The sequence below is a fragment of the Arachis stenosperma genome, chromosome 2 (genome assembly GCF_014773155.1).
Source record: "Arachis stenosperma cultivar V10309 chromosome 2, arast.V10309.gnm1.PFL2, whole genome shotgun sequence".
NCBI lineage: Eukaryota > Viridiplantae > Streptophyta > Magnoliopsida > Fabales > Fabaceae > Arachis > Arachis stenosperma.
Genome location: NC_080378.1, coordinates 98,121,430 through 98,178,137, shown reverse-complemented (window position 1 = coordinate 98,178,137; position 56,708 = coordinate 98,121,430). Strand labels below are relative to the sequence as shown.

General features: G+C 33.3%; 5 protein-coding genes and 1 non-coding gene across 6 annotated transcripts; 4 read left to right on the top strand and 2 right to left on the bottom strand.

Annotated features, from left to right (window-relative positions):
- The first annotated feature begins 12,013 nt into the window (after positions 1 to 12,013).
- On the top strand, positions 12,014 to 14,238 carry LOC130961036 (tubulin beta-2 chain). Its single transcript, XM_057886653.1, has 3 exons — positions 12,014 to 12,515; positions 12,962 to 13,231; positions 13,345 to 14,238. Exons 1-3 carry the CDS (start codon positions 12,122 to 12,124, stop codon positions 14,025 to 14,027), a joined length of 1,347 nt encoding a protein of 448 aa, XP_057742636.1. The 5' UTR covers positions 12,014 to 12,121; the 3' UTR covers positions 14,028 to 14,238.
- Positions 14,239 to 21,197: 6,959 nt separating this feature from the next.
- On the bottom strand, positions 21,198 to 22,938 carry LOC130960574 (L-type lectin-domain containing receptor kinase VIII.2-like). The gene has a single exon (XM_057886003.1). The coding sequence runs from the start codon at positions 22,729 to 22,731 to the stop codon at positions 21,646 to 21,648; it is 1,086 nt and encodes a 361-aa protein (XP_057741986.1). The 5' UTR covers positions 22,732 to 22,938; the 3' UTR covers positions 21,198 to 21,645.
- A 12,924-nt stretch (positions 22,939 to 35,862) lies between these two features.
- Positions 35,863 to 37,962, top strand: LOC130960803 (plant-specific TFIIB-related protein PTF2). Its single transcript, XM_057886265.1, has one exon. It carries the CDS (start codon positions 35,980 to 35,982, stop codon positions 37,573 to 37,575), a length of 1,596 nt encoding a protein of 531 aa, XP_057742248.1. The 5' UTR covers positions 35,863 to 35,979; the 3' UTR covers positions 37,576 to 37,962.
- Positions 37,963 to 40,958: 2,996 nt separating this feature from the next.
- On the bottom strand, positions 40,959 to 45,249 carry LOC130960522 (uncharacterized). The gene is made up of 4 exons (XM_057885937.1): positions 44,784 to 45,249; positions 43,226 to 43,404; positions 42,273 to 42,612; positions 40,959 to 41,757 (listed from the first exon to the last, which is right to left on the bottom strand). Exons 1-4 carry the CDS (start codon positions 45,219 to 45,221, stop codon positions 41,677 to 41,679), a joined length of 1,038 nt encoding a protein of 345 aa, XP_057741920.1. The 5' UTR covers positions 45,222 to 45,249; the 3' UTR covers positions 40,959 to 41,676.
- Positions 45,250 to 46,331: 1,082 nt separating this feature from the next.
- LOC130963700 (uncharacterized) lies at positions 46,332 to 49,441 on the top strand. Its single transcript, XM_057889801.1, has 7 exons — positions 46,332 to 46,547; positions 46,898 to 47,114; positions 47,540 to 47,740; positions 47,807 to 48,437; positions 48,671 to 48,756; positions 48,842 to 48,904; positions 49,002 to 49,441. The coding sequence occupies exons 1-7, from the start codon at positions 46,368 to 46,370 to the stop codon at positions 49,031 to 49,033; spliced, it is 1,410 nt and encodes a 469-aa protein (XP_057745784.1). The 5' UTR covers positions 46,332 to 46,367; the 3' UTR covers positions 49,034 to 49,441.
- A 543-nt stretch (positions 49,442 to 49,984) lies between these two features.
- On the top strand, positions 49,985 to 50,057 carry TRNAE-CUC (transfer RNA glutamic acid (anticodon CUC)). Its single transcript has one exon. It is a non-coding gene; the product is annotated as a tRNA-Glu (tRNA).
- The last annotated feature ends 6,651 nt before the right edge of the window (positions 50,058 to 56,708 follow it).

Genomic DNA, 56,708 nt, shown 5'->3' with positions numbered 1-56,708 from the left:
AGGACCGACTTCTTAGTACGAAGGTCGGTGCTCAGCAAGGCTCAATCCTTTGGACTAGGCCTTTCGTTTGGACCTGGGCCTTTATTATTGGGCCAGGTATGAACAGTGCCCCTACTTGAGCCCAAGATCTCTTTAAGACTTGGGTTCGAGTATTTTACTCGGGTTCGTAGCCGACTTTCTTGGAGGAGGCGTGGGTTTTTAAACCAACGTGATTTTCGCGACTTTTTGTTTTTGACAGTTACGTCTATTCAAGCGTCGTGTCCGTTAGGGGTGTACCTAGGGATTAATGGCTTTGGTAACGGTGCACTCTCATTAATAACTGCCCCGTTTTTACCATTATGCCCCTAGAGTATTTATAAATACTTTTCCCTCTCTTTCATTATCTTCTTTCTGCGATTTTTCTAATTCTTTCCTCGTTCGTTCTTCATTCGTTCGTGCTGCATTCTTGTGTTTCGGAGACTTCTGCTTCTTCCAACCTTCATTTTCAGAGAGAGGTTAGTTTCTTTTTCTCTTTCGTATTTTTCGTATGCCTTTATTTTGTAGATAAGTAGGTTTGTAGACTTTTGCTTGGTTCCTTTTTCTCCCCTCTAGAGACCTTTGTTTTTTATTTTTTCTTTTATTTTTCCCTTTGTAGGTTTCCTCATCTTCTTTAGGAAAAGAAAACGGCCTCCGTAGATTGGGTTGATGTTACTGTCCTAGGGGAGGAGCCGTTGGTTGATGTTGAGTTTGTTACCCATCTTCGTACTCACCACCGGCATTGTACCTCGGATGAGGACGAGCCTAAGTATGAATTGCTTATCCCAAGTTCAGAGGACCGAGTTTGCCATGGGAGGGCCAACGAAACGGCCCCTCATTTCTTCTTTATGTATGAGTGCATGATCACCCGTCTAGGCGTTTTTCTACCTTTTTCAGATTTTGAGATGTCTGTTTTGCAGCACTGTCGGGTTGCCCCTACCCAGCTTCACCCCAACTCTTGGAGTTTTTTGAAAATTTATCAATTTATTAGCCATGCTTTGGAGTTCCCGACCTCTCTGAAAATCTTTTTCCATCTTTTCCATATGACCAAGCCCTTCAGTGGGCTAAACAATAAACAACAATGGGTTTCCTTCCGAGCCATACAAGGTCGGAGAATCTTTACCCTTTTTGACGAATCCTTCCACGACTTTAAAAATTATTTTTTCAAAGTGCAAGCTGTAGAGGGTCACCACCCCTTTTTCCTGGACGATGATTCTTCTCCTCGCTTCCCTTTATACTGGTTGGAGGCCTCTCCTTGTGAGAAATATGGTCTGGATGACCTGGATGAAGTAGAGGCCGCTATTGTGGGGTTCCTCCGAGAAGTGTGGGGGAGGGCCCCATATTTGGACACTAAAAAGTTTCTCCAAGGGTCTCCGACCTTTATCCAAGCACAGCTAGGTAGCTTTCATTTGTTTGTTAGATTCCTGACTTGTTAACTGATCTTTCCGACTTGTTTACTTCCTTAGCTATTGTTTTCTTTTTCAGAAATGGCGAAGACGAATGCTCAGGAATCTTACCAGAGAGTCCAGGAGGCCAAAGCCAAGTCTCGCGCCAGGGCTGGTGGTGCCAGGGTTATCTCTCCTCCTCCTCCTCCTCAGAACGTTGGGACTCTTTCCAAGCCCATTGTGATTTCTTCTTCAGCTCCCTCTCAGCCGCCCCCCGTCGTCCGACCCTCCCCTGAGCCAAAGAAGCGCAAGACCTTAGAGTCTGGCTCTTACGGTGAGGTTAAGGCGGATGCTCTTGCGTTCGTCCGAAAGAATATCTATCTCCATGCTCGTATAAGCATGGATGATATGTCCGTTCGGAGCCACCTTACCACTATGATTGAGGAGAGTCTCAAGGCGGCGGGGGTCTGCGGCAAACTCTTGGATATTTTTGAGAAGGCTCCTCTCAGCTCTTTAGGGATGACCTCGAGGGTCGAGGAGCTGGAAGGAAGGCTTCGTTCATACCAAGAGCATGAGGGGGAGTTGAAGAAGGAGGTCGCCAAGCTGAAGGAGGAGAGAGATGCCCTCCGGGAGAGGGGGAAGGTTTTGCAAGCCCAATGTAACATGGAGATGGATTTGAGGAAAACAGCGCAGGCTAGCTATCAAAGTTTATTCAATGATCTTGTGTCTGTGAAGAATGATCTGCTGAATTCTCGGAAGGCATACGATGAGTTGGAGGACTCTATTGCTGATGGCGCCGAGGAGTCTTGGTGGATCTTCCTGGAGCAAGTCAGAGTTATTGCTCCCGACTTGGATCTTTCTCCTTTACATCCTGACAAAGTTGTTATTGACGGGGCCATAGTTGATCCCCCTGTCCCTGTGATTGTTTCTGAATCAGAGTTGAAGACTCGAGGGCAGAGGATCATTGAGTCTCCTCCTCATGGAAAGGATGCTCCGAGTTCTTCAGCAGTTCCTCCTATTTCCTCTTCATCTCCTATGGATGCCTCTCTTCGTGGTCCTGGTGGCGCTCCTCCTGACTCCGATGGTGGTGATCCGTCTACTCCTCTTCCTAAAAAGTGATTTGTGGGCTATTTGGGGGCCCGAACTGTGGGTCCCTCATTTTTAAACTCTTTTATTTATTTCTTAGTTGGTGGTGTTTGTTGAACAATTTCTTTTGGCCTTCCAAGGCCGTAAACAAAATATTAAAAACACCCTTTTTAATAAGGGTTTTTAAATTATCAAAATAAATACCCTTTTTTTGGATAAGGGTTTAGGATACCTTATGTGTGTATGCTTTTTTGATTTTTCGAAGTCCCCTTGATCTTTTTCTGAAAACTTTTCCCTTTGGCTTGTCTGTTTTTCTGAGCCTTTTGTTTAAGGACTTTAGGACATCCTTTAAACTTTTTCCGAGGTTTTTCAATCTCTTTTTATTATTCCTTGTACTCAACTTTGCTTTAGTGAGTTCTTATGACTTAGGTTATTTTTGCGATGCGTTTTTCTTCTACTCGGTTCTTCACTCCGATTCACGGGTCGAAGTTTTTCCGAGCTCTTCTACTCGGGTTTTCATTTCGACTTATGAGTCAGATTGTTCCCGAGTTTTTACGATCAACTCATATAACCTCTTTACACCGACTTGTACCTCGTCGTTTTATCCTGACGACCATCTAGATCGGTTCATGGGATTTTCACGTTTTGTCGAGCTTAAGTTGGCGCGTTTCGTAGAAAGACTTAGAAAAATAGAAAGGAGTTTATAAGAGATATTGTGAATGAAAAAAGATCTTTTATTGATTGGGGAGGTACCTTCTTGCTACTAAGGGTTTTTAATAGCCTATTTTCCCTTAGCCTCTACTATGATGCCTCGTTAAAAACCCTTCTCCAGAAAAAACCCTTTGATTTTGGGAAAAAAATCATGAAGTTGGGAAAAGAGTACATCAGGGAATAGAGTTCGCTTTTAACTGTAGTACCTTTTCAGATTACAAGCATGCCACGACCTTGGGAACTCAGTGTCGTTCAGGTCGGTTACTTTATAATAACCTTTTCCTAAAACTTTATTGACTTTGTATGGTCCCTTCCAATTAGCAGCAAGTTTTCCTTCTCCTGATTTGTTGACTCCAATGTCGTTTCTGATTAAGACTAAGTCATTCGGAGCAAATGTTCTTCGAATGACTTTTTTGTTGTACCTTGTAGTCATCCTTTGCTTCAACGCTGCTTCTCTTATCTGGGCATCTTCTTGGACTTCGGGGAGCAAGTCGAGCTCCTCTTTGTGCCCTTGTATGTTTTCGATCTCGTCATGGAGAATTACCCTTGGGCTTTGTTCATTGATTTCTATTGGTATCATTGCCTCTACACCATAGACTAGTCGGAAGGGTGTTTCTCCAGTGGCAGATTGGGGTGTTGTCCTGTAAGCCCATAGCACATGGGGGAGCTCTTCAGCCCAAGCTCCTTTTGCTTCTTGTAATCTTTTCTTTAGCACTGCCAGTATGACTTTGTTGGTTGCCTCGGCTTGCCCATTGGCTTGCGGGTGCTCTACTGAGGTGAACTGGTGTTTGATTCTCATACTGGCTACTAAGCTTCTGAAGGTAGAGTCGGTGAATTGGGTTCCATTATCTGTAGTGATGGAATGAGGTATCCCATATCTTGTGATGATGTTTTTGTAGAGGAACTTCCGACTTCTTTGAGCGGTGATGGTGGCCAATGGTTCTGCTTCTATCCACTTTGTGAAGTAATCTATTCCCACGATCAGGTATTTGACTTGTCCTGGCGCTTGGGGAAAAAGACCTAACAAATCCATTCCCCATTTTGCAAAGGGCCATGGAGAAGTGATACTGATGAGCTCTTCTGGTGGAGCCACGTGGAAATTTGCATGCATCTGACATGGTTGACACTTTTTCACAAATTCTGTGGCATCTTTCTGCAAGGCCGGCCAGTAGAATCCAGCTCGGATTACTTTCCTGGCTAGTGACCTTGCTCCGAGATGGTTTCTGCAGATACCACTATGTACTTCCTCTAATACCTCAGCGGTTCTTGAGGTCGGTACACACTTTAACAGTGGTGTTGATATCCCCCTTTTGTAGAGAATATTTCTCACCAAGGTGTAGTGTTGTGCTTCCCTTCAGATCTTTTTAGCCTCTTTCTCCTCTTTAGGGAGGATGTCGAATTTCATGTATTCGACCAAGGGGTTCATCCATCCGAGGTTTAAACCGACTACCTCAAGTACTTCTTGTTTGTCTTCTATTTTTACCACTGAGGGTTCCTGGAGGGTTTCTTGGATCAGGCTTCTGTTGTTTCCTCCTGGCTTGGTACTTGCTAACTTGGATAGGGCGTCCGCTCTGCTGTTTAGATCCCGAGTTATGTGTTTAACCTCGGTTTCTGCAAAGCGCCCAAGGTGCTCCAGAGTTTTCTCTAAGTACCTCTTCATATTTGGGTCCTTTGCCTGATACTCTCCGCATATTTGGGAGGTCACCACTTGTGAGTCACTGTATATCATCACCTTTGTAGCTCCGACTTCTTCTGCCAGCTTCAATCCAGCAATCAAGGCTTCATACTCTGCCTGATTATTTGAAGCTGGGAATTCAAATTTTAGGGAAACCTCTATCTGGGTTCCTCTTTCATCTACCAATATTATGCCTGCACCGCTTCCTGTTTTGTTGGAGGATCCATCTACATAGAGTTCCCATGTAGTTGGTTTTTCCTCCTGATCCCCTGCGTATTCTGCAACGAAGTCGGCGAGGCATTGAGCTTTGATCGCCGTCCGAGTTTCATATCTTAAGTCGAACTCGGAGAGCTCTATTGCCCATTGAACCATTCTCCCTGCAACATCCGTCTTTTGGAGGATTTGCTTCATGGGTTGGTTCGTACGGACTCTTATTGTGTGAGCCTGAAAGTAAGGCCGTAGCCTTCGTGAGGCTATTACTAAGGAGTAGGCAAACTTCTCTAGTTTGTGGTATCTTAGCTCGGGTCCTTGTAGAACTTTACTGATGAAATAAACTGGATGTTGTCCGACCTCGTCTTCTCTTATCAGGGCTGATGAGACAGCCTTGTCCGCTACGGATAAGTACAGGACGAGGTCTTTTCCAGATACTGGTCGGGTCAGAATAGGAGGTTGGCTTAAAAACTTTTTGAACTCCTGGAACGCCTCCTCGCATTCAGGAGTCCATTCGAACTGGCATCCCTTTCTTAATAAGGAGAATAGTGGAAGGGATTTCAGTGCCGATCCTGCCAAAAATCTGGAGAGGGCTGCAAGTCGGCCATTCAGCTGCTGGACTTCTCTCAAACAAGTCGGACTTTTCATTTCTAGGATGGCTCTACACTTATCGGGATTGGCTTCGATCCCTCTTTGTGTTAGCATAAACCCTAGAAATTTTCCTGCCTCCACCGCGAAGGCACACTTTGCGAGATTTAGTCTCATCCCGTGCAGCCTTATGATGTCAAAGACTTGTGAGAGGTCTGACAAGAGGTCGACTTCCTTCTTGGTCTTTACCAGCATATCGTCGACGTATACTTCCATTAGACTCCCCAGATGAGGGGAAAACACTTTATTCATCAACCTTTGATATGTGGCTCCTGCATTCTTTAATCCGAATGGCATGACCACGTAGCAGAAATTAGCTCTGGGTGTGATGAATGATGTTTTCTCCTGGTCTTGCTCATACATTGGGATTTGATTATATCCCGAGTAGGTGTCCATAAATGATAAGTATTGATACCCCGAGCTGGAGTCCACTAAGGTGTCAATAATTAGCAATGGATAAGGGTCCTTGGGACATGCCTTATTTAAGTCGGTGTAGTCGACACACATTCTCCATTTGCCATTCTGTTTTTTGACTAGCACTACATTGGCTAGCCATGTTGGGTACTTGACTTCTCTGATGAAGCCAGCTTCCAGGAGCGCCTGCACTTGTTCTTCTACTATTAGGGCTCGTTCTGGGCCGAGCTTGCGTCTTCTTTGTTGTACCGGTCGGGATCCCGGATAAACCGAGAGCTTGTGGGACATGAGCTCGGGGTCTATCCCAGGCATGTCAGAGGCTTTCCAGGCGAAGAGGTCAGAGTTATCTCTTAGGAGCTTAGTCAATTCTTGTTTTAGGGTCTCCCCTAGGTTGGCTCCTATGTGAGTATTCTTCCCTTCCTCTTTGCCGACCTGTATCTCCTCGGTTTTTCCTCCCGGTTGTGGTCGTAGCTCTTCTCTGGCCCTTACACCACCGAGCTCTATTGTGTGAACTTCTCTGCCCTTTCCTCTCAGATTTAGGCTTTCATTGTAGCATTTCCTCGCCAATTTTTGGTCTCCCCTTACCGTTGTTATTCCCGCTGAGGTCGGGAATTTCATGCAGAGGTGGGAAGTGGATACCACTGCTCCGAGTCGATTAAGGGTAGCTCTGCCGATTAAAGCATTATATGCTTACCCGACATCAATGACTATGAAGTCTATACTCAGAGTCTTAGATTTTTTCCCTTTTCCAAAAGTGGTGTGGAGGGGCAAAAATCCCAGTGGTTTTATTGGCGTGTCCCCTAATCCGTATAGGGTGTCGGGGTAGGCTCTTAATTCTTTCTCATCCAACCCTAGCTTGTCAAAAGCGGGCTTAAAAAGGATGTATGCTGAGCTTCCTTGGTCTACTAGGGTTCTGTGGAGATGGGCATTGGCTAGGATCATAGTTATTACTACTGGATCATCGTGTCCAGGGATTATTCCTTGCCCATCTTCTTTAGTGAATGAGATGGTGGGGAGATCGGATGACTCTCCTCCGACTTGATAGACTCTCTTGAGGTGCCTTTTGCGAGAGGATTTTGTGAGTCCCCCTCCCGCGAACCCTCCTGAGATCATATGGATATGTCTCTCAGGAGTTGACGGTGGTGGGTCTCTTCTGTCGATATCATCTCGCTTCCTCATCCCATGACCGTCCGACCTTTCTATGAGATATCTTTCAAGTCGACCTTCTCTAGCCAACTTTTCTATCACATTTTTGAGGTCGTAACAATCGTTCGTGGAGTGACCATATATTTTATGGTACTCACAGTAGTCGCTGTGGCTTTCCCCCTTTTTATTTTTGATGGGTCTAGGGGGTGGCAGCCTTTCAGTGTTGCAAATTTCTCTGTATACATCCACTATTGAAACTTTTAGAGGAGTATAAGAGTGGTACTTCCTTGGTCTGTCGAGACCGAGTTCTTCCTTCTTCTTGGGCTCCCTCTCCCTCTCTTTTATTGAGGGAGGGTGCCCAGGTCGCCAACTTAGGTCTCTCAGCTTGGCATTTTCCTCCATGTTGATGTACTTTTCAGCTCTTTCCTGTACATCACTCAGGGAGATGGGGTGTCTTTTGGATATGGACTGCGAGAAGGGACCTTCTCTAAGCCCATTGACTAACCCCATTATTACTGCCTCAGTGGGCAGGTCTTGAATCTCCAAACATGCTTTGTTGAACCTTTCCATATAGGCTCGTAAAGATTCTCCGACCTCCTGTTTTATTCCCAGGAGGCTCGGTGCATGTTTCACTTTGTCTTTCTGGATAGAGAACCTCATCAAAAACTTCCTTGAGAGGTCTTCAAAGCTGGTAACCGACCTCGGGGGGAGGCTATCGAACCACTTCATCGCTGCTTTCGATAGAGTGGTCGGGAAGGCTTTGCATCGTGTAGCGTCGGAAGCATCAGCTAGGTACATCCGACTTTTGAAGTTGCTCAGGTGATGCTTTGGATCCGTGGTTCCGTCATAGAGGTCCATATCAGGGCTTTTGAAGTTCCTCGGAACTTTTGCCCTCATTATGTCTTCGCTGAAAGGATCCTCCCCACCCAAGGGTGGCTCTTCCTTTTCGTCACGAGAGTTGCGACCTTTGAGGGAGGATTCTAACTTTAAGAGTTTTCTCTCTAACTCTTTTCGTCGTTCCATCTCCTCTTTTAGGCTCTTTTCGGTTTCCTTTTGTCACTCCCGTTCTTGTTCTAACTGTTCCAGGCGACTGTGGACTAATCCCATGAGTTCAGTTACATGGGATGGTCCCTCTTTTTCTGATTCGCGCCCTTCTGAGGAGTTTACCTTCGGGTTTTTTACTCCGGAGGTACCTTCCCTGTGTTGATTATCAATTTCCTGGTGGAGGGTGAAGTCCGCATCGTTATTGCCTGTGTCCAGATTCTCTTGCTCAGAATCTGTCTCCACATGACCTTCTTCGTGGGATCTGTCCGCCATCGGTGGCTGATCTCTCGGGTCCCCGGCAACGGCGCCAATGTTACGGTGGGTAACCGGAGATTAATAGACTAGACCGTATTTGGCCGGCCTAATCGTCTGCGGATGGTAGTCTCCGAGCAAGTTTGCACGCTGGAACCTCCTTCCGACTTGTGTGAGTGAATGGGGGTGGTACCTGCAAAGACACTCCGATGCCTAAGTTAGCAAGGGTGTGAGCAAGTTTTGAATGTATTGGGCTTAGAGATACCTGAGGGATGTCAGGATATTTATAGGGGTGAACCAATAACCACCGCTGAAGTAGTGCCACCCTTTTAGGGTGATAACCGTCCCTTTATCTTAGGGAGGTTAAGATATGGCTCCCGGAAGTGGTTAGAGAGATTTTAGGGGCAGTTACTCATTTGAATTGATGTTAATCTGCCAATTATTCTTCGTCCCGACTTCTTTAGAGCAAACCGTAGTCAGGACCGACTTCTTAGTACGAAGGTCGGTGCTCAGCAAGGCTCAATCATTTGGACTAGGCCTTTCGTTTGGACCTGAGCCTTTATTATTGGATCAGGGTATGAACAACATATTTTGCTAAATTAAGATTATTGTTTAAGAGCCAAAATGTTATTTCGGGTATCATTGGTAAAAATTTGAGTTATTTAAGGGGTTAAACAATAGTCTATTAGCTATGGACGTTTGTCATATGGATAAATGCTATGACATTGGTTATTGTCCTAAAACTAAATTAATCGCGATGTAATAATATATATTTGGTGTTTATATAAAAAAAGTAAATAATTATTTTTTACTATAAAAGATTGAAGTACTACTAATATTAATAATGACTAATTTAAATAAAGTCAATAACTATAAAAATTATATTCATTTGACGTTTTTAACCAAACGTCAATTTATGAGATACATGATTAGTTTGGCTTCTCACGTGACAAGTACCTTTTTAATTTGGCTTAATGCATATTTCAACGTGGCATTATCTCTTAACTTTACCATAATAAGTCTATGTGTTTTTTCTTTTTCATAAGTGTATGTGTGTTCTTTAAGAAATTGAAACCCTAGTTATCAAAGTCTGAAAAAACTATTTCGAATGAGCTAGATGGAGGAATGTCTAAGCGCCAAATTACAAACTCAGTTATATATAATGCGAGTTGTAACGACCCAACTTTCAGCATGTCATGCTCGTACTAAAAAAAAGTGTTACTGGTCCGTTTTTCTTTATTATTTATTTAATATTAAGTTTTTATGTCAAAACCGCGTTCCAATTTTCAAGAAAATTTCAGAAAATTTTATTTTTATTTCATTAAAAATTATATATAAAAAATCTCCAAATAATGTTAATCTTGTATCCAACTCCCTAGCCTTTGCACCAACCCATTTCGTTTCTTGTAGGCACATAATGTTAATCTTTCTCCTTGTCATGGTGTCCACCACCTCCATGGACTTTTCTGTTAGAGTTCCTATATTCCATGTCCCAAATCTCAACATTCTGTCGCTTCGATCTTTACCTTTTACTTTGTGAACTAGCTTATTTACCCTCGTTCGTTCACAAAAATGCGAGAACCCTTGCTCATTTAACACTACATCCGGGCACCGATGCAGCGGCTCTTGCTTTGATTCATGTCATGGGAATTCGGCTATATTTTTATATTGGTTGCCGAAGACCTAATACAACCCTCCTCCTTTATCTGGACTTGGGACCGGCTATGTACCGCAAGTGTAACATAGGCGGAGTTGTTCTACAAAAAATAAAATTGACAAAATAATATAATTCAAATAAAAAATATTATTATTATATACATATTTTTTAATTTTATATTTAGTTTTAAATTTTTTCTACTTATCTTTCTTGTCTATATTTTCATTTCTATTCTTTCAAATATTTATTAAATATAATTTGGAGAGAATACTAATGTTATAATTAAAAGTTAAAATCAAGATTCCATTGTTTAAAAGAAATTGATTTTGAGTTAAATTTATAACTATCAATATATTTTTTTATACTAATCTCTAATTATATTTTTATATACATAGTTAGAAAAAATGTTATTTTTAAATAGCAAGCATACAAATTAATTATTTTTATTTATGCAATAGACTTAACACCTAATCAAAAGTATACAAGTTAAATCGTTTAAATTTTAGATAACGAATATTAAAATTAATTATTAGTAATAAATTAAACTCTTTCATAGGGGTGTACGTGGATTGGATTGGATCGAATATGGCCAAAATTCGATCCGATCCGCACAATTCCCATTGGATCGGATCATATATGATATCCGCATTTTTTTTTGTGTCGGATCCGATCCGCACATTTGTGGGTCAGATCGGATATCAGGCATATCCACATAATTGAACCTTCTCTTTTTTAATCATATTTCTATGTAAAAAATTGAATAATAATGTTTCTTTCACACTTTTAAATCTATTTATTCCTAAAATATTTTTAATAAATTTTTTTCTAAATAACAAAAATAAAATGATACAATATATAAATAATAACTACTAACTAAACATACAAACAAGTAAATATAATACAAAACATATATACATATATATATATATATATATATATATAATTATTATTGTGTGGATCTGCGGATCCGCAGATCGAATACGCGAATATAGAATAAATATCTGCGATCCGATTTTCAAAGGGTGCAGATCGGATCGTATTCGCAATAATAACTAACATCTTATTATTTGATTTTTTATCTACGAAAATCCTAGTCTTTTTAGTCGATGGAAACATTTGTCCCTGCGATCTTTTTGCAAAAATAGTTTGATTTTATAAATTTTTTATATCATAATCTATAATGCCAAGACAAAATTGATATAATTTTAAAAGATTTATATTTCTGTAATGTAATTACAAATAAAATTAAACAAAAACTATTTAATAATTATTAAAAAATTAAAAAATATATTTTATTACTAGAATCATTTAATAATTTAAACATTATGAGTCCATTAAATGTTTTTAAAAAAGATCAAATTAAATTAGGGAGAAGACTAGGAAAAATACGAACTCCTTTTTTTTTTCCATTTACTCCTCCTATATTCAGTTTTAGTAGAACCAAAAATTTCAAATCTCAATGAAAATTTGCCCGTTTATCTTTGACCAATTTGACAGGGAGAGAAAGAGATTGCCTCTTTTCTGAGAAAAAACAAAAAGGGCCCCACAAAATTAGTAGAATCCAGCTAAGTGCAGTGATTTACAATTCAAAATTTCAAATTTCAAAAAATCCTCATTTTTCCCTCACAACAAAACAAATAAAGAAATAATAACGTTAAATAATTATAATTCCTTCCAACCCAAAATCCAACCGTTGCAATAACAAAATTAAAAAAAAAAGAGACCCAACAAAACTTAAAAACACTTCTTTTTCCCTATAAATCACTGAAAGCTCTCTCGTCCCCACACACACAACCAAAAAACCCTAACTTTTTCTTCTCATTTCTTTCTTTCTCTCTCTGTGTCATTTCGTCGAACAGCTTCAATACACTTTCGAAAATGCGTGAGATCCTTCACATTCAAGGTGGTCAATGCGGCAACCAGATTGGTGCCAAGTTCTGGGAAGTGGTCTGCGCGGAGCATGGCATCGACCCCACCGGAAGGTACGGCGGCGACACCGATCTTCAGCTCGAGAGGATCAATGTGTACTATAACGAGGCCAGTTGTGGCCGATTTGTTCCCAGAGCGGTTCTCATGGATCTTGAACCGGGAACCATGGACAGTGTCCGGTCAGGGCCGTACGGTCAGATCTTTAGACCGGATAACTTTGTGTTCGGGCAGAGTGGTGCTGGGAACAATTGGGCTAAAGGGCACTACACGGAGGGTGCCGAGCTTATCGATTCGGTTCTTGATGTTGTGAGAAAGGAAGCTGAGAACTGTGATTGCTTACAAGGTATGTGTTATTTTTTCTTTTTCGCGTGCTTATTCTTATTTTTTAGAGTCAAGGTTGAATCTTTTTCTTGTTTCGCTGACCGATTTTGAACTTTCTGACTTGTAAAGAAATGTTGAGATTCCTCTTGTTTTGCGGCTGGTTTTATTTTTTATTTTTTGTTTATTTTCATTTTCGGTGATTTGGTTTTAGGTTTTGAAATGGTAATGGTTATGTGTTTTATGATTTTGGGTTTTGGTTAAAGATGGAAGCTTTTGTGTGTTGTGTCAATTTGAATTGGCCATGAACGTTTTTCTTCGTATTTCGATTTTCTTTTTAAATGATTTTGGTTGTGAAAGGAAGCTGAATACTGTGTTTAGGTTTGTAGGTGATAGATGTGATTTCTGTTTTCTTAAATTAAAGATAGAAACTTTGTATCTGATAATAAAATGGGGCTGTTCTGTTTGCAGGTTTTCAAGTGTGCCATTCTCTGGGTGGAGGAACTGGGTCTGGAATGGGTACCCTGTTGATTTCAAAGATCCGGGAAGAATACCCAGATAGGATGATGCTTACTTTCTCAGTCTTTCCATCTCCAAAGGTTTCAGACACTGTGGTTGAACCCTACAATGCTACTCTATCTGTTCATCAGCTTGTAGAAAATGCTGATGAATGTATGGTTCTTGATAATGAAGCCTTGTATGACATTTGCTTCCGTACCCTCAAGCTCACCACACCAAGCTGTAAGCTTTCCATCAGAATCCCTCTTGAAAATTGCATTTCCCAATTGCTTTTAGGTTTGATGTATTAATTGTCAATGTTGGTTTTAACTTGAATTTGATTGTGTCTTTTGCAGTTGGTGATTTGAACCATTTGATTTCGGCAACCATGTCTGGTGTCACATGTTGTTTGAGGTTCCCTGGTCAGCTGAACTCTGACCTTAGGAAGCTCGCCGTAAACCTCATCCCCTTCCCTCGGCTTCACTTTTTCATGGTCGGGTTTGCTCCTCTCACCTCTCGCGGTTCTCAGCAGTACAGGGCCTTGAGTGTTCCGGAGCTCACACAGCAAATGTGGGATGCCAAGAACATGATGTGTGCTGCTGATCCTAGGCACGGAAGGTACCTCACTGCCTCCGCCATGTTCCGGGGCAAGATGAGCACAAAGGAGGTTGATGAACAAATGATCAATGTTCAGAACAAGAACTCCTCATACTTTGTGGAATGGATTCCAAATAATGTCAAGTCTACTGTATGTGATATTCCCCCTACAGGATTAAAGATGGCCTCAACATTCATTGGAAACTCCACCTCAATTCAGGAGATGTTCCGAAGGGTGAGCGAGCAGTTTACTGCTATGTTCAGAAGAAAGGCTTTCTTGCATTGGTACACCGGGGAAGGCATGGACGAGATGGAATTCACAGAGGCAGAGAGTAACATGAATGACCTTGTTTCGGAGTATCAGCAGTACCAGGATGCCACTGCTGATGAGGATGAGTACGAAGAGGAAGAGGAAGAAGATTACCAGCAACATGACATGTGATTTTGATCTTCAGTGAATGCGGTGACCGCAACATCCTGTTGCCGGATCATACTCTCTTTATTGAGGGATATAGTATACTGTTCCGGCTAGCACTAGTTTACATTGCTTAATATCAAACTATTTCTGGGTTTTGTTCATGTTTTTCTTAATATTTTTATCTACTTGTTGGTAGAGAAGACAGTATATTAAGCAACTATTATTTTCGAAGCTATCCAAATGTTGCATGTTGCTTGTTATTTTTCGTTATCGGACTCACTCAATCACCAAAACGGTTAAATGGTTTTTGTATGACCGACAAGCGATTAGGATCCTCAGATTTGAAATGCTATTATTAATAAATTGGCACTACAGAATAGCAAAAAATGCTGTTAGGACTTGGGAGTTAGGACTAGTCTATTGTGGCGTTATTATCAACTTACAAGCTTGCGGGTAACATACGTTCAAGGACCGTATATATAATATGAAATTTTTTTAGGTTTTCATGTTACGGACCGACCAGAGTTGAAAGATTTGATAGGGTTGAAGTGTCAATTGTGTGGCAATTATCATTTTGGTAATTTAGGTGCTTAACTGCTTATACAATTTTGATAAATTAAAATAACATTTGTATTATATTTGAGTATAAACTACAAAGCGTAGATGAGATTTTGTTTCTATTTTTTTTTATTTCTCCGTTTTTCTGTATAGTCATTAACAAAAAAGGATTAATGTGTTGTTATTATAATTTATAAAATCTTTTTGTGAAAGTCTTATATGATACCTGCATTTGTTTTTATAAAAAAGCATTGTCTGATCTTACGGGCTCTGTATGTCGTTCGGTGTTGGTATTTGTCACATATTATGATAATAATGCTACATGATTTATAAAGATTATTATTTTATATAAACAATAGTTTATACTCATATACATACAAACATTTATACATATAAAATATATAATATACATTAACACAGTTTATACCTATATTTATTAAAATTTATATGCATAAATTAGTCAAATTTATTTATTAACAATAATTTGATATTTTTATTGGCTAAAATTGTTAAAAATTACTGGCATTCAAAATTTTTTATTATGATAATAGTGAATCTTAAGCAAGTAAATGTTCTTTGTCTAAACTTATCCATTCCAACCAAAAGAAGTAGTTTAATATTGTAGAGAATGATGACTTTGGAGAAGTCACCTAAGCACTATAAATAGTATGAGCTAGTGTGAGACTCGAAGATTGCGATGGATTGATAAATTTGTAATCGAAAGGGTTTCTAATACAATTATGTTTTTCTCTAGTTTTTGGGTGTCAAACTATTCTGTCTTTACTGTCAAAAATGATTTCCATATTCATCAATGTTTCCCTCTGCATCTAATGCTTCAGCTTCTGTTTTTCATTCACTGATTCTGATTTTTTTTTTTATCCAATTCTTTTATGGACTAATCCTGTTACTTCTGAATCTGCTAATTTGGTACTCATACACAGATTATACAAGGTCAAGCTTGTTGCAAAAGGTTGCCACCAAATAGAGGTTATTGATTATACATAGATTTTTAGCCCAGTAATTAGACCGACTACATTCGCATCATTTTTATCTTTAACGATTTCTAAAGGACGGTGCTATGTTCATGATATAGTCATTACAGGTAGTAACAACAGTGAAATAGAAAGTATTATTGCTAAACTACACTCTATTTTTTTGGTCTAAAATTTCATTTTACAGATGATGGATCTCTTCATGTTTCTCCAGCTTAATACGTGCATGACCTTTTAAAAAAGGCTTGGATGGATTTGTCCAATTCTGTCCCTACACCAATGCTGCCTTCTTTCAAACTTACTGCCCAAGAAAGTGACAGTTTTGACAATTCCACGTTATACAGATCACCTGAGATAGCATATGCGGTAAACCGGGTTAGTCAGTTTATGCATAATCCTCTCCAACATCATTGGACAGCTGTTAAGAGAATCCTTTGATTCTTTTCAGGTAGGACTATCCATAGTCTCCAATTTTCTAAGAGTTTGCTTTTGCAGATGCAAACTGGGCTGCTCATTTAGATGATAGAAGGTCTACTAGTGGTTATTGCAAATTCCTAGGATCTAATCCAATATTCCGGAGCAGCAGAAAGCTAACAGGCATTGAGCAGATCTTTAACAAAAGCTGAATACAGGTGCTTGGTAAAAGAAGTGGCTGAGGTTATATGGGTTCAAAAATTGCTTGGAGAGCTCAACATTACAAGTCCAACAGCTCCAATTGTGTATTGTGATAATCTTGGAGTTGTGTTGCTGTCTGAAAATCCTGTCTTACATGGTCACAATAAAACATTTTGAAATAGACTTACACTGTTAGAGATAGAATCACAAAAAGATTAGTTAAAATAGTTCATATTCCTTCTCACTCTCAAGTTGCAGATATTCTCACCAAGCCCTTTTCTGTCAGTGTTTAATAATTTAACTTACAAACTAAGGATTTCACATTCTCCAACCCTTAGTTTGAGGGGGTGTAGAGAATGATGACTTTGAAAAATTCTCTAATACAATTCTGTTTTTCTCTGGTCTCTCGGTGTCAAACTATTCTATCTTTAATTCTTTATTGCATAATTGTACAGGTTTGGTTTCTCTTTGGTCTTCAACCCTAAAATCTTGAAGCATCTTCACAAATATCTAATCTATTATTATTATTTATTAATTTAGGTGTAACATCAATTATTTTTTTTTTTCAATAAGAATAACAACTCCGCCAGGGTGACAATAGGAAATCTAAACAATATAAATGATAGGTTATAAATTTAGTCCAATACATGTAAAAAATAAAAAACATTCCACAAATTATCTTAAATAAAAAAATTCACTTAATTATTTTAAAAAAATAATCATTCCAAATTCTAATTTACCAAAGCATTTCACTCTAACACCCTCTTCTTTTCTAACTGGCTACCACTCCACCTTCATCAATAATCATCCTACTTCACCGTTGCTGCTTGGCTTGCCACACGCCACTACCAGCATCGCTCACCTCTAATAAAAATAACTATCCAGTTAAGGATAAAAATAATCATCCGCATACCTAATAAATTGAACATCCAATATATTTTAATTATATATAACTAAATCCAATCCAATCAAAATAATCATCCACATAAAAATTAAAATAATTATCTGCATACCTACTAAAATGACCATCCTAAACTGGTCATTGAAGTAGAAAAAGGAGATGAATGAACAGAAAAAGCAATCATGACCAAGCTTCCTTAGCCGCGTATGTCCCTGTATGTTGATCGGATCTGTCGCGGATGGTAAGGCTGGGATGGTGAACGCAGTGGGCTACGGGGGAGACTACACGGCTGGGGGTGGACAGCGTGAAGGAGGCTGTTTGGGGATTGTGCGGCACGATCGGACGTTCGCAGAGAGGTTGATCGCATGTTCGCGGATTGGTTTGGGTGGCGTCGGCTGAAGGATGGGCGGCAACGGCCGGCATCTGGGCGGCAATGGGCTGCGGGGGAGGCTGCACGACCGGCGGCGGGTGGGCAGCGCAAAGGAGATTGTCCAGGGCTTGTGCAGCGCGATCGCAGAGAGGTTAATCGCACATTCACGGAGAGGTCTAGGTAGAGCGGCAGACGTCTGGGCGGCGGTGGCTGGAGTCTGGGCGGCATCTGACCAGAAAGTGGGGAAGTGAGGCAGCGATTGGGTTACTCTGTAGACTGGAGTTTGCGAATAGAGGAGGGAGGTTGGCGTGATAATGGGTGTAATTGATTTGGTTTAATTTGGGTTTAATTACTCTATCAGTCCCTATAGTTTCACTAAATTTTTAATTAGGTCCCTATACTTTTTTTCTTTTCGATTGAGTTCTTATACCATATCAGATTTTGTAATTAAGTCTCTATCGTGATAAAAACACTGGAAATAACAAAATATTCCGTTAAGCAAAATGAATATCTCTAACACTTGACTGAATATTCTATATAATTTAACAGAATATTTCATTAATTTTAACGTTTTTGTCACGGTAATAACTTAATTACAAAATCTTATGGTATAGAAACCTAATTGAAAATTCGATAAAACTATAAGAATCGACAGAATAATTAAACCTTTAATTTGAAATCTTTATTTTTTAAATTTCAAAATATGAAATTATTAATAATTAATTAATTAATAAAAAGATTTATTCCATTTCCCTTTTTTATTCCATTGTTCAGATTATTTTTCTCCCTCATTGTCTCTGTAGTTTTCCTAAGAATAAACACGTTTTAATTTAAGGAATCAACTAACAAGGACACTGGATAAAAAAAACCATTAAAAATAGTAACTTTAGATTTTTTTTGTGTGTTTATTTTTCATATATTTAATGTAAAAGGACCCTTATATTTTAATAAAAAGAAAAAATTTTACTCACCTTCTTTAAGAAATATTTAAATGACACTCCATTTCCTTTTATTTATAAAATATACATTTTTTATAGTTTTTTAAAAATGTCCTTTTTTTCATTTTAAAATTTTTGTATTAACTAATAACAAATTTATCCATTTTTAAAAAAAAAATAAATTATTTTTTACAAAATTACCTTTAACAAAAATTTTATTTTCTGTGATTAAATTTTGTATACCAAAATATTCTTTAACAAATTATTTTCTAGTGATTAAATTATATTTTTACTAAAATATTCTTTAAAATATTTTATAATGATTAAATTATTTTTAATTAAGATACCATTTAATATTATTTTTCTAGTGATTAAATTGTGATATCAATATTATTTTAATATTAAATAAAAAAATTCTTTTCTGTGACACTAATAAAAAACTATTAAACCAAAATTGTAAAACCATGTTTAATATGCATTGATATCATGAGCTTAATAATAGAATATACAAAAAAAATTGTTGTTAAAAAAATTTTGGTAAAATTTAATTTAGTAACTAACATATTATTGAAGGTATCTTAATAAAAAATAATTTAATTATTAAAAAATTTTTTGATAGATATTTTGGTAAAAATATAATTTAGTCATTAGAAAAATAATTTGTTAAAATATATTTTGGTAAAAAAAATAAATTTTTGTTAAAGAGTATTTTTGTAAAAAATAATTTATTTTTTTTAAAATAGATAAAATTAACAATAGTTAACACAAAAAATTTAAAATAGATTAAAAAGGAGATTTTTTTTAAAATTAAAAGGGAGGAGAGTGTATATTTTATAAATAGAGAAAAAAATAATGTCATTTTAACATTTCTTATGAGAAGAAAGCGAAATTTTCTGTAATGAAAATATTGGGTAAAGTAGTATTTTAGTCCCCTAACATTTGGAGTGAATCATATTTTAGTTCCTAACGTTTTAATCGTTTTATTTTTATTCCAAAACATTTAAAATAGCATCAATGTTATCCCACCACTAAATTCTTTACTAACAGTTAATGAAATTGATATACTATTTATAATACTTTTGTTAAAAATACGTTTATTCAATCTTTCTTTTCCATATTTACCCTCTCAACAAGTCTAAATCTCATTTTTCTACTTTTTTTTTTCTCTTCTTTAAATTTCATTTGGAAAATTAATAGTATAAAAAAAGGAGAAAAATAGGATTTGAACTTATTGAGAAGGTAAAAGTAAAAGAATAGGGTTAAACGAATATAGTTTTAACAAAAATATTATTAATAGTACATTAATTTCGTTAAATATTAATAAAAAATTTAACGATAGAATAATATTAATGTTATTTTAAATATTTTAAAATAAAAATAAAATAATTAAAATATTAAAAATTAAAATAAAATTCATCTTAAATATTAGAGATAAAAATAATACTATATTTTAAAAATAGTCATTAACTCATTATACTTTCTTATTCACCGAACTCAATTTTTGTGATGCGTGCTAAAAATGTTTGACGCTTGCTTTAAAGGACCGTAATTGATGCTGTTGGGGAGTCAATTTTTGTGCTGAAGTTTGTTGATAGGTAACATTTTTTCCACGTACGAACTCTTAAATAATTGAACTTGAAACTAGAATTGCTTATTGAATATTGAATAATACTGGCAGATTGCTATAGTATAACTAAATTAAAATAATTATTGGGAAAATCAGTTAAGGTTGTCAGGTTGTGTACACTCTAGGTGTTACGTTCACTTCAATTCATGAATCAAAAGATTTGAAGTTATTCGAATATCATGTAATGTTTTTGCCCGTGGCCCTGAAACAATATTTCAACAATAAAAATTTGTAAGGTCTAATATTTCAACAACCATAATTTTATTTGATGCTTAGTATTTGTTCATTGCCTTTCCTAATATGCGTACCTTAAAATATTTTTTTCCCTCCTTAATTTCTAAAATATGGTTTTTTAAGTTACTTTAATGCCAAGGTCTATCAAGACGTATGGTATGAATTCAATAAGCACTTAGTTGCAAGTTACAATATTACTTACAAATAGCGACCATAAAAATTACTCAAACTTGTGTCTGTATAAAATATGTTCCAAACTTTTAAGTCTTTATCACATGTCCAACTTTGCTATATATATTACTTTTAAATTTTATCAATTCACAGATGCCAAAACCAGCAATAATTAAAGGTAAATTTGGTCGACGAGTAGAGATAAAGTGAAATTTAAAAAAAAAATGAATTCCATAATTTTAATTTGGGTAAAATATATTTTCTATTCCTAACGTTTTTTAAATTTTTTAAAAATTTCCATCGGCTCCTCTACATTTGACGATAAAAGTAAAATTGAAAATATTTCAAATATTAAAAATAAAATTGTATCAAATTAAATGTTAAAGATATTTTAAAAAAATTTTAAAAATATTAAAGAAAAAAATATATTTTACTCTTTTAACTTCCAACAAAACATACTATACTATAAAAATATTCATTGCGCTGTAAAAATTTTTAGGCTAAACCAAAAATATTTCTCCAAAACGTGTGTTTCTAACAATTTTGGATGTATATTTATCATAATCATCATTATCAATTTATCATCATCGTTACTATTGTTATTACTTAATATTATTCAGGACCAAATAAATTATAAAAGAAAAAAGGAAAAAAAAAAGGGTTTCCATCAGAAGACATTCCAGCAAAGCAAGACCAATTTATTAATACATGAAAACAAATCAATAAATAATTACACACAGACTGTTTACTTGTCATCATCATCAATTCATCATACAATAAAAAATGTGTCAGCAACATCACACATTGTATTAACAACTTCAATAATTTAAGCATGTTTCAATTAAAGAAACCATCCTTTTAACACAGAGTCGGAAGATCTCAATCTGAATGTGCTCAGCAATACAACAAGTCAACAACATAGATGAAAAAGACCAAATTAGACACAGCCCTTTAGCGTACATATTACTAAAATACAACAACAAAACTTAAATACAAAAAAGTAAACACTAAAAATTTACAAAACACCATGCCTATTTAGTTTCTGGTTTTTCCTTTTTGTTTTTTATTTTTAGTTTTTATTTAGTGTTTTTGTTTTTACTTTAATATTTTGTGAAAAACAGATTACTTTTTGTTTTTCTTCACAAAATATTAAAAATTAAAAACATCAAAACTAAAAATAAAAAATAAAAAACAGAAACCAATAATGCTTTTCACACCTCAAAAGATCTGCTACTACTAATTCTTACCATCTTCTATGGTCTTATTATCTACAACAATTTTAACTTTCCTATATTCAACATCATGTTGCATAACACATTCTTCAGGCACCACAGGTCTCCTATTACCACCAAATATGGTCCACAAATAAAGCACAACAAATGCTGTCAATGCTCCACAACCAGTACCAAATATCATTGCAGAAAGAACCTTCAAAATGCAATCATCATTCCTTGGTTTATTATTAACCACAGGATTCTTACCCTTACTTGAGGTCTTAACAAGTACCTTTGGATCTAGAGGCTCTGAATGCATAGTGTGTGGGAATTTCCTTACAACAAAGCTCCATGAATACAAGAACCATGCTTGAGATTCATAAGAAGATGAATCATCCAACAACTTCATAGGACTAAGACCAACAAAAAATTGTTTCTCCTTCAACACTTCTGCTAAGTCAATTTTGTGCCAGAGAAATGGATCATATGGCTTTGTGTTACCATGTTGACTCAACCTAACTTCTAACTGCCTTGAACTTGCAACATAATCAATCCAAGCATGAAACTTTTCTCCATTTTTAGCAACCCAATTGAAAGATTTGTTAATGGCTCTAGCTGGAATAACTGGGTCACCGACATTAATGGCCACACTACAACTTACATGACCACCCTTTGTTGAAGGACTAAACTCAACACCGACAACTCCAGATTTTCCATTCTTCAACAATGAAGGATACCCAGAAGAACTTTTCTCAAAAAAATCACTTTTTGAACCATTTGGAACCATAACAAAAGCCAAACCACCCCTATTGTACAATGGCATTGAAAATGTAAAGTAAGTCGAAAAAGACGCTAATTGCTTTGGTTTACCTTCAAGAAGCTTGATGGGTCTTTTGTACATGACCTTCCCAGACCCAGATAGCTGAATCCCCGAGCCACCATTCATAACCTTTGAACCACCAAAGAGAGCCACATTGGACTTAAATTTTGGATCTTTCTCAAATTCAGCAAAGGAGAACAATGGAATTGGGTCAAAAGCTTGGGTTTTTAGGAACAAAATGGTTAAAGTTAAGGCCTTGAAGTAGGGGGAAGTGGTAAAATGTGCCATAATTGAAATGGCTGGAGTTAAGATTGATTGATTGAACCAATCTTTGATGGGTTCTGTGAGTGAAGAAAACTCTTAGGTTTGGTGGGTTGATCCCATTTGGTGGAATTGGAAATTTTTTATGGCCTTGGTATTTTAGGGTTTGAGAGTGAGAGGAGAAAGAAGGAAGAAAGAAAGAGAGAAGAAAGAAAAAGAGAAGAGGAAGGCAGAGGAAGAAAGTAAAGAATATTGTTGAGATTGGAGGTTGAGAAAATTAAATACGTTTTACTGGTTTGTGCACACTTTTTGATGACTCACCTTTTTTGAGTTCTTTACATCAATGCCATTGCCATATGACCAAGGGAATACAATAATTAATAATGGTGGCTATGTTTTTTGCATTTTGAGGCTTTGCTTTTGCAATATTTCCAATGTTGACTCCAATATCTTATGGAAACACAGGGGTTTTCAAGAGCGGGCTCCATCCGTATCCAAGACATAATTTGTTAAATTTGAATTTGTTTTTTTACGTTGGTATTATTTTTTGATCGAGTTTGGATTATATTTTGGATCATTCGATCTAATTCTAAGTTATTTTTAATAATAAAATTATAATTTTTAAAATAAAAATATAATTTTTAAAATAAAATTAATAATATTATATTATATTTTTATATTTTAATTAATATTTTTTTATATTATACGGTATTATTTTTATTTTAAAATAATTTATTTTAATATAAATATGATATAATATTTGTTAAATTTAATTTTTAAAAATAAAACTTTATTACTAATTTTATATTTAGTCGTCAATGAGATATAATTTAAATGATATAATTTCTCTATATTCACCTAAAAAGTCGCGTATTCGAATCTCATTTCTAATTTTGGAATATATATATAGTTGGTTTATCTCGATTTATTTTAGATCACACCCCTAGAAATACATTTCTTTCCTTATTAATCTAACTATGCCTTTTTTTTCTCCCTGAATTTTGGTGTCATTAATCGTTATGGTCCACTTTCTGAGTTGTTATGTTTGTTGATTTTAGGTTGTGAAATGATATAATGAAGCCTTCCTTTTCTAGCAGGCTAATGCCTATGGGAAAATACATGTTGCAATTAAACTCTTTCAAGATTTAACAATTTTATATTTATATTTTTATTTTTAGACTTACCTCCTCTAACATTTACATTTTAAGGGGTCTTATTTAAGAATTTAAGGAGTCTTATTTAATATATGAGTAATATTTTACATAGGTTCTCAAAAAATTAGATGTTTAATGAATTTATTTTCTAAAAAATTAATTAGATTTCTGGTCCAAAATTTTTAAATATATACTAGATATATTTCATGACAGATTTGACCGATAAATATTATATTTTCTCTGCTATGTAGAGATTGATAATGTAATATGTTAGATAAAGTGATAAACGATGTTTTCAGAACATTTTAATCTCTTGTACACGTGGCTAATATAACATCGTTTTGTAACAACTTTAAAAAATACTGTTTTGAGTGGACAAATTCTTTTTCAACTTTAGTATTTGAATGCTCATATACGAGGATGTTTTAAAGGAGACTTTGTCAAAAATTATGAAAATTTTGTTTTTGTGAGTGGTTTAATATTAAGAGCATTTGTAGTTATTGCTTTTTGTTGTAGTTTTGGTAGGCTTTAGAGTTGTAAATACTTTTTAATTGTTATTTCAAATGCTGTAATAACTTATAAAAGGACTTAGATGATATTATAATTCAAGTAACATGGTATATTTTATTCCAAATTATAAGATAAGCAATATATAAAGCAAAGATAGACTATAATGTTTGCAAATACCAAAGATTATATATATATATATAAAGTAAATGCCAATATTATATAAACAAATACAAACATAGAAGAGTATCTTAATTCTTAAATAATATAGTTATTACAAAACATTTTAAACACCAATTTCAACCTTAAGCTAAAGTACCTCAAAAAAAAAGTTCAAACTAAAAACTAATAATTAAGTAATTTAGCGATATAAGACCAAAAAACAGGTTTATTTCTTTGAACAACACACAAAAGTTTGTCACATTCAAAAAAAAAATTTCATTGACAATTACTCATTTTTTTAAGAGAAATTTAGACCTGGTATTGGTATGAATTGAAGGATCGTAGAAGTTGTGTCATTAGTTGTAGTTGCTATTATCTCTGCAAAGACACGATCTTTCTTTTTCGGTCTTATTATTATTTGCTTTGGGTGCCTAAAGAATTGTTGTAGAAGTCTATCATGCACATTTTATCCCTACATATTTTGTCCCTGAAAGTCCAAATTAAAAAGAATAACTTAATTAGCATACAGTATCAGGAATAAAATATAAAATAGCCTACACAATTACACTTACAGTTGCAATATTTACATGACTCTCAACATCAAGTACTATATTAGAGATACCATTATGTTATAATGTTGTGCAGCAACAAGTCTTGTTGCATCACGTTGAGTTATCTCATATAAAAAACAACTATATTTATGATAATAGTGTTTTTGATGAATTATATTATAAATTAAATAGGTCCCTTAAAAATTTTATTGTAAGTCAAATTGGTCTCTAATAAAAATAGATTTAGATCCTCTAAATTTTGAATTTTACTTTAGAGAGTAAAGTGTGATTTCTCACCATTTATTTTATAGGTGGAATCAAAAATAAATATGAGAGAGAAACCATTCAAGGGTAGAAGATCACACTTTACCCTCTAAATTCTAAAGTACAAATTTAAAATTTAGAAGATTCAAATTCAATAAAAATGATTATATGTCACATTAGTCCCTCAAAAGAAGTAACTAGATGTTCAAACATAATCCTAAGCAGATTATCACATAACTTAAGTATAATGACTATCACAATGAGTAACAAAATATAAATAAATTTACAACTAATTGAGAAACTTGCACCTCTTCTTGCATTGCAGAGAGCCTTTTCTTGACTTTTTTCTTGCCTTTATCTTTTTGCAATAGTCCCTAGTTTAAGTGCTTTCTTGCAGGTTTTGGCATTGTGGCCATACTCTCCACATTTGCTACAGGTAATTCTAAATGTTTTCTTTGTTTTTGTACCCTCTGGTCCATCTTTCATTAAATTTGGTCTCTTTTTTTTCACTGGACAATCTATTGGCCTCTTAATCTTGGAAATGATTGAGCTAATTTGACTAGATTTCTCCCAATATTTCTCACTGTTGACAGGACTAATAGAATGACTATAGGTTGTTCTGAATGCATCTATCCAAATAGATTTCTTTTTAAATGTTATCGTATATAAGAATCCAAGCACTAAGGTTGGGAACAAATCTATCCACTCAAAACGGTGTCATTTAAAGTTGTCATCAAATGATATCATATTAACCATGTATACAAAGGACTAAAATGTCATGAGAGTAATGCATATCACATGACATCATCAATCTCAACATAGGAAAGAGAGAGTATGGTCTTTATTGGCTAAGTTTGAATAGAAATGTACTTGACATATATCTAAGAATTTTAGGAATGAAAATCCTAAATAATTTTTTTGGAAGGCAAATTCGACGACTAATTTTTTAAAGACCTAGAGATATTACTCTTAATATATTTTATATTTTATAATGTGAATATTCAATTTATATAATATTTAAGAGAATATTGGTGTATATGTGTAAACTTATTTATGTCAAAGTCTGAAAATAGAATTTTTTTTTATTAAATCGGTGGAGCTAAAAAAAATAACCTAAAAATTTAAAAATTTAACTGGAATTGAATTGAATATAATTAAATAATATATTTATATATGAATATATATTTTAAAAAATAATTTTTTTTATTTTATTATTTTAAACTAATTAATCGTTAAAATTAAGGCAGTTTTATTAATTTATTAATTTTTTATCAAATTTATTTATTTTTTTAATTAATTTCCTATTTATATGATGTTTAGAATTTATTCAAGTATAAAAAAATTTTGATTATGTAATTAGAAAACATATCAACATCATTCCTTTCACTAGTAAAATAAGGACATTATTGGTGTTTGAATTTAATTAGAAACGAATATAGAATACCACAGGACTTCCCTCTAGGGGCATCTCCAGCTGGCTCGGTTCTAAATTTCTAATCACATAAGCATAACTGTTTCTTTCTGTCCCAAAAAAAATAAAACTAATTGCATAAAACATAAGATAAAATTAATTGAAAGGTGGGGTTCCAATTTTGCAAAGAGGGGCTCATATATCATGTATTTGTAGTAGTATCTTTTCTAAGTTCTAACCCTCACCATTCACGAGACACTTTTTCATGGTTTTTGGTTTGTAATTAGAAATGGTGGGAGTGGGGTGTAAGTGGCTTGTGACCACAATGGTATTAGGCTATTAGCATTGGCATTGGCGAAGGTCAATTAATTCTGATTAAAAACTAAAACTAATATGCGCGTGATTAACTTGTCTTGTTCCTTAACCCACCCCCCATCACATGCAAATCACATTAGTTACTGTGCCATTTCTTCACCTCCACGTTCTCCCAATTGGGACAGATTAATTAATTAGTATCATCAGCACTCAGCAGAGATGGATCAAAAAAATTTAATGAAAGGAGGTGGAATTTTAGATAAATTTTTTAATTATTTTTTATTTTATAAAAATAATTTAGACATTATATATAGTTATTGATTAGTTTTTTAAAAGATTTATCAATATATATTTTAAAAAATTATAATTTTTTTTATTTTTAGTATGACAATTATATAAAAAAATATAATAATATTAATAATTTATGATGTGTTTAGTTAAAAAATTATCACATATCTTATTAATTAAAATTAATTTTTTTAAAAATTTTAAAAAATTTAAAAATAAATTATAAATTATTAATTCTGTAAAAAATTATATTATTCTTATAAAATATCTTTATAAATTTTTTTTAACAATATAAATTTATTAGAAGAAAAATGATCTTTATAAATTTTTTTAACAATATAAATTTATTAGAAGAAAAATAAGTATTTTTATAAGAAAAGAATATCTAAAATACACAATGTGATTATTAAAATATAACTACGTAAGTCATTATTAATATTTTATATAATAATATAAATATTAAATATATTAATATTAAATAATAAATAATTTTTTTAAATAAATATAGAAATGATTATATAAAAATTAATTTAAAAGATACATTATAATATTAAATTAGTTAAATAAAAAATATTAATAAATTAAATAATGGGCAAATCACTATATTAAGCCAAGGAGAGCAAAAAATTACATAAATCCGCCAAACCAAAAATTATTTCATGAATCAACCGATACACATTTCTATATAGTTCGAATTAAGTTGTTTCGAACTTGATTTACATGTAATTCGAATCAACTTGATTCGAATTAGTGGGAATTCGAATCAAGTTGATTCGAATTACACACATACAATAATTCGAATCAGGTTGATTCGAATTACACTCTGATTTATCAAAAAAATTAATAATTTATTAAAAAATTTATTAAAAAAATAATAATTTAAAATTAAAAAATATATATTTTATTTCATACATTAAAAAAAAGCTAACAAAATATTTAATTACGAGATTTTTTTAAAATATTAATGAGCTATCAATTCGAATTCCATACAATACTCTTTTGTCCATTTTTAACTGTTCATGAATATTTTTTAATAAATTTTTTTAAATTATATGGTGAGATATTACATTATTCAAATTACACATGAGGAAGTTCGAATCGCTCTTATTCGAATTATATGGCGAGCAATTCAAATTCTATACAATACTCTTCTGCCCATTCTTGATAGCTCATAAATATTTTTTAATAAATTTATTTTAACTATACCACAAAAAAATATTTTATTCTATGTAAAATAATTTAAAAATTGGCTTTAAAAATATTAGAAGTACTATAAAAATTTGTAATGTTCTAATGACTTAGGTAAATACATGCATGTACACAAATTTTAAATAAAATACTCTACATAGTCAATAATAATTTAGAAATTAAAAAAATATTTTATTCCATCCAAAATAATTAAAAAATATATTTTATTCTATACAAAATAATTTTAAAAAAATGGCTTAAAAGATGTTATGAGTACTATAAAGTTTATAATATTCTAGTGATTTAGGTAAATACATGATAAAAATATATTTTTTTTAATTTCTAAATTATTATAGACTATGTAGAGTATTTCTTTAATGTCCTAAGTCATTATAAATGTTTATAATACTCCTAACATCTTTTAAGCCATTTTTAAATTATTTTGCATAGAATAAAATATTTTTTTGTGGTATAATTAAAATAAATTTATTAAAAAATATTCATGAACAGTTAAAAATGGACAAAAGAGTATTCTATGGAATTCGAATTGATAGCTCATTAATATTTTAAAAAAAATTTCGTAATTAAATATTTTGTTAGCTTTTTTTTTAATGTATGAAATAAAATATATTTTTTTAATTTTAAATTATTATTTTTTTAATAAATTTTTTAATAAATTATTAATTTTTTTAATAAATCAGGGTGTAATTCGAATCAACCTGATTCGAATTATTGTATGTGTGTAATTCGAATCAAGTTGATTCGAATTAGTGGGTGTGTGCGTTTGTGTATAATTCGAATCAAGTTGATTCGAATTACATGTAAATCAAGTTCGAAATAACTTAATTCGAACTATATAAAAATGTGTATCGGTTGATTCATGAAATAATTTTTGGTTTGGCGGATTTGTGTAATTTTTTGCTCTCCTTGACTTAATATAGTGATTTGCCCTTAAATAATTGAGATATAAATTAATTACATAATAAAAAATAATATATATAAAACTATTAAATTATATAATAATTTTTATTTCTTTAAATACATATCTTATATATAACTATAGTTTTTTAAAATTTTAAAAGGTTGAGGCACTACTTGCTCACCCCTATAGCCCGTCCCTGATCATAACTTCATAACTCTGCCATGCTTTTTTTTAAGTCAAATTTTATACTTTTTCTGTCATCTTTTATTTGATTTATATTTTAAAATTTAATTTTTATACCCTATTATTATAAAATAATTTTTAACTATATTAGATATATATTAAAATTAGTTATCAAAATTAACCATTAATATAAAATATATAATAAAATATAAAATTAAAATAAATTAAATTATATATATATATAAAAATTCATAATAACTAATTTTAATATATAAATAATATTTTTAAATAATTTTATTCAAATAATTAATTGTATGTAATTACATCAACAAAACCAACTAACTTTTATATTTATTTTTAAATTTGATAAAATATTTTTTTATTATCTTTTATCAAAATTAAACTCATCTAAAAAAAACAAAGAGCTTTTACAGATGTAAAAAATAGTACAATAGAAACCATAAAAAGTCAACAATAAAAAAAAAGAAATGGGCATTTCTAAAACTTGAAGAGGATTAAACAAATGCAATTTTCTCGAAGATAGTGAAAAAATTATTAAAACAAGAAAACACAATTATAGAGATCATTTTTGGCCAATATTTTCAATTAGACTTTTTCTGCAGTTTGGTAGTTCAGAATCCTCATGACCATCTTTTCTTGATTACTGGCTAATGTTGAAGCCATATCAGAAATCCTTCTCCACTACCAGCAACAATTCAGAACACTTGACTTAATTTGAAAATATGGGAGATCAAAACAGATAGAAATAAACAAATTAAACTACCATGAAACAGATAAGAAAAGACAGAGTAGAATAAAATTTGCTTCATCTAACTAACCTTGTTTCTCTACATATTTAGATGAAACTTAACTTCCCTGTATATATTACCTGTCAAAAAAGTCCCTATATAATTATATATACGTGACATGCATATTTTATGGGTTACAATACTATGGTGTTTGTAGTGAAAGTTAATGATATTGGTTTCAAAGTCATGTCATGGTAGTTAATTAGTATGTTATTGTTAAGCTTCAGATAAAGATGTTTAAAATATTTTTTTAAAGATATTTTTTATTAATTAAAATTTAACACATATAATTAATTAAAGGTAAAAATTTATGTGCAGTCGATTTTATATAAAGTTGATAGCTGAGAGTCGTTAGATAAAAATTTAGTCAAATTAGTCAAATTATCTAACGGTTCTCGGTTATCAACTTCACGTGAAATTGATTGCACCTGAGTTTCTATCTTAATTAAATCGTATTATTTTTATCAAAATTAGGTCAGATAAATTTATTTAACCAAAAAAATAGTAAATCAAATTTTGAACCGATTAAAATTATTATTATTTAATTTTAAAACTCTAAATTTTAATCTTATAATGACAGAAAAGTAAAGGATTAAAATTTAGAATTTTTAAAATTAATATATATATATATATATATATATATATATATAATAGGAATATTTTAATTATTTTTTTCTATAATAAGAGTATTGTCATTATTTTCTATAAAAAAAATTAATATTAATTTAGATTAGTTCAAGATTTGATTCATTATTTTTTCGGTCAAATTAATTTATTTGACTTAATTTTAACAAAAATAATACGATTTAATCGATTATATATGTTGAATTTTAATTACTAAAAAATATATTTAAAAAAAGATGTTTTAAACTGAGTGGCTCCGTTATTATTAGTAAAAAATGTGGCGGACCAAAATTTTACTTTTATTTTTAAAAATTATTTGCTTAATTTAATGACATCTGTCTTTGTATCAAAATAATATAGAAACAATAATTATTTTCTTAGTATATATATTAAACAACGACAAAAAAGAAGATGCTGAAATCAAATGAAGATCATGACACTTAGCTTCTTGGGGGTGGCTAACGAATTAATGAATTATATATTATTTTTATTGTATGTGATATAAGACCAAAATTTAACAGCTCATAAAATAAGTTAGAGCATTCCTTTTAAGAGTTTCAAGGAGTATAGAAAGGATGTTGATTGTTGAATATATTGTTGAGAAGTTCACATGCTTAAGTTAAAATGGGATACTCCAAATTAATTTAATTTAATTTTTTGAGAAAATAATAATTATTGTTGATGATATTAAATTATGAATGATAGAGGATTATATCACAGCATAGCCACGTGGTTTGGCAAACAGAATGATAGGGATTTAAGAGGATACTTATCATGGGATGTTGTTGACCTTGAAAAAGAAAAGACAGATTGTCATGGGTTCAAGACATACTATGTAATAGTTAAACACTAAAATATATTTTTTTTTTACAAAACATCACAGACATTTTATACTGTTACTATAATAATATAAAACACTAAAAATAATTAAGAAAAAATATAAAGAGACAATGGTCTAAGCGTATAATGTGTATAATGGAGGTTTAGAAAATATTAAAGATATGACAATTAGTGTTACATTGTTCTGTCAGGTTACGCTTTTGGGATGAGTGGGTTCATGACATAGTATTAGGGTTCTAGATCCGAAAGGTCAAGAATACGATCATTGGTGAATTACTTTTGGAATGAGTGGGTTCATGACATGGTATTAAGGGTTCTAGATCCGAAAGGTCAAGAATATAATCCTTGGTGAACCCCAAAATCAGTTTAAATTTTTGGGATGCGTGGTTTTATGACATGAGATGGTTATTATCCCTGATATCTGGATGACTGGATAATATAGGTGATGTTCATTTTATTCATAGTCCAAAAATTTAGCCTATTTTACACATTGTACACTTAGGTCATTGATTCTCTAGCAGTACTCAATAATTAAATATTTTCGTATTTCATATAAAAATTATCCATATGTAAAAAAGTAGCCCCATGTTACATTAAAATAAAAAAGATCTCCATCTCTTCTTTGTGTTGTAATAAAAATCTTGCAATTTTTCAAACGTTGGAGGATGGACATGGAGACATGGAGTTTCCTCTTTTGTTTTTTGGTATCTTGTTATCCACAGTTAATGCTTTCTGTGATTCCATCACACCTTGTCCCTGCAAACAATGAAAAATGTGTGAATGCAAATGCAAAAAGGGATGAAGGGTCACAACCACACACTGGTTGGCAATAGAATTGCCTGAGTTATCCCAATTCTCTCTTTATGTTATTTCGCTTTCCTAGTCCCTTTGTTTCGCCTTCTATAACACAACAATACTGGACTTGTACCAAAGGCCAAACTGTTTTAAATGTGGGACCAGTAACCTAGTTGTGTTTTGAAAAAATATCCTCTTATATTAAAAATTTTTCTGTTTTTAATGTAGTATTGACTGGATTAAGTGATTAACACCTGTGGTAAAAAGCTTTAAAGCTTATCTCATAAAATGTATGTGAATTTAGGCAGTTTGTTTAATAAATGTTTATGTTTGGTTTTTAAAGAAAAGAAAAAGACGTTACTAAAGAAATGATAGATTAATATACAAAATTTATGTACTACTAAGACACTAAAACATAAAAATATATGGATTTTTTATCTATGCTAATTTTTGTAAGGACATCATTCGCATAGAGATGGCAAAAACTAGTTTCTGTAACTACTGTACAGGAGGATGTGACATATGCCTAGTGCTTTATATTTGTTTTTAATTAATTGAAGTATTCAATCGCTTAATTGTATTCATGAAATTGGTTCAGTTGGTTCTAACAGGTTTTTCTATTCTTATATAAAAGAAACAAAATTTTTAACGAATTCAATAATAATTTTTTTTATTAGAGTCAACTGAATCAATTCCATAAATACAATTAAGTGGTTGATTACTCTAATTAATTATTAAAAACAAATCTAAACTAGTAGTAATAGAGTTACAATGATGCAATGCACAAGTGAAACAAAAAAAAAAAGACTCTACTTACAAGCAAGAATTGACAGTCACATAGTAGTTAGGATCATTTCTTGGATTTGGATTGTTGCTTTGGCGAACAACGATAGAAGTGCAGTGTTGATTAGAGATAGCGAGAAGAAAATAGAGATAGCATTGATTTTTATATTTTGCATTGTGTTTAATTATCAAACTAATTTTAAAAAAATTCTCACTATATTAATAGATAATTTGTTATTTTATTTATTTATTTATTTTTTTTTTTGAGTAAGAAAACACCTTCGGCTAATCGGCTTCGTCCTTCGACCTTTGTTTTGAGGGGGGAGGTTTTTTTTTTTGTTTTAAAACCGGTTTGCTGCTAAACCGGATATACCAGAACAGGACCGGATTCAAGACTTTTTTATGCCAGTTTTTATATAAAAAATTTTATGATTTTAATTTTTAAATTTATTTATTATGTATTTATTGAAATAAAAAATTTAAAAACTTCTACTCTTAGGCTTAGTTTGATAAAACTTTTTGGGTAATAGCAATGAGATTCTCCAATATCATGCTAAGAATAGTTAGGATTTCCAGAAGAAGATGCTATTCGTTTGATGAGAAATAAAAAGGAATATCACTATACTTCGATTCTGCTCTTCGAAAAGGAACATCGGCTCTAACAATTTCGTCTCCGTCTATCAAAACAAATGGAAATGTCTTCGTTTTAGATGATCTTTTTCTATTTCTTCTATATGGTAGGGTTAAAACTAAAAAAAGATTTCCCCCTTCTCTATGTTTTCTCACGTTTTCAATAAAACCCTCTTTAAGAGAGAAAATGGATTCTCTCCATTTTTTCTAACACTTGAGAGAATAAAGTGTGATCTCTCACCTTTAATTCTATAAGTGGGACCAAAATTAAATAAGAGAGAGAACAATGAAAGGTGAGATCCTCCACTGGACACCATCCAGTTTTTTCTCCACTGGAGAGGATCCACTCCCCTTTAAGAGGTGTCTGTACTTTTTAAAAGCACAAGCACATCATTTTGCGTTTAGTAAATTAAAAAGTCAAGTGCTTGTGCTTGCCGCTTTTAAAAGTTAAGGGTACTTTTGAAAACACCTAATCGGGAGCTTTTCAAAACTGACTTGTGCTTATCAAATTTTATTTATTTTCCGGCACATATTTTCCGCTATTATATTACCATTGAAATCCTCGTATATTTCTAACTTTTCATCCTAACCTTCACAAATTCTAACACAATCTTCATATATTTTTTTTATTTTTCAACCTAATCTTCACAAATTTCAATACAAATACATCTCTATCACATATTAGGAATGAACTTCTATCTATTTATATTATTTTTTTGTGCATTATTTTTGTATTTTTTCAGTAGATCTATGATGTTTGTTTGTTTTTTATCTATTCTTTGAAATGTGAAGAGGTTGACTTGGTTTATAAAAATCAATCATAAAATTTTCCTTGCATGAACATTAGTCAAATTTATAATAACAACATGTATATACATATGTAAATACATATATATAATCATAAGAGTAGTTTATTTGAAATATATGTCTCATTTTTTGTGATCTGTACAAGTGAGCCAATATATAAAATAATTTTTTATTTTAAAATTATTTTATTTTAAAATATTATATAAAATTTTAAAGAATTTGAAAAAAGAAATTATTCTTCGTTATAAACATGTTTATTATAATTTTTTAAGTTTTAAAAGTTATTTTACCAAACACAATTATGGTGCTTGTGCTTATTAAAAGTCATTCTTAATTTGATTTTACCAAACTCAAAAATAGACAGCTTTTTAAGCTACTTTCAAAAAGTAAAAGATTTATCAAACCAAATCTTAGGATTTGTTTGAGTGAGCTTCTAAGAAAATATATTTTTTCGAGTTATCTTTTTTTAAAAGATTTTATGAAAAAATAAAAGTAATTTTATGTTTGGATATCTTATGCAAAAAGATTTTTTTATCTATCAATTATGTTTGAGTATAATAATATAAAAGTACTTTTTTGTTTATTTATTACATGAAAAACATCTTTTTTTTAAGGAAAAAGATTTTTAAAAAATGTAAATTACAACTTCTCAAAAAAAAATATTTTTTTATTTTTCTAACACTTTTACTTTTACTACTAGAAATTTATCGAATGCGCTAAAAAATAAAAAAATATTTTTTTAATAAAATTTTTTTATTAAAATAATGGCGCTTAATAAACACTTAGTATATTAACATGTGTTGGCAAAATTCAAAAAAAATTATATGGATTTAACTGTATAATCTATCAAAATCAAGATACATTTTTAAAATTGTTAAAAATTTATAAATAAATAAAATAAAAAGAAAAAGGGGAAATTCCAAAACGGCAACCCTAGCGTTTCCCTCTCAGTCTCGTGGCTCTTCTGCTTCTGCTCCCGCCGTGGGCTCCGAGAACGCCGCCTTACCTGTCCGATTCGCCCTTGCCTAAGCGGGCTGCTTCAATGTCGAGCTCTCGCGCCTGTGCGGAGTGTAACAAAACCTCGTTTTCCCGTGACGATATAACTGGCCAGCTGGCATGTTCTACTTGCGGTGCCATCCAACCGTTCGATCAATTCGACGCCCAAATCGGCGGAATCACCGGCATTCAGGGCACCTTCATCAGACTTGGAACCACCGGTTCAGGTAGTGTCTACACTTACAAAGAAAGGAAACACTTTGCTGCCAATAGTTTAATTGACGAGTTAACTTCTAGGTTAGGCTTAGGTTCCAAGAGCAATGAGATTCGATCCATGATTTCTGATATCACTGAGGGTGAGTTTGGGCAAGGCAATTGGTTTTCCGTTTTGATTGGCTCCTGTGCTTATGTTGTTATGCGAAAGGATGATCGACCTTTGCCCATGGCGGAAGTTGCCTCTGCTGTTGGGTGTGATGTCTATGAGCTTGGCAGGATGATTCTTCGTGTTGTTGATTTTTTGGATTTGAGGTCTGATTTTCCTGAGTTTGATATAGTGCATTCGTTGGAAAGGACTCTCAAGAATTCACATTGTTTTGAAGATGTTGATGGCAGTAAGCTGGACACGATGAAGAAGCAGGGTGTGTTCTTGATACAGTGTGCCGTGAAGTGGTTCTTGAGTACGGGGCGCAGGCCGCTTCCTTTGGTGGTTGCGGTTTTGGTTTTCGTGGCAGAGTTGAATCAAGTTGAGGTGAGGATTGAGGAATTAGCTACGGAGGTTCATGCTGCGGTTTCCACTTGTCGAGCTAGGTACAAGGAGCTCCTCGAGACACTGGTGAAGGCTGCGCAAGTGTTGCCATGGGGAAAGGATGTTACTACCAAGAACATAGTTAAGAATGCGCCATTTTTGATTCAATACATGGAGAAGAAGTCCATGGCAAGACCAGGGGAAAAGAGGAAGAGTCTTGATGAGCTTGGTTTGAATATGGAGGATGTGATTAAGGAGTGTTTGAGACAAAATAATGCGTACACTGAATCCAGGACTGGTGGCACAAGCTCCCAAAACGATTCTCAGTATTTTTCAACGCAAAGTGATGTTGAGAGACCTGGTATTGAGGATGTGGATAGGATGGAGATTTCACCTGAATGTTTGTCCATGATGTATAGGGAATTTCTGAATGAGAATCCTTCTGCTTATAATTCAAGAAGTGGTGAAAATGCTCATAAAAGGAGTACGTTCAAATTTGATATTCGGGATTGCTGGGAGTGGTGGGAGGGAAAATCAGAGCTGAGCAAAAAGCTTCTACTCAAACAATTACTAGAGAAGGATGTTGGAGTGGATACAATGCCACCATCTTTTGTTGCTGGGCAGGTGAAATGTCGAATGAGGCGGGAAAGGATCAATGCTGCTAAATTGCGGATAGAAAAAATTATGCACCCCTTAGATGCCAATGGTACTGTTAATGGCATGGTTGATCCTGAGAAAAAAAGCAAGAAGAGAAGAGGAATGGTAGTTGATGATGTTGATTGGGAAGACTTAATCATTGAGACCCTTATTATTCATGGAGTAAAGGAGGAGGAAATTGAGAAGGGCCATTACAATACTTTACTGGATCTCCATGTGTTTAACTCCGGCACTGTATGAAAGGTTTAATGTAGGACATTTGTGGAATTCATGAGAAACCTTGGGTCTGCTGCCATTTTATCACCCCTCTTGTTGAAAATCGTCAATTATTATATGACAGAGCATATATCATTTTCCTCCAATTTTGTAATAGAGTTTAGGGTATAAAGACATTCTATTCTATTGATTTTATACAATCATGTATACCTGTTATTTTGGATTTGCTTTCAAGATAGTGCAATTCAAACTACAGCTACATCTTATTTTTCCATTTTATAGTCAGTTCTACCTTGTTTATATCTAATAGAGCATCTTGTTTATTGTTAGCATGTGATTTGTGACTGATGAAGTGATGATCATTGTTGTTATATGGGATGCTTAAGTATAAGTATAGGGAGTTAACTAAGCTAGATTCTAAGCACAGAAAGAGACATAGTCAAAGCTAGAATTTTGACAAATATGTACAGCATCAAGTACTATGAACTAATTCACTATATTCTTCTACTTCTGCAGTTTTTCATCATATTCAAAAACAAGTTTAGTTTATCATCGTGATGATAATTTGTTACAGTTTATTTGTCCTCTAGTTTCCCTGGCTTGATGGCTGGTTCGGTTAACAAGAGGACTGTGTCTCTTTGATGTTGTTTTCGGAGAGAACGAAGAGAGTGGCGCTGGCCAACTGAGAGGGGTTTAGATTGACAATAGAATCGGCCTCAGTTATCCCAATTTTAAATACTTATAATATCTAAATTCTGAACGATAGGGGGGCTAAAACAGAAAAAATGGAAAAAAGAGGGACTAAAAATCAATATTAAAAGTTTAAAAAGACAAACTCAAAATAAATTTATATTTATATGATAAGAAGTATAAATAGATGTTAAATTTTATTACAATAGAATTTATTTCTTTAGTGGAGGCCAATAAGTCAATAACATTGCATGTTCAGCAGCTGCCCCTCCCAGCTGCCTGGTATAAAGGCATTCCAGGACACTGCATTATTGCTTGTAAAATGGATAAAAAGTTTTAATGAAAGTCTCCTTTTCCATCTTTTGAGGGCTTCAATTGAACTTTGTTACCCTAGAAAAGATTATCTGATTATGTCAATAAAAGTAAAGAGCAGCTTTTTTGAAGAAGCATAAAGATGAATTTCCCTCATGATTCAGATAGACCATAGCTTATAATAAAAAATTAAGAAAAACGAATCTAGTATACGAATTGAAAGTGTAGGGCATGCTACCAATAATTGTCTTGATTCTTGAATATTCTGTTTTATTATTATTATTATCTTTTTGTTGCCACTTAAGTTTGAATTTTATGGAAATTATCGCAGCTAGCTAGTCACCACGACCCCAATCTAGTAGTGGTGTTGGAAAACTTGATAAATATGAGATAAAATTTATAAAGCTGTAGAAAGAGAAAGCTGAATCTAATTTAGATGAGGAAAGGGTTGTTCTACAAGGAAAGTATTTGCATATTTTTTATTCTTTATAATATATATAATGCATGATAAAAAAAAAACATTATCAATCATCCATTCTTTACTTTTTGTTGTTTGCTAAGGAAGAAGGCAAATTTTACTTCACGTGAAGAAAATGACATCTATGGAGTTAATACTCAAAATGATTCCTGAAATTTGACCTCCAACTCAATTTAGCCCTTGAATTACCAATTGACTCAAATTATACCCTAAAATTTTAAGACGTGGCTCAAGTTGGCCCTTCCATCTATTTCCGTCACCAAAAAGTTGACGTGGCACATGTAATTGACACCTGGCAGCCTCAACGGTTGTCTGTGGTGAAATTCTTGTATGCAACAATTTAGCCTCCAATAATTTGAAAAAAAAAAATCCTGCATAAGTCTTCTTATTAGACTTCACTTCTTCCTTTATAAACCTTGTACAATTCAACTTCACCCCCTCCACTATGCCTCGAATCCCTCCTACCTTTTCTGTCACCACCACCATCTTCTTCACCATAACCACCATTTTCTTCTTCACACCCATCTCTCCTCTGCCTTTCATATCTATCCTTATCCTTATCCCTACCCCTATCGTTCTCTCTATCCCTTCCCCTTCTCCTAGAATCCCCTTTTTCATCATCATAATCATCATTATCTTTATCTCTATCTCTATTCCTATCTCTATGCCTTTCATCTCTATCATATTTATCATACCTGTCCCTTCTATCTCTTCTATCCCTTCTATCTCTATCTCTTCCTCTGTGCCCATCTTCACCGTGTATTTCTCTGTCTCTATCACCATGTTTCTCTTTGGCTTCAGCTTCAATCTCCTTCTGCAGCTCCTTAACCCTATCTCTATCATCTGCAATAGTTAGTGCCTTGAACTTCCCCTTCAAACCACCACCATCCTGCTTCGAACCCTTGACGTCGCTGTTCCCAGAACCCTTCTTCAAAGGGAGAATAGCGTGAATTATCGTGAGAAGTGTACGGACAAATTGGGAAGCTTGTGGAGTTCTCCACCGCCCTGGCTCTGATGAAGAACCGAAGCATGAATGACGAATTGGGAATTAGCGTGGATTCGTTGAGTTTCCTGAGGTTTAGTTGTTGCTCCTGCTCCCCAACTCACTAGAAACGACTATGATTTGGGAGAAATGGGGGTTGCCAGGGTTTTTTTTTTAATTATTGGGGGCTAAATTGATGCATACAAGAATTTCACCACGTCAGACAACTGTTGAGGCTACCAGGTGTCAACTACATGTGCCACGTCAGTTTTCCAGTGACGGAAATAGACGGAAGGGCCAACTTGAGCCACGTCTTAAAATTTCATGGTACAATTTGAGTCAATTAGTAATTCGAGGGCTAAATTGAGTTGGAGGTCAAATTTCAAAAGTGATTTTGAGTATTAACTCGACATCTATGATAAAGATAGATGCATATAGAAGAGAGTACCCTTAGATCTAATACTTCTAATTTTTGTAGTGATATTCTATAGCTTTTTTTGCGTACTTGGACATTGATGGTGAAGAGGATGGCTTTGGAAATATGAAGGAAGACAAGGGTAGTTTGGGAAGTGAGGAGAAAAATATTAGATGCATCATTTGTTATTAGATTTATGGTAAACTCCTGTATGTGTCATCTATCTTTAGTTCTTTACCGTAGATCTCATTTTCTTCATGTGACGATAGAATGTCATCTTCACCATGGCTAACACCTTCCTTTTATTTTATTTTATTTTGTTTTGTTTAATTTTTTTATATTAAGTTTAAATATAATAAATAAAAACAAGCAATTGATAAGGATTAAGGAGTCTACATAAAACATGCAAGTAATCTCCACTGTGGAGCATATACAGATTGCAAACCAATGTATCAGATGAATGTGGTTTCCACAATTTGAGAATATATCTTGCTATGTTTACATGTGAGCAATGCCAAAAGAAAATCAACAAATGCTCATCACATTAGACAATCCAGCAAATGATGGTGTATCTTAATTAATTGCAACAGTTAATACACAAAAGTGCTGGGAAATTGCACTGAGCGAAAGGTACTTTGGAAGAAAAAGGAGGAGAAAACAAATTCAATTAGCATGTACATTATTGAGAAGAAAAACTGCTATCATATCAAAATCTGTGTTATAAAACTTACATCACAAACACAATCATGCCTTATTGCCTTATAACTTAAATAATAACCAAGTCTATCCAAGATATCAATTCCCTTCAACAGAACAGAACTATGAGAGACTCAGTCGTGAAACTTGTATTAGCAATGGCTAAAGCATATCGTAACCGTTACCTTTGATTTTTGTCCCTCGGGTCTCAGTTCAGGCTTCAAAAGTTGTATTTCGTTAATTGAGCATGACACTTCTGACAGCAACTTCCCATAATGTCGTCTTAATCTTACTAAGGTAGCTGATTGCTTAACATCCGCAATGCATGACTCATAACACAAGTCAATGCTAGACTACTAGGTAAGAATGAATATCTTCAAAAATTCAGCTTAACCATAAATGGAGAAGGCTGAGAGAGCATCCACTAACTCTATAAAGCTTTTTATTTTCCCTTCCAATTTCAACGATCCAAAGCTATCTACCAACACTATTATGAGCACAGCAGAAAATGTGATGCATAGCATTTCAAATACGGTGCAGAACTTACAAGCATCAATTAGTCTCTGGAACAATTTCACTGACATCTATATCTGCTATGTTCTCCTTCCCAAATAGTGTAAAATGTACAGTGGCCTGCATGGAGAAGGGTCATCGAGTCAATATAGTGAAGGGAAGGAAAACAAATCAGGTAATTTCGTAACCAGGTAATTCAATACATTATTTAAGGGATCAGACTTTCACAGCCATATTTTATTTTATTTTTTGAGTTTACAAAGAATCCAACAAATTTAGCTTGAGAAATTGTGGCTGCCTATCCTAGCATAGGTTTCGTATGTCGTCAGGACTTGAATTCAAGACCATTGAGAAGGGATAAGCCTGTTTACCACTTGATCATGTAAATCCTAATATGGATTGTGGGAGGGTTTGGTACAAGAGTAAAAATACTAGTGAAAAATTCAGGGATTTCTTTTGAAATCAATTTCCATGCACTGACCCTCAGTCAATGAAATTACAAGGTGCCAAAGCAGCATTATGCCCACTATAATACCTATTCACAATGATTTGTCACATTCACGCAACTTAACAGGCCTACAACCTGATGTTAATGTATAGAAATTACTCTTGAGTGTTTTAAGGAAGCATCTCACCATTTGGGTTTTGCGATTCAGCTTCTTGAGAGTGCCGGTAAAACCTGAAAATGTTCCAGATACAACCCTAACAGTAGAACCTGGAACAAAGAGCTTGCTATCTGGAACACTGAGCTGGTCAGAAGTTTTTCTGGATCGTCTTTTAGGCTTAGACTCAACAGAAGCATCAGAAACTTCATCAGGTTCTAACTCCGTATTGGGAATCCCAGAGTTTTGAACTGCACCACGCTCTTGTTCCTCAAATGCTTGATCAGCTTTTTCTTGTTCTTCTTTTGCCTGCCTGAAGACTGTTTTGATATCTTCATCAGCAACCGGCCTTGGTCTGTTAATCTGTCTCTTTCTGCAAATGTTTGAGAAACTTAGTTTCCATTTAAGCTGAACATAGAATAAATTATATAATAGTTTTTTTTTATTCTGAAATCATGTAGGCTATTCAGCAGCAACTTATTTCAACAGAGCTTAAGCAGGTATTAGTTTTATATAATCCACCACCATAGTGCTCTATTGAAAATCATTTTTGTGTTTATATTTATATTTAAATCTCTTTTAATAATTTCTAAGATTTTCATCGGTTACCCTTTACCTCTAGCTAGTAGTTACAGGACTATCCTTCATCTAATCCACTATCCTAGTTGGAGCATCTAAACGACCATACCATTTAAGACGAAATTCTATCATCTATCTTATATACATCTTTTCTAATTCTATCCACTCTAGTGTATCCAGCTTTCCATCTGATCATTATGCAAACCAATGGAAGCAAGAAAGAAATATCACTCAAAATATTACTCATCTGAAGTTGAAATCTAGACAGATCATCCTTTGAAATTTAGAATCAATTTATTGATTGAGGAAAAGAGAAAAAAAAATATAGCAATTAGGTATGATAATTCTAAACAACAACCAAGATGTGCAGATAAGCGGTGCATTCAATACAAACACAAGATGCTTACATGCTTCCAACCCTGGAACCAAGGAAACCTCCAATGCCATCAACCTCTCTTATATAGTCATGCAGCTCCTTGTTCAGTACACATCGCAAAAAAATGCATCCTGGGAACAGGGGTTTTGGTTTTTCAGACAGGGAACCATTTTTCAACCTCTTTTTCTCATTGACAGATGGAATGTATACCTGAAACCAAACATTATACCATCCTGAGAAGCAAAAAAATATCATAAGGAAGTCATTTCTTATATATATATATATATATATATATATATATATATATATATATATATATGTATGTATTTCTCAGTACATTTTGTCTTTCCATTCATCAACCAGCAATGTTGTTTAGGGCTTAATACTGTACAAGAATTCCACCCTAGCCAAAATAATAACAAATTAACAAGATCTTTTAGCTACACAAAAATTCAATTAGCCAAAAAATTATTGATACTACTACTAAACCTTCTCCTTCCTTTGAGGAGAGAAACTTCTACACAAACTAAGTTAATCTAAATGATAGTTGTCATTCCTTAATGAATCATTTTGGCTATGTCAGGCTTTATTCAAGTTATGTCTTGCCAGCTTCTGGTTTTGTAAGGTATGATAGTTTCCTAAAAGTCATTTTGATAGAAAGTGAAAGACTTTCATTTCTCTAGAAATCATTGTAGAGGCAAGAATTCAATTTAATTGTGGAAAACCAAACATGATGGGAAAAATCAATCATGGGGAGAGGGCAATTGATTCTACTGCAGCAAAAGGTTTTCCAAACATGCATGTATTGGTAAAATATAACATATTCAAATGAAGGAAAATGGCTATCACAAGTCACAAAGATTTTTAAAACAATATCTACAATCAAACCATAATATCAATTTTGTTTTCAATAGTTTCCCTTATAAGTTTTCTTGGTCCCCTTCCTCTTACTATAAGATCACCATCAATTTAATGTATGCTTGGAAGGGAAGGGGCAGACAAAATCAATTCTAAGGGGGTAGTTGATTTCGCCTATGCGATATCATGTCTGGATTTCACAACTTAATAAAAAAAAGTGAGAAATGAAAATGCATTACTTTCACTCAGAAATCAAATCACTTTCATTTAAACTACTAAATATCTAAACATAAATTAATTTACATCAATCAAGGTCAATTATTCAAAAGCAAAACCAAACACAACTGTACTACTCCTTTTACTCATGTTTCAACAGGCTTTTTCCGCAGAAACTAAGTGCTGAACCTTCCAAGGATATACCCTATTGTCTTATCATCTTATCCGCAATAGATGCCAACTATCCCAATTTTCTCTTGAATCCATGTACTAAATATTCTGTTTAATTTATCCACTTATTCACACAAACTAATAATTAAATTTCCTAGAAATGAATCCAAGTTAACCCATTCCTGATTTCCCTACACCTATCCACCCAATGCAGTTGAAATTCTCTACGAAATTCACAACCCTAAAAACCAAAAACAAATATTTCACACAAAGCTAAAATACAAGAAGAAGAAATAACAATAATAAGATACTAGTAATAATTACGAAGGAAAAAGAGAAAGAACCTTGAATTCCTTGTCAGGGAAGTTTCTAGCGAGGGAGCGAGCTAGAAGTTCGGCAGTGTAGTGAGCCTTAACGCGAGAAACTCGAAGGACCCACCACTGGGGACCTAAATCAGCGAGGTTATCGAGGTTAAGCTGCTCGGTCCATGACTTCTTCTCCTTCTTCTTCTTCTTGATGAAGCTCTCTTCCACCTCTTCCTTCCAGTTGTAGACGTTGTTCTCCCTTCGCGAGTTCCTCAGGCGCCTTCTCTCTCTGGCTGTGAGGAGCTCTTGCGTGGGAGAAGGAGAAGAAGGAGAAGGAGTGGGTGATGAAGAAGCGTGGATTGAGAGGTTGAAGGGGGTTCTGGGTTGGTGGAGGGTGAAGGAGGAGGTTGAGTTCCACGGAAATGGAAGGGGAAGAGGAAGAGGAAGAGGAAGAGGAAGAAGGACGAGACCTCTCATCTTTCTTACCAGTAACGATGCTGGCTACTCTACATTAATCATCTGTTATCCTTTTTGCTGCTTCTTATTTTTGAGAAAAAAAAAATATGTATCGATAAATCAAAATCAGTCACTATATAATTTTATATTTTAATATATATTTTATATTAATAATTAATTTTAATATATATTTAATATGATCAATTTTTACCCATTACTCTCAAGTGGTTAACTTTTGTTTACTAGTTTTATTGTTAGAGTATCTGGAGGATTTGTTGGTTTTTTCAAAATTTTTAAATTCGTTATATTTTGAATATTTATGTGAAATTAATAATTAAAAATTATTAAATAATTTAATAAATTTAACTAAATTATAATTTAATAATTATCAATGAATTATAATTCAAATAATATAGTTTTTTATATTCATCTAAAAAGTCGTATTCGAATCTTCTTATCTTTAATAAAAAAAAATCTAATAATTTTAATTATTAATTTTATATAAAAAATATTTGTATATAAATTTTTATTATATTTAATTTTTTAAATTTAAAATTTTATTATATTACATTTATATTTATTTTAAATTTTTATTTTTAATACTTTAGTAAAATGTAAATTCGTAAAAGAATATAAAATTTTTTTCCAAATTTCTCCTTTTACACTATAAATTTTAATACAACTTTTTAAAAGCGTTATTTAAAGAAAAGGACATCTTTATCTTTAGAATTTGATTTTGATTTTTTACACCAAATAATTTCATTAAAATTTTTTTATCGTGAATGATTGAAATTTTTTTGGAAACATAAAACAATTTTAAAATTGACTTTTGTTCAATGTTTTATATATAAATTTTAAATATATCTAATTTTTAAAAATAATTAAATAAAAAAATTATTCACTATAAAAAAAATTATTTATTACTTATAAAAAATCTGATTTTTTTATTATTTTTATTACGCTTTTTAAATCACGTCACTATACAGGAGATTTGAACCGGTAACTGCTTAACTAGTTTTTGGTTTGCCGTTTAGCGCTAAAACGACCAAAACCAATTTTCAAAACCCATGTCCCGCGTAGCTTCCCTTCAAAACGCACCGAGTCTCAGATGAGAAACTCTTATCACTCATAACACTTGTTCTTCCTCTTCAGCAAAACAAAATTACAATGGGAAAGCAAGCCAGTTCCAAGCCAAGAAGGCCAGACTCGTTGCGGAAGGGGAAGGTCACTCCGATCCAAATCGCCTTCATCGTCGACCGCTATCTCTGCGACAACAACTACTCCGAAACGCGAACCGCCTTCCGAAACGAAACCTCCTCCCTCCTCACCAATTCCCCTATTCACGAGGTAAATTGACTAGATTCGTTTCTTTTCCACACCGTTATCATCAAACTTAATGAGTTAGTTCTGTTAGTTAGTTACTCTAACAGAATTTCAGCTCTCGTTTTTCTAACTGTAACGTTTATCTTTTAGTGCCTGTTTGGTCAATTTCATTTTCGATTGAAACATTTCTCGTTAACTAGTCCAATTAGATGATTCGATGACACTATTAAGATAGTAAGTGATCTAGTCAAATGTGTTATGTTGATGTGAAAATTTATGATTAAATGTGTGTGTGAATCCAATTTAGACTGAGATTGAATACAAACTAAATCCTGTTTTATTCGATATTGTTGTGTTCTTGCCTTCTTGGTTAGGCACCGAAGAGTTTGTTGAGTTTGGGAGAGATGCTGGATGAGTATGTATGCCTGAAGGAGCAGAAGGTGATGGTGGAACAGGAGAGGGTGCTTGTCGAGCAAGAGAAGAATCGTGTTCAGATGCTGTTGAACGGTATACAGAATGTTATGAACGCTTTCAATGCTACTACTAGTAGCCGGAGCATTGTTGCACCTAGTAACAGAACTCCTCCTCCAGGTAGAGGCCTGTGTTCTTGATCAATCAGTTGATGGACTCTGGTGATAACTGAATTTTATAGTTCTAATCAGTAGTAAAAGTATATGCATGACTAGGTCATATGAAATTTTCACAATAGAATATCTATTCTATTTTGTTAATAATGGTTTCTAGACACATCTATCATAAAGGAGACTGAAGAACTCTGGTTGACTTATTAGTATGGTAATCATTAACTTACGTTTCCCCTTCTCATTAGGCTTGGTCCCAATTTATTGTTATACTATTTGACATGACAAAGCTAAGAATGGTTATTGATTGTCTCTAATGTGTTTGAAAGCACCTTTTAGGATTAGATTTCACTTTCAGAGGTATTTTGGCCTATAAACTTGTTATGAGGTGTGAAATGATGTATTGGTGTTTCTTTGTGACTTGGTTCTTGTTAGGCGTGTCTACTACTATGCAAAATGCATCAAATGTACATTCACTTCCTCAGCCTATCAACACCAATACAGAGTCTGCAAACTTCTCAATGCCAGTGTTGAATCTATCTGATAGGAAGAGGAAAGATACAATAGCCGTGGACGAGTCTTCTGCCGCAAAGAAATCTCGTGGAAAATTATCCAACAGGAGAATTCCTTTCCAAGGTATAATATTATCCTTGCTCTTCTTTTTTCTGATTAAGTATCTACTGATCTTTCATAAATCCTCAGTGCCAGGTCAAAACACACTTCCACAATCAGATACTTCTGCTATCACTAACCAAGTAGCTTCTCAGCCTTCTACACACCATCCATCAACTAGGAACAGCGTGCTGAGCGAATCGCAAGTTCAAGGATCCACCGTCTCCAAATGCTTGTTTAATCAGCCTTCAGCTTCTGTTCCCACAACCACTTCACCAGCTCCAAAGACACCTAGCATAACAACTTCCTCTCACGGTAATACACATATATCCCCTCCTGATATTCCCCCGACTTTGAATTGCAATGAGGAGGCTGCACCCTCATGTTATGCTGTAATATCAACCAAGAGAATTATGGTTAGCCCTACAAAACAAATGGCTTATATAAAGAGTAGTCAATGCATTTCTCCTGTGAAGAGAGGTACTTCAGACAAGGCAAGTAACAAGAGGGATCATGTAAGAAGCAGGTTGGACTTCGGTGCCTCTGGTTCGGAACTGCCTATATGTTCTACATCCGATTCGACGAAGGATGTTGACTTGTTTGACATTGACATAGATGCCTTGGGAACGGATTTTTCATTCACTGAAATGTTAAATGATTTTGAAGGCATTGATTTTTCTTGCAATCCAGCATCAATGAGTTATAAGGATAATGCTTCAGGGTAGTATTTCTTTTTAATGCAGCAAGTCTCTCTTTATTAGTTCTATTTTTTGAAAATAATTGTCAATTTGAACGAAGTTCTGCATGAAAAAATTAGTATCTCCACCTATCCGCATAATAGATTGTCCAAAAGAATTGATTCTTTAAGTATTATTTTGTCCAAATTGATAGTTACTTGAAACGGAAGTGTCTTAATCCAGTGCTTTGATATGACTTTTATCATTATTTAAACAGGTCACCTCCAGAATGCAAGGGTAATCAAGTGATATCTGAAAGATCAACAGTGGGAGAAGTATCTGGGGAAGAAATGAATGTACCGGGTAATGAAAAAATGAACAACCCAGTTTGTATCTTAACAATATCTGACCTAAACTTCAATTTACCGAGAACCTTTCACTTTTGCAGGCTCTGACAATTGTTTGAATACAATGATATCTGTCACAAAATGCATAAAGATTTCAACCCCCGGTAAATTCATTCTTCAGTTGTTCCATTATCATTTTTTTTCTTCTACATTCTGTTCAAAGATCTAAATATACTGGCTCATTCTATATTATACTTTCAGTAAAAAGTCGCCAGGGCTCTTTAGATCAGTAGAGTTCTTAAAGGGTGTGTATCCGAGTTAAGAGTTCGGAAGAGTAATTCCATCATTTTCTCTCCGGTATGAAGTATATGGCATAGAAATTGAATTGGTACCTGACTTTGCTGCTGGAGATGCTTGCTTTTACTTTACTATACCAATAAAGAAAGAAACAACACCCCCACGGTTACACTTGACATAGGGTGTTAAACAGTTAAAAGTCATTCATTGTTCATTATAGCTTTTATCATACTGTTAGTGTTAGGTTACCATGGGAGGTTGCAACAATAAGAATTCTTAGCCGCTGTAGATAGCTTTCGTTCTCCCACCTTTTTTGGTGTATCAAATGATTACATATTTACATTTTTGTTGGATTTAGTTAGATGTTAAACAAGGTAAAACTGTGTGTAAAAACATCTAAGCTGGCATTGTGTAGACTTATAGAATGTTAATCTTGATTCTATTTCTTGTATTGTCTAAACCATGAAAATAATAATGAATAAGTATCCTATTTTTATTTGAAAAACTCCATATTTTCAAATGGTTATACACCATTAGTACTTGATAAAGTGATGCTTATGACTTCGAAACCACTGGACATTTCATAATTCTTCCTTTCCATATTATCCAAGGATGTATAAAATTATGATATAGTGCGGAAAAAAAGAAACTAAAGGACTATAATTGTTGTGTGGGATTTATTTGGTTGAGATTTTATTTTATTTTTTTATTTGTTTTCAGAATCTTTAAAAAAAATAGTAAAAAGTAGGAAGTGAAAATGTGAAATATTATTTTTACTATTTTATTTCTTTTTCACAAATTTCTAAAACCAAAAGCACTGAATTGAAATCAAAATAGACAATAAATTTTAAGGCCAATAAAGTTTAGCTCAGTCCCTTTTCAATTTTATAAGAAGACACGAGTTACAGAATGAATATGTTGAAATGGGTTATTAACATCAGCAAAATTCCGTTGTAGTCTAGGTGGTTAGGATACTCGGCTCTCACCCGAGAGACCCGGGTTCAAGTCCCGGCAACGGAATATTGTTTTACCTTTTTTGAGATTTTTTAATGCTGTTTCGGCTTTTGTTGTCTTTTGGCTTTTTTGAGATTTTTTAATGCTGTTTCGGCTTTTGTTGTCTTTTGGCTTTCGTCAAATTTTTTAATGCTGTTTCGGCTTTTGTTGTCTTTTGGCTTTCGTCCTAACTCGTAATTTGTTGGTATTTTGGTTTGAAAGGCCAGTCAAAATCCAACAATATATTTTTCTACAATTTTCGGCCTCAAATTTTACAATCACATAATTAATTAAGTTAAACCAATAATAATTAATTATTTCGCTAAAATAATTAAATTTTAATTAGGTGACATTTGATCATGTAGAATTTTTATTACACGTTGATGCAATCATCACACTACCTTTTTTGAGATTTTTTAATGCTGTGTTCGACTTTTGTTGTCTTTTGACTTTTTTGAGATTTTTTAATGTTGTTTCGGCTTTTGTTGTCTTTTGGTTTTCGTCCTAACTCGTAATTTGTTGGTATTTTGGTTTGAAAGGCCAGTCAAAATCCAACAATATATTTTTCTATAATTTTCGGCCTCAAATTTTACAATCACATAATTAATTAAGTTAAACCAATAATAATTAATTATTTCGCTAAAATAATTAAATTTTAATTAGGTGACATTTGATCATGTAGAATTTTTATTACACGTTGATGCAATCATCACACTATCATTTGGTTATTGCAATTGACTCTGATTTTTAAATAAGCATTTAGTCTTTTTAAAAATTAATTAAAAGAATATTTTAGTATTCTTAAATAAATAAAGTTTAAATATCTATTTTTGAATATAATTACACAATCTGAAACTTAGAAATTTTTTTAGTATTTTTAAAATTAATTTTAAAAAGGTTATTTTTAATCTTTTTAAAATAAACTGAAATTTCTAATTTTTATAGGGATAAACAACTTTAATCACGCATGAGTATTTTAATCTTTCAAAAATTTTTTTAAAATGTTACTTTTGTCATTTTAAAAATTGACAAAAATAATATTTTAGCCTTTTAAATTAAATTAAATTCACATTTCTAATTTATTATGATAACACAATCAACTAGTCTTAATCCTAAAATGGTATTTTAGTAATTTTAAAATGTTTCTATAAGGATATTTTATTCTTTTTAAAATTAACTAAAAATATATTCTACTACTTTTAAAATTAAAATTAAAATTTTAATATAATTAAACAAGTTTAATCTTTAAAAGATATTTTAATTTTTTTAATATTAAATTCTAACACCTTCTCTTTAGACATTTTCAAGTATTAATTTAATAAATTTTTCATTTTTTTCTATAAAACTATCAAAAGTCTCAAACATTTTTTAATCCATCTAATCCAAGTTGAAAAGCTCTACAAAGATGCACTCTATACATATGTATTCCATTTTATCAATTAAAAATTCCTTATTGAGATATAAAGTAACTAATAATCTCGTAGTTTATTTTTTCATTCGTACTACATCTTTTTTATTTTTTGAGTAAAGTATCGTTTTTGTCCCCAACATTTGGGGTAAGTTCTATCTGTGTCCCTAACGTTTAAATCGTTCTATTTATATCCTTAACGTTTATAAAAGTGATTCAATGTTATCCTATTATCAATTATACTAACAAATTAAATTATATTTTTCAATTATTCTCACTTGGATGTATTCATTTTCAATTAGGTCTCACTTGGATGTGTTCGATTATAATATTATATCCACTATTTATGTTTAGATTCAATTATGTCTCTAGAAAAATGAATTATGTAAATGTTGTAGGAATTAGTTTCAACATTTGATGAACTATTTTTCGGAGTAGATCATCGATTTTATCCCAGACATTTGTATTCTAACTTCAAAAAGAGATTTTTAAAACTCAAACTAAAACTTTCATGATGTGTAATTGACGGCAGGATAACATTGAATCACTTTTACAAACGTTAGGGATATAAATAGGACGATTTAAACGTTAGGGACACAAATAAAATTTACCCCAAACGTTTGGGACAAAAACGATACTTTACTCTTTTTTCCTGCATGTATTGAACTTAGCAAGCTAGGTCGGTTATTTTATAAACACTGCCAAATTGAATCAAGTTGGGCGGCTGGCAAAACTTAAGTCACAAGAAAAGAATATTTGGCTGAAAAATAGTTTTAACATCTTTAATTAATGTATTGATATATAGTGCTTGTTAAACTTACTTATTTATAACTAAGATAATAGTATTTTTTGAATAGTATTATACCATATGTCACTTGACTTTTCTACTTTACAGTCATTCAAACTCCAAATTAGCCTGTACAAGGACAAACCTTCCTTTTATCATTTTCTACTTTTTCTTGATCCTGTCCATTTCAATATTCTATATAAATATTAGGTATGTAATTGTAATAGTCTTCAAAATTAAAGGGAAAAAGAAAACTCTCCCTCATACAAAATTGGAACCTTTTTTTTTTTTTCCATGAGGAACCAAATTCTGGTCTTTTCTAATGAAGCCAAGTTTAATGAACTAATAAAAAGGGGACACACGTTAATTTAGTTGTAATTTGTAGAGAATTGAAGCTGTATCTTCCTTTATGTTCAAACAACCCTTGAACCTTCATTGTCTTTTCTATTTACTTTAATTTTTTAATTTCTCTGAAGTAATTAACAAATAGATGCCATAATATTTCGATCATAGTCCATACCACGTAAAATGATCAAAGCATGCGCATGGAATGGAAGAAATTGACCATCTAGATAAATTAAAGCAAAGAGTCAACTTCTGATATTCCAATTCCAATTTGATACTTAAAAACGTGGTGAAACGTGCCCTACGACGTCATTGTTATTTTCTTCTTCTTTTGGTTTAATTATTTTATTTCTTTACTTTTCTTTTTCTTTATAGCAAATTAGCAATTAAACAAAACAACTCTCTATTTATTATATATTTTATATCAATAATTTAAATTTTAAAAATAATTTATATATGAATGAGGTTAATTATTTTTTTATAAGATTATAAAAAATAGAAATAACTCAAAATCTACTAATTTATTTGTTATTTTTAATAATAAATTATTTTTTAAAAAGAATTGTACTTTTTTATTTTCTCTAAAATAGGTTAACATTGATTTTTCCTTTTTCCTCCCTTTAACTTACTCAAAAAGTTCGGATTTTTAAAACCCATTTCTTTGGCTTTCAAACTAACCTACAATTAATGGCAAATCCAAAATTTTTTGACTGTGTAAACAAATATTGTACATGTATTATAATAAAAGTTTTTAATTATTATTGATCTGGTCATTATAACTCGACGGATACAAGTTATAATTCAGAGATTAAGTTTGATCTGTCCTTATAAATCGGCCTCGTAAGTTATAGCTTGACCACTTAAAAATTTAAAATAAAGCAGTTCTTGATCCCTCCGTATAAGTCGGTTGCGTGTGTTATAACCATAGTTATTAGAATCGAATCACTGGTTTAACCAATGAATCATTGATTCACCCAATTGACTTGGTCATAATTTTTTTTTTGGTGACTAAATAGAAAAGAAAAAAAAAAAGAGACAAAACCAAATTAATTGGCTAGGGTCATATCTAAATCTATTAGATGTTGAAGCTCACTCCATGGTTGGCTCCAATTCGAGTGAATGTCCGCGACAGAAGCAGCTGCTTTAGCCATACAATCTGCAACACTATTTGCAGTCCTCTGAATTAAAAGAATAGAGACTCTCCAATTCCAATTCATAACCTCCTGAATATACTTTGCCAAATCCCATTCCGGAATATCCTTACTAATCATTCTTTGGTTTACCAAGAAAAGAGCTTCTAAACAATATGTTTCACAAATAATCTCACGAAATCCACTCTCCCAAGCAAGAAGTAAACCTCTCCAAATTGCATACAATTCAGCAAAAAGAACACTGCACACTTCGACTTTTCCAGTGCAACCTTTCAACCAACATCCATCAGGATTGCGAATAATACAACCAAAACCAGCATAACCAGAAGGAGCAAACCAACTAGCATCACAATTCAATTTAACAGAATGAACTGGAGGTGGAACCCAATGCAAACAAAGTGAAGGAGGAGACAGAGATTGATGCATAGCAAAAATAGTGTGAAACTCCCTTACTGAACTACGAATCAAACTCACCACTTTACTAGCACTCCATGAATCATCTATATTAAATAAGTCATGATTCCTGCTTCTCCAAATCCACCAGATGGTCGAAAAGAAAAGAAAAATATCTCCACTCCTTGCACCTCTGTAGAGCCAATCATGTAAATTCGAGTTATCTGAATACAGGCCTAAAAGGGTCCAGACCTCCTTGGCACTAGGGCACTCCCGAAGACAATCAAGAATGGATTCAGAACCATTCTGACATCGATGACAGGTGCTAGATAAAGCTAAACCACGACCCAAACGAAACTCTGCCGTAGGAATAGTATTATGAAGACTGAGCCAAATCAAGAACTTATACTTCTCAGGAATATGCAGACGCCATACCCACAACCAATTATCATGCTCATTCCAGTCAAACTTTCTTTTGGCTAGCCAACTGTACCCACTCCTAGCTGAGTAGAGTCTAGAAGATGCCACACCCCACGACCAACCCGAACTCTCTCCAGCATTCAAATCCGGATTATAAGCATTCAAACGCTGTTTGACATCTTCTGGAATGATAGAGAAAATATCATGGAGATTCCATTGACCATCTTTCCAAACGTCTCTAATAGTTAAATCAGAGTCAGATATATGTACAAAAGGGACATCTTGAGCAATTGGGCCCTCAATACTCCAATTGTCAAACCAAAAAGATTGATCAAGTGACCCAACGCACCAAGAGAAGGCATCCTTAAGAGCACCAAAAGCCTTTGAGATACTCTTCCAAACATGAGAAGCATTGCAAGGGACAGGGCCATCTAAAACTCCCTCATTCTTCAGATACTTCACCCTCAATAGAGCAACCCAAGGCTTGTCCTGACAATAAAAAAGTTGCCACACCAATTTACCAAGTAAAGATATATTAACACATGCAGGGTCTCTAACACCCAGGCCACCAAATTTTTTTGGAGTGATCACGGTCCTCCAATTAACAAGAGAAAGACCTCTACCATCAACTTGACCCTTCCAAAGGAACTGTCTCATCATAGAAGATAATTTATCGCAAACCCAATTTGGAAAAAAAGATACCTGCATATGATAGACAGGAATAGATGCTACAACAGAATTGATCAGGCAAAGTCTCCCTGCTTTATTTAGAAGCCTTCCTTTCCAATTAGCTAATCTTCCCCTCACCTTTTCAATCACCGAATGAAAAGAAGCCCTACTGGTACGGGAATGATTAAGGTTAACTCCAAGATATCTTCCTAAGTCCAAAGCAAAACGTATTGAAGAAACACTAGTAAAAATATCTCTTCTACGAGCAGTCACATTTTTAGAACAAAAAGCTTTAGACTTTTCAAGATTCACTTCCATGCCAGATGCCTTGCAAAAAATGTTAAGAGAATGCATGACCATTTGGACCTGACTTTTTGTAGCCTGGCAGAAGAGTAAGAGATCATCTGCAAACATCAAATGAGAAAATTTTGGGCCACCCCTAGTGACAGAAACTGGTTTCCACACACCCTCGACCACCTTATGAGATATATAGCAGGCAAGTCTTTCCATACAAAGCACAAATAAGTAAGGAGACATTGGATCGCCCTGTCTAAGCCCCCTTCTAGGAGCAAAACTATCCAATCTATTCCCATTCCACATAATAGAAAGAGATGATGCACGGACACAAGTCATAATCAAATTAACAGTGATGATAGGAAAACCAAAAGCAATGAGAGTACTCTCCAAAAACCTCCAATCCACCCTATCATAAGCTTTTTCAAGATCAATTTTAAAAGCAAGAGTACCTTTCTTGGATTTTGTGTGCTTCATGAAATTCAAAATTTCTTGGGCCGCAATAATATTATCAGGAGCACCACGACCCGAAATAAAACCTCCTTGTAAAGGACTAACAATATCTGGAAGAAAAGGCCGAAGTCGGTTAGTCAATACTTTGGTGATAATTTTATAAACAACATTACACAAGCTAATAGGCCTGAAATCCTTCATAAAGGTAGGATTATCAATTTTAGGAATAAGCACAATCAGAGTTTCCATGATGCTAGGATTTAAGAACTCTCCCAAAAAAGCGCTCCGGACAATATTCCAAATCTCAGTGCCTACTATCTCCCAATATTCTTTAAAAAAATAAGCTTGAAAGCCATCTGGACCAGGAGCCTTAAAAGGGCTCATACTGAATACTGCTGACTTGACTTCCGCAAAAGAGACAGGGTCAATTAACCTAGCACAAGCCTCAGTGCTTAGAGTGGGCATCGGAACATCCCCTAAACAATCAACCTCAACCTCTTCCGTTGTACCAAAGAGATTCTTGTAAAAAGAGAGGGCTTCTTCCTGGAGAATATCTGGATCAGTAGACCAAGACCCATCTCTAACATATAATCCATGTACTCTATTATGGTTTCTATGCACCAAAGTCTGAAGATGAAAGAATTTAGTGTTTCTATCCCCATACTTGACCCACTGCTCTCTAGATTTCTGGTACCAAAAAAGTTTCTCTTGCAATAAAAGCCTATTATAATCTTCCCTCAGTTCAGCTTCTTTAATTC

Excerpts from the sequence above, each read along its gene's own strand:
- LOC130961036 (XM_057886653.1), top strand. The coding sequence starts at position 12,122 with ATGCGTGAGATCCTTCACATTCAAGGTGGTCAATGCGGCAACCAGATT. Across the intron at positions 12,516-12,961 it reads GAACTGTGATTGCTTACAAG|GTTTTCAAGTGTGCCATTCT; the intron begins GTATGTGTTATT and ends TTCTGTTTGCAG. Across the intron at positions 13,232-13,344 it reads CAAGCTCACCACACCAAGCT|TTGGTGATTTGAACCATTTG; the intron begins GTAAGCTTTCCA and ends TGTCTTTTGCAG.
- LOC130960574 (XM_057886003.1), bottom strand. The coding sequence starts at position 22,731 with ATGGCACATTTTACCACTTCCCCCTACTTCAAGGCCTTAACTTTAACC.
- LOC130960803 (XM_057886265.1), top strand. The coding sequence starts at position 35,980 with ATGTCGAGCTCTCGCGCCTGTGCGGAGTGTAACAAAACCTCGTTTTCC.
- LOC130960522 (XM_057885937.1), bottom strand. The coding sequence starts at position 45,221 with ATGAGAGGTCTCGTCCTTCTTCCTCTTCCTCTTCCTCTTCCTCTTCCC. Across the intron at positions 43,405-44,783 it reads TCCCTGACAAGGAATTCAAG|GTATACATTCCATCTGTCAA; the intron begins GTTCTTTCTCTT and ends GTTTGGTTTCAG. Across the intron at positions 41,758-42,272 it reads TGAATCGCAAAACCCAAATG|GCCACTGTACATTTTACACT; the intron begins GTGAGATGCTTC and ends TTCTCCATGCAG.
- LOC130963700 (XM_057889801.1), top strand. The coding sequence starts at position 46,368 with ATGGGAAAGCAAGCCAGTTCCAAGCCAAGAAGGCCAGACTCGTTGCGG. Across the intron at positions 48,438-48,670 it reads TATAAGGATAATGCTTCAGG|GTCACCTCCAGAATGCAAGG; the intron begins GTAGTATTTCTT and ends TTATTTAAACAG. Across the intron at positions 48,905-49,001 it reads CATAAAGATTTCAACCCCCG|TAAAAAGTCGCCAGGGCTCT; the intron begins GTAAATTCATTC and ends TTATACTTTCAG.